The 71,206-nt window shown below is 44.0% G+C and overlaps 6 protein-coding genes across 7 annotated transcripts in view; 3 read left to right on the plus strand and 3 right to left on the minus strand.

The window, feature by feature from the left end:
* Nucleotides 1-4,002, plus strand: part of LOC143287384 (nephrocystin-4-like) — a 54,337-nt gene extending 50,335 nt beyond the window's left edge. Inside the window, exons 25-27 of the mRNA XM_076595361.1 lie at nt 1-115; nt 2,645-2,975; nt 3,606-4,002. The exon at nt 1-115 is cut by the window's left edge and continues 52 nt beyond it. Coding sequence (XP_076451476.1) covers nt 1-115; nt 2,645-2,975; nt 3,606-3,809 — 650 coding nt within the window. The 3' untranslated portion in view covers nt 3,810-4,002. The remainder of the gene's footprint in view (nt 116-2,644; nt 2,976-3,605) is intronic.
* A 5,360-nt stretch (nt 4,003-9,362) lies between these two features.
* On the minus strand, nt 9,363-35,294 carry LOC143287700 (outer dynein arm-docking complex subunit 1-like). The gene is made up of 11 exons (XM_076595913.1): nt 35,176-35,294; nt 32,796-32,966; nt 29,361-29,491; nt 27,905-28,086; nt 24,987-25,168; nt 22,888-23,075; nt 20,772-20,986; nt 19,265-19,433; nt 15,798-15,961; nt 10,893-10,987; nt 9,363-9,605 (listed from the first exon to the last, which is right to left on the minus strand). Exons 2-11 carry the CDS (start codon nt 32,951-32,953, stop codon nt 9,410-9,412), a joined length of 1,680 nt encoding a protein of 559 aa, XP_076452028.1. The 5' UTR covers nt 32,954-32,966; nt 35,176-35,294; the 3' UTR covers nt 9,363-9,409.
* A 29-nt stretch (nt 35,295-35,323) lies between these two features.
* LOC143287701 (uncharacterized) lies at nt 35,324-43,407 on the plus strand. The gene is made up of 2 exons (XM_076595915.1): nt 35,324-35,436; nt 36,942-43,407. Exon 2 carries the CDS (start codon nt 36,976-36,978, stop codon nt 38,305-38,307), a length of 1,332 nt encoding a protein of 443 aa, XP_076452030.1. The 5' UTR covers nt 35,324-35,436; nt 36,942-36,975; the 3' UTR covers nt 38,308-43,407.
* A 3,384-nt stretch (nt 43,408-46,791) lies between these two features.
* LOC143287703 (prohibitin-2-like) lies at nt 46,792-58,057 on the minus strand. 2 transcript variants are annotated; one of them, XM_076595917.1, is made up of 9 exons: nt 57,862-58,057; nt 57,076-57,157; nt 56,203-56,282; nt 55,472-55,596; nt 54,379-54,564; nt 53,779-53,886; nt 52,874-52,951; nt 51,689-51,840; nt 46,792-47,203 (listed from the first exon to the last, which is right to left on the minus strand). In XM_076595917.1, exons 1-8 carry the CDS (start codon nt 57,989-57,991, stop codon nt 51,730-51,732), a joined length of 900 nt encoding a protein of 299 aa, XP_076452032.1. In that variant the 5' UTR covers nt 57,992-58,057; the 3' UTR covers nt 46,792-47,203; nt 51,689-51,729. The 2 variants fall into 2 exon arrangements, with proteins under 2 accessions (XP_076452032.1, XP_076452033.1); XM_076595918.1 differs by lacking the exon at nt 46,792-47,203 and adding an exon at nt 47,249-47,264.
* A 231-nt stretch (nt 58,058-58,288) lies between these two features.
* On the plus strand, nt 58,289-63,047 carry LOC143287385 (large ribosomal subunit protein uL29m-like). The gene is made up of 4 exons (XM_076595362.1): nt 58,289-58,451; nt 58,755-58,855; nt 61,758-61,915; nt 62,557-63,047. The coding sequence occupies exons 1-4, from the start codon at nt 58,336-58,338 to the stop codon at nt 62,908-62,910; spliced, it is 729 nt and encodes a 242-aa protein (XP_076451477.1). The 5' UTR covers nt 58,289-58,335; the 3' UTR covers nt 62,911-63,047.
* A 368-nt stretch (nt 63,048-63,415) lies between these two features.
* Nucleotides 63,416-71,206, minus strand: part of LOC143287702 (fumarate hydratase class I, aerobic-like) — a 13,166-nt gene continuing 5,375 nt past the window's right edge. The window contains exons 7-12 of the mRNA XM_076595916.1: nt 70,451-70,577; nt 68,676-68,866; nt 67,815-68,132; nt 67,251-67,370; nt 66,129-66,246; nt 63,416-65,181 (exon numbers count right to left, since the gene is read on the minus strand). Of these exons, the coding sequence (XP_076452031.1) occupies nt 65,081-65,181; nt 66,129-66,246; nt 67,251-67,370; nt 67,815-68,132; nt 68,676-68,866; nt 70,451-70,577 (975 nt within the window). The 3' untranslated portion in view covers nt 63,416-65,080. The remainder of the gene's footprint in view (nt 65,182-66,128; nt 66,247-67,250; nt 67,371-67,814; nt 68,133-68,675; nt 68,867-70,450; nt 70,578-71,206) is intronic.

Consider the following 71,206-nt stretch of genomic DNA (forward strand, 5'->3'; position numbering starts at 1 on the left):
TGGACCCCTTCCTGTCGCGCCCCATCCAGGTGTGGCAGTGCTACGTGCACGCTCTGCAGAGGGTCGACATCAACTGCATCGAGGCGCAGACCTCCCGCATCAGTCTGCTGCTCAAGTCAGTGGGTTGTGTGTGATGTGTGTGTTGTCTGTTGGACGGTCTGCTGTTTTAATGGTGGGGCTTTGTGTGTGATGTGTGTGTTGTCTGTTGGACGGTCTGCTGTTTAAGTTAGTTGGGCTCTGTGTGTGATTGTGTTGTCTGTTGGATGTTCTGCTGTTTTAATAGTGGGGCTCTGTGTGTGATGTGTGTGTTGTCTGTTGGATGTTCTGCTGTTTAAGTTAGTTGGGCTCTGTGTGTGATTGTGTTGTCTGTTGGATGTTCTGCTGTTTTAATAGTGGGGCTCTGTGTGTGATGTGTGTGTTGTCTGTTGGATGTTCTGCTGTTTTAATAGTGGGACTTTGTGTGTGATGTGTGTGTTGTCTGTTGGATGTTCTGCTGTTTAATTAGTGGGGCTGTGTGTGTTGAGTGTGTTGTCTGTTGTATGGTCTGCTGTTTTAATGGTGGGGCTTTGTGTGTTATGTGTGTGTTGTCTGTTGGATGTTCTGCTGTTTAAGTTAGTTGGGCTCTGTGTGTGATTGTGTTGTCTGTTGGATGTTCTGCTGTTTTAATGGTGGGGCTTTGTGTGTGATGTGTGTGTTGTCTGTTGGACGGTCTGCTGTTTAAGTTAGTTGGGCTCTGTGTGTGATTGTGTTGTCTGTTGGACGGTCTGCTGTTTTAATAGTGGGGCTTTGTGTGTGATGTGTGTGTTGTCTGTTGGACGGTCTGCTGTTTAAGTTAGTTGGGCTCTGTGTGTGATTGTGTTGTCTGTTGGACGGTCTGCTGTTTTAATAGTGGGGCTCTGTGTGTGATGTGTGTGTTGTCTGTTGGATGTTCTGCTGTTTTAATAGTGGTGCTCTGTGATGTCTGTTGTATGGTCTGCTGTTTAATTAGTGGGGCTGTGTGTGTTGTGTGTGTCTCAATGATAATGATGACAATAATAATGATAAAATGCAGGCTTATAAAGTTATTTAGTGCTGTATCCCCATCTCAGATGGGGCTCACCGCGTTTTACAATAAAATATACAAATCTAAGACTAAGTGATGTGAAATATGTGCAAAGTCAACACAGTCTCACATGACATTGACATTGTCTTCTGTTGGCTGGTCCATCTGTCTGTCTCAGTATCTGTCCACTGATTGTCACATTTTTGTCACCAGTCAGCCTCTTAAGCCTTTTGCCTCTGACCATGTCAACAGTTTCTCTTTTAGACACAATAAGACATTCCTGTGTGATTCTAGAGGCACACATGTCCACAGTTTCTCTTTTAGAGATGATAAGACATCCCTGTGTTGTCAGTTTTAGAGGCAACAAGACAATCCTGTACAATTCCAGAGGCAAACATGCCAACCGTTTCTAAGACATTCCTGTACAATTCCAGAGGCAAACATGCCAACCGTTTCTAAGACATTCCTGTACAATTCGAGAGACAAACATGCCAGCAGTTTCTAAGACATTCCTGTACAATTCGAGAGACAAACATGCCAGCAGTTTCTAAGACATTCCTGTACAATTTGAGAGACAAACATGCCAGCAGTTTCTAAGACATTCCTGTACACTTCGAGAGGCAAACATGCCAACCGTTTCTAAGACATTCCTGTACGATTCGAGAGACAAACATGCCAGCAGTTTCTAAGACATTCCTGTACAGTTCGAGAGACAAACATGCCAGCAGTTTCTAAGACATTCCTGTACGATTCCAGAGGCAAACACATCAACAGGTTCTCTTTTTAGAGACGATGAGACATTCCTGTGTTTTCACTTTTAGAGACGATGAGACATTCCTGTGTTTTCACTTTTAGAGACGATGAGACACCCCCATGTTTTCACTTTTAGAGACGATGAGACATTCCTGTGTTTTCACTTTTAGAGACGATAAGACATTCCTGTGTTTTCACTTTTAGAGACGATAAGACATTCCTGTGTTTTCACATTTAGAGACGATGAGACATCCCTGTGTTTTCACTTTTAGAGACGATAAGACATCCCTGTGTTTTCACATTTAGAGACGATAAGACATTCCTGTGTTTTCACTTTTAAAGACGATAAGACATTCCTGTGTTTTCACGTTTAGAGACGATAAGACATTCCTGTGTTTTCACTTTTAGAGACGATAAGACATCCCTGTGTTTTCACTTTTAGAGACGATAAGACATCCTTATGTATTCACTTTTAGAGACGATAAGACATCCCTGTGTTTTCACTTTTAGAGACGATAAGACATCCTTATGTATTCACTTTTAGAGACGATAAGACATCCCTGTGTTTTCACTTTTAGAGACGATAAGACATCCCTGTGTTTTCACTTTTAGAGATGATAAGATATCCCTGTGTTTTCATGTTTAGAGATGATAAGACATTCTTATGTATTCACTTTAAGAGACGATAAGACATCCTTATGTATTCACTTTAAGAGACAATAAGACATTCCTGTACGATCCCAGGAAAGAGACGATAAGACATTCCTGCACGATCCCAGAAAAGAGACGATAAGACATTCCTGCACGATCCCAGAAAAGAGACGATAAGACATTCCTGTATGATTCCAGAGGCACGCAGGCCACGCGAGTGGTGCGCTGCTTCTCCTCCCACCCGGAAGAGATGACGCTGGCACCCTCAGAGCCCTTTGTGCTGGCGGCGGGGGCGGTGCACGAGCTGGGTGTGGCGGTACGGCCTCTGGCCACGGGCACCAAGTTCTTCTTCCTCAATGTGGTGGACGTGGAGTTCCACCAGCTGGTGCGCTCCTGGCTGGTCTGCACCACCTGCCGCGCACCCCTCGTGTCCCGCGCCTTCCACCTGAACCTGCCCCTGGGCGGCGGCAAGGGCTGCAACAAGCGCATCACCTACACCAACCCCTACCCTGTACGCAAGCACTTCAAGGTGAGTGATAACACCAACCCCTACCCTGTACGCAAGCACTTCAAGGTGTGTGACCCTACCCAGTATGCAAAGATTTCAAGGTGAGTGATAACACCAACCCCTACCCTGTACGCAAGCACTTCAAGGTGAGTGATAGCACCAACCCCTACCCTGTACGCAAGCACTTCAAGGTGAGTGATAGCACCAACCCCTACCCTGTACGCAAGCACTTCAAGGTGAGTGATAACACCAACCCCTACCCTGTACGCAAGCACTTCAAGGTGAGTGATAGCACCAACCCCTACCCTGTACGCAAGCACTTCAAGGTGAGTGATAGCACCAACCCCTACCCTGTACACAAGCACTTCAAGGTGAGTGGCCCTACCCAGTGTGCAAAGATTTCAAGGTGAGTGATGATGGCAACCCCTACCTGTGGACAAACACTTCAGAGTGATACCAACCCCTCTGTGTAGACACTTAAAGGTGAGTGAGCCTACCCTGTACACAAACACTTGAAGGTGAGTGATAACACCAACCCCTACCCTGTACACAAACATGTGAATGCTGTATTTCAGCCCCGTAGACAAGCACTTAAGGGGGAGAGGTGTGTATCACACACACTCTTGATGTCACCGTGATGTTCTGCTCCAGGTCCTGACAGATCGCCCCGACCTGCTTCAGTTCAAGGAGAATGACCTGGAGCTGGAGGGCGGGGCCTCGCAGGCCATTGGTCTTCGCTTCACGCCAATCACCCAGCCCGGCCTGGCCGAGGTCCTGGTCTTCATCAACGATGAGGAGGACAAGAACGAGGAGACGTTCCGAGTGACACTGGAGTTCAAAGCGGTGGCGGAGTGACAGGCTTTCCTTCCCTTTGTGTCATTTGTGCTGGCAGTTGGTCACTTCACTTGTTGAACAGTTCACAAGGTCATGGTGGAACTTCCACAGTGCGTGGAGTCATGAGTCTCCTTTCATTGGCTGTTGCTGGTCACATGTTCCTGTCCACATCTTCCTTGCTTTTTTTTTTGGCTTTTTTTTAATAATTTTTTAAAATTTTTATTCCTTGTAGCTTGTGTGTTCGTTGGGAGAGGTGGGGACGAATGTGAAAACTGGGGTATAAGGGGGTTCATGGGATGTTAATGATGGGCCATGTATGCTGAGGATGGAGGAAAGGGGTATGATATGGTTGGGGTGTGTAGAGCAAAGTGTATGGGGTGGGAGGTGTATGATGGAAGGGGTGTGTTTGGCTTTATGTGGGTGGAGGACCATCAGGTGTGAGTGTGGTGGGTTGGGGTAGGGTGGATGTATGAGTTGGGGTATGTGAGGTGGGTGTATGGGGTGTGGTGTGTTCAATACTATGGGGTGTGTATCATGTGTAGGGTGGTGGTGTTTCTATCAAGGGGGATGAGGTATATGTAAGATGGTGTTGTGCTTGTATGATGAAGAGTAAGATGTGGTGGGTAACACATCAAGTGATATGATTATATTGGGAAGATGATGGTAAACATTGTGTTTTTGTCTGTGTATTAATTGTACAAAATATTTGTGCATTTCAGTTCTGTGCCTTTGCTTGTGTCTGTCTGTGTATTAATTGTCCGTAAGTGTGCATGTGTTTTAAGTTTTATGCCTCTCTGCTAGTAATTCCTTGCAGAGGCAGGGAGGATAGACATTACACAGTGACATCAAGCAGTGACAGGTGTGTCAGGTGTGGATACATCATGAAGGATGTAGGTGATTATTTCATAGTGTTGTGGACACAGCATGTAGTCTTGACATTATTTCATTCCCTAGATGGAGAGGCATGGAGGAGGGACATTCCACAGTGATATGAACCAGTGGTAATTGTGATGTTATGTTTGATACGATATGTAGCATTCGCTTTTTCTTTTAGTTAGTTTTTCCCACAGCTGGGTATTACTTGATCATTTTTTGTTGGTTTTGTTTTGCCAAGTCATCCTTTTTTTGAAGAGAGGTTCCTGCTTGCTTACAAGCTAAGTATCACTGTAAAATGAGGTTGTTTTAGACATCCCTTTTTTTTTGTTTCATTTCAAAGTGAAACAAGGGGGAAACATGCATTTACCATGGGTGAGTGTACAAGTGTTGAGATATAACCTGTTCTGATTGATATATTACGTTTATTTCTAGGTTCTGTTGATATAACTGATATACACTTTGGTAGACACTCTGTAGACTGATATTGATTGTGGTGGAGACTGTGCAGATGGAGACAGATAGATTGTGGTGGAGAATAGAGACTATGTAGATTAATACAGTTGAAAAATATATTGTGTAGAATGAAGTAATTTATTCACACTGTTCTGTTGACCTCAAACTACAGTCTTACTCCATGATGTGAGGTCAAACTTAATAATATATTTAGAATAAAAATTAATGAAATTGGTGCATGATGTTAGATAACAGACACTCAATGGTGTGTGCTTATCTGTTTACTTGGTGGTTTGAGCCAGCATGTCTCATGAGTGTGTGTGAGGAAATGATACACGTGGAGATGCGCAGAGAGTTGTTTGGACATGTATTTTGGAAAACTGGATATGGCAACTAACAAAGCTGACTGTGATAAATGTTTTGTGAGTGAAGAAATTGTGATCTGATGTTCCCTCCAAACTCTCACCGCTCTGTGTCAGTGTCAGTTTTTTTTAGAAATTATGTTGTGGTTTTACATTGCTTCATTTTTTAAAATCAGAAAATGACGCCTGTGTCCAGCGTCAGTACTGTGGGGTGGACTCTTAGCCATACAATGCATTGTCATGCACTGCCTTATTATGTGATGTCTTCTTTGTTTGTCTTGTTGGCAACCTTGGCACTGTCCATTTTTCCCTGTAATAGAGAGTGAATGGTTAGTCAGCAGTTTAGCCACCACTGGCTGAACTTCTTCAAGTAGAGTGGCCACAATCAACATGCTGATTTTTTATTTGTTTGTTTTGTTTTAGTTTTTTGCTCCTTTCACTTTGAGGGATGCTGTGTTTTCCCTTGGTGATGGATAAAAATAACAACAGCCTCCAGGCTAACTGCAGTCCTTAGTGTCCACATACTGGACACCACAGGTTATGTGGGCAGTCTTGACATCCCTCCAGTCAGGTATTGAGCGTCTACTCACAGCATAAAGTACAAGATCAGCTCTCTGTGTTGTAAATGTATAAACAAATCTGCCCCTTCCTGTCTCTGTGATTGCATTCATCTCTACACCCCTTTTTAATCTCTTCAAACACCTTCCATCTACGCTGTTTTCATGTTCACAAATTTAAACCCTCCATGGTCTTCAGCCACTCGGTCTCTGGACCTTAAATTTTGAATGAATTCCCTCTTTTGCTTCGTCAGATATCTGCACTGAGCTCTTTCTAGTCTGGCCTTAAAACCTACCTCTTTCTGAAAAAAGCCCTCCACCTCCCCCCACCATCCTTCGGACTCCCCTTCCTGAGGCGTGTTTCTTACACTCTGGTTTGGTGAGGTTCTCACAAGACACGCTTCTTTTCTCCACCTTGCGGCAAGAGTGGAGAGGATCTCACAAGTCAAGGCATGATAGCCTTCAGGGCAACTTTGCAGTGAGGTAAGGATAAAATCTAATTAACACCTCGCACCTGTTTCTTTGCACATGAACTTCTCACCTTGCCACTGGCTCTCACCACCAGCATGCAAGCATGCTCACGAATACAAAACACGTCTCTGGTCTACAGTTTCTCTTGCTTTCTGCTTACATGTTTATAAGTGTTATCTTTTAACTCTCTCCATACAAACGGCGAAAGAGACGACGTTAACAGCTTTTCACCCCAATTACCATCATCAAAATATTGCAAGAGGAAGGCTCTTATACTGAAGTGGTGAATGTTGACAAAGGTACCACAATTCTTACGACGGAAGCTGAAGGTTGGGTCATTCAGACACCCACTGGACATCCGAGGGGTCTGTGTAGAGGAGAAGAGAGGACTGGCCGTACTGAGTGAGTTAACCCTATGAATCAGAGCTGTGCATGCGTATGAATGACTGGTGCGTAAGCGCTTTCATTTGTTTCTGCACAAGATTAAGCGCTTTATTATTACTTAATTATGATTATTAGTTTTACCCAAGAAATGTACAGTGGTCCAGTTTTCTCTCAGGTGGTGAGTGGATGGCTAGCATGGTGTGGACGGGTCAGTTACACACATATTACCTGAATGGTATATTCGTGGCTCATGTTGCCAACCCTATCTGTGTTACGCTGGTTCTTATGTGTAGAGGTATCATACATTCCAATAAAATTGTACACATATGTCACTCTGTGTGTTGGGCTGTGTGAGGTCTGTGGACCACTTGATCTATCACTTGTTTGTTTTAAAGTACACACACAAATAAAAAACAAAAAACAAAACCCCTTAAATTCGAAAGATTTCTTAAAAAAAAAAAAAAAAATTTTATACAAGAAATGTCTGTCAACACAGAGCAGAAATTCATCTAAATATGTTATTGTTAACAAACGTGAGTGTCATTTTCTCTTTGCATGCCCACACATAATTATGCACCACCCACATACACACACCCATGCATGCCCACACAGACATGTGCACAATCATACTTTGTCCACACACACACAAAGTGTAATTCTCTTTGCATGCCCACACATATGCACTGCCCACATACACACACCCACACATGCACACACAGACATGTGCACAAATATACTTTGTTCACACACACACACACACGGGAACAATTATCATTCAATGATAATCAAAGACCCAGGCACAAAGACTTTCACATGACATATATTTATTATTCAAACAGATTCAAAAAGGCAAAACATCGAAAGCAAAAAGGTTAGCATAATCACCTTTTTATTAACAGATAAACAAAGAGGTCCAGCACAAGAATCAACAGCAGTGAGTGGAGTCTGTTCTGACAGATAACGAAGTGGTTGAAGACAATAGCCTGCTCTAGATTTTCAGCAGGCTGATTTTTGTCGTCAGTCTGAAGTTCTGTTCTGACAGATAACTAAGTGGCTGAAGACAACAGCCTTCTCTGGACTTCCAACAGGCTGATTTTTGTCGTTCTGACAGATAACTAAGTGGCTAAAGACAACAGCCTGCTCTAGACTTTCAGCAGGCTGATTTTTGTCGTCAGTCTCAATCCAGCGTTGGTCAGAAAATGTGACTTGCTGGACAGAATTCTAACCTAACTACAGTTTTTGTTTCTCCAAAACTCACAGGTAATAGACATTTAATTTTCTGTGGTCGCTGATCACTGTTGGAACAACAATAGGGTAATATAGCATAATAAAGGCAACTGTACTATGCTCACTGCTTGTCAGTGAATTCACAGCCAATATGTACACAACTGTCTGTATTCTGATCAAACAATTAATAAATACTGTGCTCTTACTGATCTCACTGTCCATGAATTCAAAGCCAAGATAATTTTATCAGTGTTTGCTCACCAACCTCCAACCTGCTCAGAGAATTTACAGATGCTTTCTGCTGTGTTCACTGATCTCTGCATCCATGTTGAACTGTACAGCATCTTCAGCTCTATTTGGAATTATCACAAGAAAATGTCAGAAATGGGATTTTCCTGATATCACAGGGGTCTACGTTAAATCTTGAAAGAAGACATTAACATTTAAACTATACTTTAAAAAAAATACATGTCATATTCACATACACAGTGTATATAATACATTCCACAAGCAGTCTGTAAACTGAGCTTCACAAAGTGTCAGGAGGACAGTATATGTACACATTACCAGACAGTCACAGATTCCCCACAGCAGAATAGGGGACACTGCACAGTGTTTCCCTGTCACACGCAGCTCTCTGCCCCAGTACCCAGCCTCTCTCCCCTATTTTCTTCCCAGTCCAGTCGAATGTTCCAGATCAGTACAGGAAATGTCCCCCCCCCCCTGCCCCCCACTCCTGCCCCACCCATATCCTTCCCACCCCTCTCCTGTCTTGCTACAGCTATCACTCAAAGGAAATTATCCAAATTTCACAGCAGACCAAGGTATCAACACTGTCGACTGCACATAATTTATCCAGAACCAGATTATGTAGAAGAAGCTGCGGGCCCTGTCTCATGTGGACAGAATTTTCTTGCTGCCTAGGGGCAGGTGTGTGAAGGATGAGACAAGAGTGGGAACAAACCACGGAAAGTAAGAGCTCGAGGAGCCATCTTCGCGAACATGCCCTGAACAGACTTTAAGTGCCAAACAGTGTGGCGCACAGCTGCGATGAAAAATCCTGAAGTGTACACAGGATAGATCTCACACTCTCTCCTGCATTTTCTCATCATTTTGGGGTTGTTGGTTTTTTTTGTTTGTATTTTTTTTTGCATGTCATTTATCACTGCTTTCCTATCTCGCTCTACACTCCTCCCTTGTTCTCTTCATTCCCCCTATCCCCATCCCATCCCCCTCAACCCCCCACCCCCCTTTCCCCATTCCCTTTGCAGGCAGTTCCAGGTGATAGCGTTTACTTCTTCCCGTCTTTCTGTTTGTGTTTCTGGGCCTTCTCCCTGGCGTTGGATAGGTCGTACTTGAAGCCTTCCTTCCTCGCTGCTGACTCCCGCTTCTGCACCGTCTTCATCACCTTGGCCTGCAGTTCCGTGCGGGTGAAAGGTCGCATCTCATCTTCGCTGGCTTCACTGCCGTCACTCTCAAATTCATCCCTGTGGTAGTGAACAGCACCAATACACAGTGAGAGAGGGGGGGCCAAACGGACATTGTTTCTTACGGTTCACATCACTAATACACAGTGAAGGGGGTGGAGTGCAAAGGGACATTGCTTCTTACAGTACACCACTAATACACAGTGATAGACATATTTCTTACAGGAAAAAAGCAACAACACATTGTGAGAGGGGGGCAAATGGACATTGCTTTAAACAGCATCAATACACAGGGGGGAGGGGGGGGGGCAAAGGGACATTGTTTCTTACAGTGAACGGCACCAACACGATGTGAGAGGTGGGGGTTACAAAGGGACATTGCTTCTTACTGTGAACGGTACCAACACGCTGTGAGAGGTGGGGGTTACAAAGGGACATTGTTTCTTACAGTGAACGGTACCAACACGCTGTGAGAGGTGGGGGTTACAAAGGGACATTGTTTCTTACTGTGAACGGTACCGATACATGGTTAGAAGAGGTACGGTTGGGCGTGGGGGACCAAATGGATATTGCTACCAAAAGTAAACAGCACCAACACAGTGATGAGGGGTGCTAATGGACACTGCTTTTTACAGTAAACAGCATCAACACACAGTGAGAGATGGCAAATGGACACTGCTTTTTACAGTAAACAGAAACAACAAACACAGTGAGAGATGGCAGATGGACACTGCTTTTTACAGTAAACAGCATCAACACACAGTGAGAGGAGAAAGGGGGTGGAGGGGGGGGGGGTACAAAGGGATATTGCTTCTAAAAGTCAACAACAACAACAACATACTGTGAGAGGGATTCAAATGGACTTTGCTTCTTAACAGTGAACCAGCGCCAATACAGTGGAGGGTGGGGGTGGGGGTGGGGGATTGCCACGATCACCCATTAACTTTGAAAATAAAAGACACTGCCACCAGCCTCCAGTTCTGAGTACCTGTCTGCGAGAAAATCAAAGCAAAGTGTCTGGGGCGAGATGTGTACAAAGACAAGATAAAGAGCTAAGAAAACAACGTGTTTATTGACAGATGTGTAAAAAGACAAGATGAAGGGCAAAGAAATCCATGTTATTGGAAACAGACGTGTAAAAAGACAAGACGAAGAGCAAAGAAAACCATATGTTTGGGGAGAGATGTGTAAAAAAAAAGACAAGAGAAAGAGCAAAGAAAACCTTGCATTTGGGGACAGATGTGTAAAAAGACAAAGAGGAAGCGCTAAGAAAACCATGTGTTTGGGAAGAGAAGTGTAAAAAAAAAAAAAAAAAAAGAAAAGAAAAGACAAGCGGAAGAGCCTCACCCGACGGCGGGAGGGAAAACGGGGATCTGTTGCTGTGGGGGAGACGGGCCCTCACCCAGCAGGCCTGGACCCTTGGGGTCGTACTTGTCTGCGTCCTGCAACCATCGTGCACATCACCCGTGTCAGTGTCGTCACCGTGCAGTGTGTAAATGTCAGCGTGTCAGACCACCATGTCCAGCCGCTACCTGTCAGTTTGTACTGTGTCTGTCATGTCTACCAGCTTGTGTTTGTCGTGTCGACCAGCTTGTGTTTGTCGTGTCCACCAGCTTGTGTTTGTCAGGTCTACCATGTGTCTGTCATGTCAACCATGTGTCTGTCATATCTACCAGCTTGTGTTTGTCGTGTCAACCATGTGTCTGTCGTGTCAACCAGCTGCTTGTGTCTTCATGTCAACCAGCTTGTGTCTGTCATGTCTACCAGCTTGTGTTTGTCGTGTCAACCATGTGTCTGTCGTGTCAACCAGCTGCTTGTGTCTGTCATGTCAACCAGCTTGTGTCTGTCATGTCAACCAGCTTGTGTCTGTCATGTCTACCAGCTTATGTCTGTCGTGTCAACCATGTGTCTGTCATGTCAACCAGCTTGTGTCTATTGTGTCAACCAGCTTGTGTCTGTCGTGTCAACCAGCTTGTGTCTGTCATGTCAACCAGTTTGTGAATGTTGTGTCAACCAGCTTGTGTCTGTCATGTCAACCAGCTTGTGTCTGTTATGTCAACCAGCTTGTGTCTGTCATGTCAACCAGTTTGTGTTTGTTGTGTCAACCAGGTTGTCTGTCATGTCAATGTGTCCGTCATGTCAAACAGCATGTGTCTGTTGTGTCAACCATGTGTCTGCCATGTCAGCCACCCTTGTCTGTTGAGTCAACCATGTGTCTTTCATGTCAAACAGCATGTGTCTGTCGTGTCAACCATGTTTCTGCTGTGTCAACCATGTGTCTGTAATGGCAACCAGTATGTGTCTCAATGTCTGTCATATCAACCACCATGCATGCAACAAATCACAAACACACACACACACACACACACACACACATTAGTCCGGTTGTGGAACGAATTAAATAAGGCAAGTTAGGAACAAATTGCAACAGTTTGTTTTATGTTGTTTTTGGATAGTACCTATTGTAATAAAAACATTGTGAAAAAGGGAGATTGATTGAACTCTTAGTTTGTTTATAATTTTGATGAAATGACGTCACATATGCTCTATTTCTACAGTAGAGCTGCGCTCAGTGTAAACATGGCCAAGTGACCATTCGTTGGATAGGTATCGTTATAAATCAGCAGAATTTAACATAATTTAGCGTGTTGATTGGGAAAATGTGCCATATCTGTATAATTTCGATGAAACTGATGATGTTAAATGCTCTATTTTTAGAACAGGACTGCGGCCAGTAAAACATGGTCGAGTAACCATTCATTGGAAAGGTTCTGATATACATTGTTTTTAATTAGCGCCATATGCTTGCAGAATTTATATATATATATATATATACCCATATTCAATAAACTGTGAAACAGTTTAGCGGTCAGTTCAAAAGCATATGGGGTGGGCCCCACACTGCAGCTTCACTTCCTTGTTGCCGTGTGTTACGCGCGTGATCACAGCCTTTTCTGGCGCACGATTATGGCTCATTTTTTCAAAATACTGTACACTCCCGAATACAAACCTAGCAGCCTTTTGCTGTATAAATGAAGAGAAAGGGCAAAACATAAACTATGCAGTTAGTATGATATTAAATACCTTAATAGCTAATCATAATGCTGCCGTGATAGAAAGAACATGACCAAAACGTAAGTGTTTCGGCTTCCTTCAGCATCACTTTTTTCCTCCTTAAAACACGGAACAGTGAAATATAATCAACCACAACAACAAAAACAAATCGATGAACAAAAAAATGTTATTGAACAGCCACAGTTTTCCTGTCAACATTTGAATTATGGCATTCGGTGCAAATATCACTTCCAGCAACTGCTGAAGACTAGATCCTGCCATGATCATCCTATGGAACGAAGAAAGTTCATTTCTGTATGAAAGCCGCGAAACAGTAAGACAATGGAGTGGAGTGGGCTGCCATCTGGTTCACAGGCTACAATTATCCTTGACTTCCACAGAGAGTTTGATCAAAGGTGGTGACTGGAGTCACATGGAACTGGTTTGCCAATGCTGACAAGTCTGTGGGGTCCATATCAATCATGGGTAGGAAGGTGAAGCAGCTTCGTCCTGGGAAGGGGCCATCACACACTGCTTGCATAGTTCCTGACCAGCCTGGTCGCGGAGAGCGTAATAGCCGTGAAATTTTCCACAAAAGGTCAATGAAATTTTTGACGGCAGTATGACTGACATCAAGAAGACCATATTCTAACTTCAGCTCAGAGTTGGAAAAGTGAACTATTTTTACTGGGATTTTCCAAGTGCTTTTCACTTTCTCAACCGAGGCAGTTTGGTCCTTTTTGATGGCTCTGTTACTGCTGTTGGCAGGAGTGTCAGCAGCTATCATTCCCATGCCATGGAAGGTGCCAGTCCCATCAATTGTTTGGATGTTGTGGTCACAGTGCCACAAACTGCGCATAACTGGTTGGAGTCAAACCTTCAGTGTTAACGCCTTGGGTCAGTGCTGCAGACTGCTCAAATCTCTTAACTTCAGCATATGAAGAAGAGAACCCTAGTTTTCTCAAATGACCAACTAAATATTTCGAACCGATCAGATGATGAACTCCGAGACCTAATGTAAATTTGATATTACGACCTTTGGTCTTGCTACTTGGATGTCTGACCAAGAGGAGCGATCTTCAGTTGACAATCTTTTGTTGTTGTTGTCGTGAAGCAGATAATCAAGAAAGAGTTTGACTGATGGTTGAAGGTATTCTAAGTTTTTATCCAAGCTAGCAATGTCAGAACTCAGTGGGTAGTGCTCTTTCGATGTGACCATGGCCTTGGTGTCTGACAGGAGAAGTGAAGCAGCTGTTTGAATGATACGAAGTTTCTTTTTCTGTTTCGTCGTCAGTCTTTGTTTCTTTGGAAAAGTCTTTGATAATCTTTTCAACAGTTGTTTTGAAAGTAACAGCATTTGCTTTTCCTGTAATTGATGTGATAATGATGGTTTCCCCCAAAACGATCCTGTAACTTTTGTCGTGGGTTTCTTTCAGTGTAGGGTTCTTTTTTCTGTCCAGGTTTCTTAAGAAGCTGTCGCATTTTCTCTTGGAGACCTGTTAGTGTGATTTGTTCATCATCATTTTCCAACAGAAACTGTACCACTCTGAGAAATGCAGCTTTTCACTCTTCATCAGCTGGTCTACCCTTTCGTGTCGGATGGTTTAAATTCCCGTTGTTGATGGTTCAAGACAAGCGCTTTGTGGAGTATTTTTGTTTGTTCTAAAATTGACACTATGGTGTTGGTGATGCATTGCATCTGCTGCATGCAGATCGTTAACAGACTTGATACAGTCTCTTACGGTCTGTGCCCACTGGTCGCCCCTCTCAAAACATTTCTCCAGGAGACTTTTTTCACATTCATAAGACAGAACGGCGAACACTGTGTCTGTGTCCTTACTCTATCATATGTTTCCGACTGCCCAAAGTAAGAAATTTTGTTCTAAATGGTTTGTCAACCTTTCTTCGGAGTTTAACGGGCGAGTGTTCTTCAGTTTTTTCTTCATAATGTTTCGCTCAAAGTCACTATTTATTGAATTGGCGTTTGTATTATCGTGTTGGCATTTTTGTGAAGTCTCTGTCCAAGATGAAATGTGTAATTGTCCCCTCTCTCGGCATGATGCTTTCTGGAGTCCTTCCACAGCTTCTTCTGACTGAACAGTCTACACTGTGTTGTCGCCATCAAGTTACAGTTTTCCACATAAGATACAGCAATGTCCCACATGTAAGAAAAGAAGGAAGTGGGGAAAATCAACACTTTTTTCTATCAGTCATCTCATTTAGTGTACGCTTACCATATACGAATTTTTTTCACACAAACTGCTATTTTCGCTCTTTTCACGTTTTAATTTCTGAAAAGATATAATAATGTATTACTTTTTACGTACTTACCCACAATCATCTTGTGATAACTTCAGACACATTTCCAGTGTTTCACTGAGTAAGAAATACACACACACACACACACACACACACAGTGTGTGTGTGTGTGTGTGTGTGTGTGTGTGTGTGTGTGTGTATAGAGAAAGAGAGAGCAATATAACTTTTTGACGGAAAAATTGTTCCATACAAAAAACAACTGCACACTGCCAGTGCTTTGCTCGCCAGCTTTAATTTATGCTGTTGTCTTTTAGAATTATATTTTCCAGTCACACATGACATGTATCAAAGATAAATTCATTAAAACACTTGTGTTGCTGTATTTGCACACTAGATGTAAAAGATTACCATTTTATTCACCAGGATAAGTTGCAGCAGACGACGACTCAGCGTCCGCCATCACTTGTTTATCTTATCATTTCCTGTGAGCGGCGTGGCATTCTTGCTCTGACCTCGGGGTCAGCGCGCTGCCTTGTGCATGGCGAAGTATGGCTCTCCTTGCGGACTAAAAAGCTTATCTTGGTGAAATGAATTATCTTTTATTTAATTTTAATCCAGTTTCCCGTATCTCCCTTTTTCTCCCTTTTGGATATGTTGTTGCTGCTGATTTTTAGAGTCGACTGAAGCAAAAAAACTGACTGTTGCAATTTTTTCCTTGGAAAATCATTCCAGAACCGGACTACATACACACACACACACACACACACACAGTCTCTTTATCACACACACACACACACACACACACAGAGTCTCTTTAACACACACACATCGCCCCCCCCCTCCCCCTCCGACACACACACACCCCTGCTCCTCCCTCTCCCCAGCCCCCCTTCCCCCCCCCACCCCCCCTACACTCCCCCTCCCTCCCCCCCTACACACCTTAGAGTTGATGTAGGTCTGCACGGCTAGCAGTTCGTTGGTGCGCTGTTCAATGATGCCCAGGTACTGCAGCATGTTGCCCTCCGTCACCCCAGTGGCGGCACCCAGCATGTCGTCGATGGCCGAGCGGTCACAGTTGATCTTGTTGAACAGGGAGTCGATGCCTGCACACACACACACACACACACACACACACACACACACACACACATCACCATAGATTTTTTTTTTTCAAATAAACTCTTTCATTGCCAAGTTTCTGTCGCAGGCCTTGGTTCATGTCAAAACAGCACAATGGACTTGTTCACTTCAAACTTGGTGATGGGGGCAAAGGTTAGTCATTGTTCTATTGGCGGGGAAACTGGCTGCAGCTGTATAAACATGACCCCTCGATGTCGACAAAACTCACCTATGGCAGTGCACCGTCTAGTCAACTGAATTCACCCATGGCAGTGAAAGAGTTCAATCTTGTCTCAGGTCAGATTTAATGCTCTTCCCTTGAATGATAATGTTTACAGATATGATGAAAATGATGTTTTAAAACATTGTCCTTTTATGTCAAGGTCAGCTGTTTACCTGTTCTATATACAGTGATTTATGGGCAAATTTTCTCCAAAATCGGTTTCAGTACGTACTTGAGTGTACTTCTTCAATCAAACACAGGAACTTCAAGTATCAAAGTTGATTTTCTATGCGATCAAAGGGGGGAAACAATCTGCATAGTTCATATACAGTCTGATACTGTGTGATGCTGTACAAGTACATCCTTGAGTGTTCTTCTTCAATCACACATGGGAAATGTTAAGGTCCTGATCCATGTACAGTCTCCTATTGTGTGATGCTGTACAAGTACATCCTTGAGTGTTCTTCTTCAATCACACATGGGAAATGTTAAGGTCCTGATCCATGTACAGTCTCCCATTGTGTGATGCTGTACAAGTACATCCTTGAGTGTTCTTCTTCAATCACACATGGGAAATGTTAAGGTCCTGATCCATGTACAGTCTCCTATTGTGTGATGCTGTACAAGTACATCCTTGAGTGTTCTTCTTCAGTCACACATGGGAAATGTTAAGGTCCTAATCCATGTACAGTCTGATATTGTGTGATGCTGTGCAAGTACATCCTTGAGTGTTCTTCTTCAGTCACACATGGGAAATGTTAAGGTCCCAATCCATGTACAGTCTCCTATTGTGTGATGCTGTACAAGTACATCCTTGAGTGTTCTTCTTCAATCACACATGGGAAATGTTAAGGTCCTGATCCATGTACAGTCTCCTATTGTGTGATGCTGTACAAGTACATCCTTGAGTGTTCTTCTTCAGTCACACATGGGAAATGTTAAGGTCCTAATCCATGTACAGTCTGATATTGTGTGATGCTGTGCAAGTACATCCTTGAGTGTTCTTCTTCAGTCACACATGGGAAATGTTAAGGTCCCAATCCATGTACAGTCTCCTATTGTGTGATGCTGTACAAATAGATCCCTAAGTGTTCTTCTTCAGTCACACATGGGAAATGTTAAGGTCCTGATCCATGTACAGTCTCCTATTGTGTGATGCTGTACAAGTACATCCTTGAGTGTTCTTCTTCAATCACACATGGGAAATGTTAAGGTCCTGATCCATGTACAGTCTCCTATTGTGTGATGCTGTACAAGTACATCCTTGAGTGTTCTTCTTCAATCACACATGGGAAATGTTAAGGTCCTGATCCATGTACAGTCTCCCATTGTGTGATGCTGTACAAGTACATCCTTGAGTGTTCTTCTTCAATCACACATGGGAAATGTTAAGGTCCTGATCCATGTACAGTCTCCTATTGTGTGATGCTGTACAAGTACATCCTTGAGTGTTCTTCTTCAGTCACACATGGGAAATGTTAAGGTCCTAATCCATGTACAGTCTGATATTGTGTGATGCTGTGCAAGTACATCCTTGAGTGTTCTTCTTCAGTCACACATGGGAAATGTTAAGGTCCCAATCCATGTACAGTCTCCTATTGTGTGATGCTGTACAAATAGATCCCTGAGTGTTCTTCTTCAGTCACACATGGGAAATGTTAAGGTCCTAATCCATGTACAGTCTCCTATTGTGTGATGCTGTACAAGTATCATAATGTCCCCTCCCACTCTCACCTCCCAGTCCCTGCTGATTTTTTTTAACTGTGAAAAGTTCAATAAAACAATTTTGTGCATACAACAATCAACCGCAAACAAAACAGCCATCAAACAACAGACAACACAGCCATCAAACAGCAGTCAATGAAGCTCTCAAACAACAGACAACAACACAGCCATCAAACAACAGACAACAACACAGCCATCAAACAACAGAGAACAACACAGCCATCAAACAACAGACAACAACACAGCCATCAAACAACAGAGAACAACACAGCCATCAAACAACAGACAACACAGCCATCAGCCATCAAACAACAGTCAACACAGCTCTCAAACAACAGACAACACAGCCATCAAACAACAGTCAACACAGCTCTCAAACAACAGACAACACAGTCATCAAACAACAGACAACACAGCCATCAAACAACAGTCAACACAGCCATCAAACAACAGACAAACAGCCATCAAAGAACAGACAACACAGCCATCAAACAACAGACAACACAGCCATCAGCCATCAAACAACAGACAACACAGCCATCAAACAACAGACAACACAGCCATCAAACAACAGACAACACAGCACTCAAACAACAGATAACTCAGCTCTCAAACAACAGACAACACAGCTCTCAAACAACAGACAACACAGCCATCAAACAACAGTCAACACAGCTATAAATGGCAGACAACACAGCTCTCAAACAACAGACAACACAGCTCTCAAACAACAGACAACACAGCCATCAAACAACAGACAACACAGCTATAAATGGCAGACAACTCAGCTCTCAAACAACAGACAACACAGCTCTCAAACAACAGACAACACAGCCATCAAACAACAGTCAACACAGCTATAAACGGCAGACAACTCAGCTCTCAAACAACAGACAACTCAGCTCTCAAACAACAGACAACACAGCCATCAAACAACAGTCAACACAGCTATAAACGGCAGACAACGCAGCTCTCAAACAACAGACAACACAGCCATCAAACAACAGACAACACAGCCATCAACCAACAGTCAACACAGCTATAAACAGCAGACAACATGGCTATCAACAGCCATGAACTGGTAACAGACATCATGGCCTTCAACTGATAACAACAGAACCATCAACAGAGAACAGACAACACAGAACATTGACAGACGTGTACCTGCTTTAAGGCATCAACTGATAACAACAGAACCATCAACAGAGAGCAGACGAAACGGACCATCGGCATACATATGTATATATATATATATATATATATATATATATATATATATATATATATATATATATATATATATATATATATATATATATATATATATATATATATGTACCTGCTTTGAGCTGATCCAGGATCTTGGCCACCTCTTTGTATTTCTGTTCGTAGTCGTCGGCCTCCACCTGTGCCGAGTTCTGCTTCTCCTCCAGCTGTCGGAGGATGACCTGTCGCTGCTGCTCCAGCTTGATGCCCTGCCCCTTGAACTGCTCGATCTCCTCCTTGATCTGCACACATCATCATCATCATCATCATCATCACTGTCATCACCTTCATCGTCTTCATCATCATCACTGATGCCCTGCCCCTTGAACTGCTCAATCTCCTCCTTGATCTGCACACATCATCATCATCATCATCATCATCATCACTGTCATCATCATCTTCATTGTCTTCATCATTGTCATCATCTTCATCTTCATCATCATCATTGATGCCCTGCCCCTTGAACTGCTCGATCTCCTGCATGATCTGCACATACATCATCATCATCATTCGTCATTTTCATCATCATTGTCGTCATTATTGATGTCCTGCGCCTTGAACTGCTCTATCTTCAGCTTGATACGTACGTACGTTCTCATCTGTGTCATCATCATCATCATCATCATCGTCGTCATTAACACTGATGTCCTGCACCTTGAACTGCTCTATCCCCTGCTTGATCTGCACACATCATCATCATCGTCATTGTCATCCTCTTCATCGTCATCCTCATCATCATCATTGCCCTGCGCCTCAATCTGCTCTATCTCTTGCATGATCTGCACATACATCATCAACATTGTCATTATCATCATCATCATCATCACTGTCTTCATCATCATCATCATCATCACTGAATTCATCATCATCATCATCATCATCATCATAATCATCATCATCACTGTCTTCATCATCATCATCATCATCATCACCATCATCATCATCATCATCATCATCATCATCGTCGTCATCATCATCATCATCATCATCATCATCACCATCCTCATCATCATCATCACCATCATCATCGTCATCATCATCATCGTCGTCATCGTCATCATCATCATCATCACCATCATCATCATCATCATCATCACCACCATCATCTTCATCGTCATCACCATCATCGTCATTATCATCACTGACGCCCTGCACCTTGAACTGCTCCTGCTTGATCTGCACACATCATCATCATTATCATCATTATCATCATCAGTATCATCATTATCATCATCATCACTGATACCCTGCGCCATTAACTGCTCAATCTCCCGTTTGATATGCACATACATCATCATTGTCATCATTATCACTGTCTTCATCATTGTCATCATCATCGTCATTGTCATCATTGATGCCCTTCGCCTTGAACTGCTCTATCTTCAGCTTGATATCCTCATCAATATCATCATCAGCAGCAGCAGCAGCAGCATCATCATCACACTGATACCCTGCATGTTGAACCTGCATCCGCACATTTTGGTACAGCATTTCTTCCTGTGAATTTTAGAATAATTACTCTGCTCTTTTCACGCCATATTGAAAAAACAACAAAACAACAACAACAAAAACGGACTCACTGCATAAATTTCATCATTGAGTCTTTCAATCTCGTTGTTCTGCTCGTTGACGTAGTTGAACAGAGCGAAGTTGCCATCCTCCACACTGATGAAACGGTTCACCAAAAGGTCAAGGTCATCTTCTCCTGTCATCTCCTTGATCTTGTGGAAAGCAGCCTCGTATGTCTCCACAGAGTCCTCCTGACTCTCCTTCTTCTTCTCTGCTTCCTGGGCCTCTGTAACACCCAGTCATATGTCACATGTCCTATCAATTCACTGCCTCTGTAACACCCAGTCGTATGTCACATGTCCTATTATTCACTGCCTCTGTAACACCCAGTCATATGTCACATGTCCTATCAATTTCACTGCCTCTGTAACACCCAGTCGTATGTCACATGTCCTATTATTCACTGCCTTTGTAACACCCAGTCATGTGTCACATGTCCTATCTTCTTCTTCTTCTGCGTTCGGGGGCTGCAACTCCCACGTTCACTTGTATGCACACGGATGGGCTTTTACGTGTATGACCGTTTTTACCCCGCCATGTAGGCAGCCATACTCCGTTTTCAGGGGTGTGCATGCTGGGTATGTTCTTGTTTCCATAACCCACCGAATGCTGACATGGATTACAGGATCTTTAACGTGCGTATTTGATCTTCTGCTTGCATATACACACGAAGAGGGTTCAGGCACTAGCAGGTCTGCACATGTTGATCTGGGAGATCGTAAAAATCTCCACCCTTCACCCACCAGGCGCCGTCACCGTGATTCGAACACGGGACCCTCAGATTGACACTCCAACGCTTAACCACTCGGCTATTGCGCCCGTCACATGTCCTATCAATTCACTGCCTTTGTAACACCCAGCCATATGTCACATGTCCTATCAATTCACTGCCTCTGTAACACCCAGTCATATGTCACAGTCCTATCAATTCACTGCCTCTGTAACACCAAATCAGCTGTCAACAATCTGTCAACAATCCCATCATTCACTGCCTCTGCAACATCCAATCATCTTGTCAACAATCTGTCAACAATTCCATCATTCATTGCCTCTGTAACACCCCATCACCTTGTCAACAACCTGTCAACAATTCCATCGTTCATTGCTCCTGCAACATCCGATCATATGTAAACAGACTGTTATTCACTGCCCACGACACACTGTTCAGTTTCAAGGTGTTCAGACTGATCCATATATGGATGTGGAGTGATGGCCTAGAGGTAACGCTTCCGCCTAGGAAGTGAGAGAATCTGAACGCACTGGTTCAAATCATGGCTCAGCCGCCGATATCTTCTCCCCCTCCACTATACCTTGAGTGGTGGTCTGGACGCTAATCATTCGGATGAGACGATAAACCGAGGTCCCATGTGCAGCATGCACTTAGCACACATGAAAGAACCCATGGCAACAAAAGGGTTGTTCCTGGCAAAATTCTGTAGAAAAAAATCCACTTTGAAAAAAACAGGGTGGCGCTGTAGTATAGCGATAAGCTCTCCCTGGGGAGAGCAACCCGAATTTCACACAGAGAAATCTGTTGTGATAAAAAGAAATACAAATACAAATATGGTGCACCACATCTGCTGTGAAAAAAACACAAAAAAACATAAGAAAAATAGGGGAAAACAAACAGACCATGAAGCAGATATCTTACCTTCACATAAACCCAATGTGCTTGTCAGGCCTTTAGAATTAAATAATTAAATGAAAGAAACAAACACAATCAAATGAAAAATATGCAGAAAGAAAAAACAAACAAAAACAAAACAAAACAAAAACAAGATGCAGAAGCCAGACCTTCACATTATTCCAACACTGATCAAGCCATTTAAAAAATGAATAATAAAAAAAAAAAACCCAGCAACAAAAACCCCAACTAAATGTGATACAGTGAAAGATACACAGAAAGCAAATGATTGAAAAACAAAACAAAAATTTTCAAAAAAACTGGCCACACTCAGTGAACCTGCATGCACCAACACACACACACACACACATACCCACTCACCCCCACAACCATCCCCCGACCACCTCCCCCTCCCCACCCTGACCCCCCCACACCCCCACAGATATATACACACAACCAGTGACCCACATGACCTCCCAGTGACCTCAGGCCCTGACCCTGACCTTTCTTCTGCCTCCAGGCCACCAGCTGGGGGTCCTCCTGCCTCTCCTGGCCCTTGATGCCCATGAACTCCTTCAGCTTGCGGTCATGGTCGATGATGCGCACCAGCTCCTTCATCTCTGTGTTGTGCTGCTGCATGTCCTTGTCCGCCTTCTCCTTCAGGATGATCATCTTGGCCTGGGCGTCATCTCTGTTTGGGACAACACACGCCCACAGCGTCATGTCACATGTTTGACACACTGAGTGTCAAGTTGCAATTTTGTACATAAACAGGCGTTGTGTCACACTTTATACATGTAATGTCTGTACATATACAGCGTCACATACAATTTGTACAGGCATCTGTCCTTGTCCGGCCTTCTCCTTCAGGATGATCATCATGGCCTTGGCATCGTCTCTGTTTGGACAACACAGTTTGACGGTCAGTCTGTGTCCGACTATCGCCATCAGAGCAGCAGAGGGGTCAACTGCTGTCCCTGATTATGTGGGCTAGAGTCTGATTGTAGTGGAGAGTGTCTTGCACAAGATACATCCTCACACACAGTATGATAAACAGTCGTCTCTGACTATGGCCATCAGAGCAACAGAAGGGGCAAAGGCAACTGCTGTCTCTGACCATCTGGGCTAAAATTTGATTATATAGTGGAGAGCGTCTTGCCTAAGATACATCCCCACTCACTCGGGCTTTAGGTCAGTCGGTACTGGGATGGTTCCCTAAAGGCCAGCTAGCCCCCACTCCCACCCCCCAACCCCCAAAGACTGCAGCGCTAAGAGCCAGTGGACTCCTACCTCCTAGCTTGAGAGTAACAGTCCTTCACAAAAGACTGAGCTGTAAATGAATTCCCATTGCAGTGGGGAAACCCTTGATCATAATATTGCTCTCACTTTGCTGTTGACCCATTTGTAAGCTTACATCGATCTCTGATATAAGCTGAGCATTGAGCCACAGAATCATGTCATAACTGAAGTGATATGGGCACGTCTCACGATCATTAGCACTTGGCAAGACAATCCTGCAAGGCACAGTCATGATAGAGCAAGGAAGAAGAAAAAGAGGCAGACAGGAAAAAGAGACGGGAGGGCAATATCCCAGAATGGACAGGCATGGGATGGGGTGACGCCCTGAGAGAGACAAGGAACAGGGAGAAATGGAGAGAACTGGTTGCCAGGTCATCAGTGGTGCCCCTAAAATGTGAGACAACAGGACAGAAGAAGAAGAAGAAGAAGAGAAGAATGATGAAAACGTTGGTGATGATGATGATGTGGAGTGATGGCCTAGAGGTAACGCGTCAGCCTAGGAAGCGAGAGAATCTGAGCGCGCTGGTTCGAACCACGGCACAGCCCCCGAAATTTTCTCCCCCTCCACTAGACCTTGAGTGGTGGTCTGGACGCTAGTCATTCGGATGAGACGATAAACCGAGGTCCTGTGTGCAGCATGCACTTAGCGCACGTAAAAGAACCCACGGCAACAAAAGGGTTGTTCCTGGCAAAATTCTGTAGAAAAATCCACTTCGATAGGAAAAACAAATAAAACTGCACACAGGAAAAAATACAAAAAAGTGGGTGGCGCTGTAGTATGGCGACGCGCTCTCCCTGGGGAGAGCAGCCCGAATTTCACACAGAGAAATCTGTTGTGATGAAAAGAAATACAAATACAAATCGTCACCGTCACCGTCACCGATCCCTCAGATTCCGAATCCTTTGGGGCGCCTTCGAAGCTTTGTCAACCACCTTTCTCCAGTCCTCGCGTCTCTCGGCCGCTCTCAGGGTGTCTCTCAGCTCCATGCCTGTACACTCTCGAATGTTGTCCTCCCATCTCGTCCTTTGTCTGCCTCTTCTTCTTCCTCCCCTCACTGTGCCTTGTAAGATTGTTTTAGCAAGACCAGAGGAGCGTGTGACATGACCAAACCACTTCAGTTTTCGTTGTCTGGCGAGTGTTTGAAGGTCAGTATAGGGCCCGATTTCATTGCGGATGCGTCTCTTGACTTCTTCATTCGTGATGTGGTCTTTGTATGAGCACTCATACAAATACAAATACAGATATACAAATAATGATGACGGATGATAAGGAAAGAGAAAGGACAAGCCACGCATCGCAAACCTGGCATCGTAAGCAGCGGTGGACTTCTCAATCACGTCCCCCATCTCTCGCCGCAGGCTGCGCAGTTCCTTCTCCAGCTTCTTGTACAGGTTTTCAAAGCGCTTGTGCTCATTCCTCAGGCTCTCGATCTCGTCACGCAGTTTGGAGTTCTTCGACAGGCAGTCGTTGAATCGCTTCTTGGCCTGCACACAGACAGAATGTCTTCTGTCAACACATGCTTTGATAGTTTTTTTGTTTTGTTTTTTTGCTGGTTCAATCTTCCTTTATCACAGAGAGAGAAATGAAATTAAAATGGCTAAAAGATGGTTTAAAATCCAAGGTACCTTAAGATGAGAGAAATGAAACTAATGAAATGAGATGTTTTAATGTTTTTCAGACATGGAAATTTCAACAGTCAAGGGGGAGGGATGAACGAACTTAATAGCTAAATGAATAATTAAACAAGTAGCAAGTTCCATGAAAGGAAAAATACACTGTCACACAAAAACACCATCAAATGACAGTATCAACTGTCACATAAGAGAGTGAGAGGAAGAGAGAGGTTAGAGAGAAAGAGATAGTGGTTGAAAGGGGAGGGACAGAGAGAGATAGACAGAAAGACAGGGAGGGAGAGAGAGGGGGGGAGGGGGGGAGGCAGATATTTTGAGATAGGGGAACAGGGGAGATGGACAGAGAAGAGACAGAAACAGAGGAAGAGAACGAGATGGACATTTTAACGATAAAAGAAAAGGCCACAAGCAAGGTATGATTCACTGTCAATAACTTTACAACATAACCTCATCTGGTTTTAGTGCTCTTATTTTCAGAATGGATCTTCTCTACGGTTCCTTACATGCAACCAGTCTTCTGCATGCTAGGCCCAATCAGCTGTGCCATGCATGGTGGTGGTTGTGAGCATACATGCGTTAGTGTGCTTGTGGGAGGGGTGATGGTTAGTGTGCTTGTGGGAGGGGTGATGGTTAGTGTGCTTGTGGGAGGGGTGATGGTTAGTGTGCTTGTGGGAGGGGTGATGGTTAGTGTGCTTGTGGGAGGGGGTGATGGTTAGTGTGCTTGTGGGAGGGGTGATGGTTAGTGTGCTTGTGGGAGGGGTGATGGTTAGTGTGCTTGTGGGAGGGGTGATGGTGGTTAGTGTGTTTGTAGGAGGGGTGATGGTTAGTGTGCTTGTGGGAGGGGGGGAATGCATGTGGGTGGGTGGGTGTGGGTGTATGTCAGGAGTGAGAGAGACACAGAGAGAGTGTGTGCTGGTGGGTGTGTGCATGGGTGGTTGTGTAGGCAAGTGAAGGTGTGCCTGGGTGTGGGTAGGTGTGTGTGTGCTGGTGAGTGTGTGCTGGTGGGTGTGTGCATGGGTGTGTGTGTGCATGGGTGTGTGTGTGCTGGTGGGTGTGTGCATGGGTGTGTGTGTGCATGGGTGTGTGTGTGCTGGTGGGTGTGTGCATGGGTGAGTGTGTGCTGGTGGGTGTGTGCATGGGTGTGTGTGTGCATGGGTGTGTGTGTGCTGGTGGGTGTGTGCATGGGTGAGTGTGTGCTGGTGGGTGTGTGCATGGGTGTGTGTGTGCTGGTGGGTGTGTGGGTGTGTGTGTTGGTGGGTGTGTGCGTGGGTGTGTGTGCATGGGTGTGTGTGTGCTGGTGGTTGTGTGCATGGGTGTGTGTGTGTGCTGGTGGGTGTGTGCTGGTGGGTGTGTGCTGGTGGGTGTGTGCGTGGGTGTGTGTGCGTGGGTGTGTGTGTGCTGGTGCATGTGTGCATGGGTGGATGTGTGCATGGGTGTGTGTGTGCTGGTGGGTGTGTGCTGGTGGGTGTGTGCGTGGGTGTGTGTGCGTGGGTGTGTGCTGGTGGGTGTGTGTGTGCTGGTGGGTGTGTGTGCGTGGGTGTGTGTGTGCTAGTGGGTGTGTGCATGGGTGTGTGTGTGCTAGTGGGTGTGTGCATGGGTGGATGTGTGCATGGGTGTGTGTGTGCTGGTGGGTGTATGCTGGTGAGTGTGTGTGCTGGTGGGTGTGTGCTGGTGGGTGTGTGCATGGGTGTGTGTGTGTGCTGGTGGGTGGGTGCTGGTGGGTGTATGTGTGCTCATGGGTGTGTGCATGGGTGTGTGTGTGTTGGTGGTTGTGTGCATGGGTGTGTGTGTGCTGGTGTGTGTGTGCATGGGTGAGTGTGTGCTGGTGGGTGTGTGCATGGGTGTGTGTGTGCTGGTGGGTGTGTGGGTGTGTGTGTTGGTGGGTGTGTGCGTGGGTGTGTGTGCATGGGTGTGTGTGTGCTGGTGGTTGTGTGCATGGGTGTGTGTGTGTGCTGGTGGGTGTGTGCTGGTGGGTGTGTGCTGGTGGGTGTGTGCGTGGGTGTGTGTGCGTGGGTGTGTGTGTGCTGGTGCATGTGTGCATGGGTGGATGTGTGCATGGGTGTGTGTGTGCTGGTGGGTGTGTGCTGGTGGGTGTGTGCGTGGGTGTGTGTGCGTGGGTGTGTGCTGGTGGGTGTGTGTGTGCTGGTGGGTGTGTGTGCGTGGGTGTGTGTGTGCTGGTGGGTGTGTGCATGGGTGTGTGTGTGCTAGTGGGTGTGTGCATGGGTGGATGTGTGCATGGGTGTGTGTGTGCTGGTGGGTGTATGCTGGTGAGTGTGTGCTGGTGGGTGTGTGCATGGGTGTGTGTGTGTGCTGGTGGGTGGGTGCTGGTGGGTGTATGTGTGCTCGTGGGTGTGTGCATGGGTGTGTGTGTGTTGGTGGTTGTGTGCATGGGTGTGTGTGTGCTGGTGTGTGTGTGCATGGGTGTGTGTGTGCTGGTGGGTGTGTGCATGGGTGTGTGTGTGCTGGTGGTTGTGTGCATGGGTGTGTGTGCGCTGGTGGGTGTGTGTGTGCTGGTGGGTGTGTGGGTGTGCTGGTGGGTGTGTGCATGGGTGTGTGTGTGCTGAAAAAGGTGGCCTATGACAGGGTCACCTGGTCAAGCCTGTTCTCCAGCACGCGGATGGTCTTCAGGGTCTGGGTGGTGTGCTGGGCGGACATGTGCACGCCCCCCATGTTCTTGTGCTGCTCCTTGATCTTCATCTCCCACTCCCGGATCTTCTCATCAAGGTCCTGCTGCTCCTGCTTCGCCTCGTCGATGTCTTTCTCGTGCTCGTCTGTAACACATTGGGGGGTTGGAGGTGAGGGGTGGGGGGCAGGGCGGGGGGGGAAGGGGGTATCACACAATTGATTATCAGGAATTTGAGTCCTCTGTCTCTTTCTTGTACTCGTCTGTGACACATATGGGGAGGGATGGGGGTCATCTCTATGTCTTTCTAATGCTCGCCTGTAACATGGGGTGGGGGTGGGGGGGCATTTCACACAATTAAGTATCAGGGATTTGAGTCTATATGTCTTTCTCATGCATGTCTATGACAAAGGGCAATCACACAATTATCACGCATCACACAATTATCACACATCACAATTATCAGGGTTTAGAGCCTTCTTTGTCTTTCTCATGCACGTCTGTTACAAAGGGCAATTACACAACTGATTATCAGGCTTTGGAGTTCTCTATGCCTTTCCATGCCTGTCCATGACAAATGGCGATCACACAATCATCAGGTTTTAGAGTCCTCTTTGTCTTTCTCATGCTTGTCTGTAACACAGGGAGAAGGGGGGGGGGGGGGGGGGGGGGCATCAGATCAGGGTTTGGAGTGCTCTGTGCCTTTCTCATGCTCATCTGTAACACGGGGCAATCACACAATTATCAGGGTTTCTTGCCCTTTTTGTCTTTCCCATGCTTGTCTGTAACACAGGGAGGTGGGGGTGGGGGGTGGGGGGTGGGGATCACACAATTAATTATCAGGGTTTATAGTCCTCTTTGTCTTTCTCATGCATGTCTGTAACACAGAGTGATAACACAATTATTAGGGTTTTGAGCCCTCTGTGCCATTCTCATGCATGTCTGTAACACAAGTAAAGCACCCAGAGCAGATTTCTGGATAGTGTGCTATATAAGTATCCATTATTATTATTATGTTAGTGTTCAATGTGCCTGAAAACCCCTGTGTCTTTCTGTGCTGTGTAACATATGGTTCTTTGTCCGATTGCTCTTTGGTAGTGCTGTTTTTCATCATGTCAGTCGTTCGTTGTTTGTTTGTTGGTGCTTTTCATTATGTCAGTTGTTTGCTTGTTTGTTCGTTGTTGTTTTCCATGATGCCAGTCGTCTGTTGTTTGTTTGTTTGTTGTTTTTCATCATGTCACTTGTTTGTATGTCGTTTCTTGCTGTTTTTCATCATGTCCACCATTGCTCCAGTGCTGACAACAGGTAAGGGAAGGCACGGTGGGCAGGAGCAAGGAATGGGTGGTGTTTCACCACCCATCAGCTGCTGCTCTTAAGGTCAAGTTGTTCAGGGCTGCGCTGCTGGTCTTGAACGGGACTGACCTTTGGCCTCCAGCAAAGTGACCAGTGTGTCGGTGTGATCTTCGTCCATCATCTGATTGGTTCGTGACTCGGCCAATCGCAGCTCCTTCAGAAACTCCTGCTTCTCCCTCTCCAGCTGCGATATCTCCGCTCTGGGAACATCACAGATATCACTGACGTCTTCACCCCGAGAATACCACAGACATTATTGTCATCTTCACCCTGCGAACATCACAGACATGATTGACATCTTCACCATGTGAATCACCATTATGATAGAAAAAATAATAATACAAAAAAAACCCTCATTTATTTTCAGTCTAATATCATCATCTTAGATGAACAGACTATAAATGAATAAACGATACAATTCACTGTGTGAACATCACAGACATCATTGACATGTCCGCCTTGAGAACATGACAAACTTCATTGACATCTTGACCCTGCAAACATCACAGACATCACTGACATCACTGACATCTTCATCCTGAGAACACTGCAGACATCCCTGACATCTCCATCCTGTGAACATCACAGACATAATTGACATCTCCACACTGTGGACATCGCAGACATCATTGACATCTCAACACTGTGAACATCACAGGCACTGAAATAACTGCTTTATGAATACAGACATCATTGACATCTTCAATCAGTGAACATCATAGGCATTACTGAAATCTTGTCCCTGTTAACATCACAGATGTACTGACATCTCCACCCTGTGAACATCACAGACGTAACTGACATCTCTGCCCTGTGAATAACAGAATATCACAGACGTACCTGACATCTCCCCACTGTGGACAACACAGACATTAAAATAACTGCTTTGTGATTACAGACATCATTGACATCTTCACTCAGTGAACATCACAGGCATTATTGAGATCTCTGCCCTCTTAACATCACAGACACAACTGACATCTCTATCATGTGAACATCACAGACATAATTGGTATTTCCTCTCTGTGAACATCACAGACACAATTGACATCTCCGCTCTGTTAACATAACAGACGTAACTGACATGTCCAACATGTGAACATCACAGACATTACTGACATTTCCGTCGTGTTAACATCACAGACACTGACATCTCCATTATTGACAACTTCATAATGTGAACATGACAAACATCAGTGTGAACATATCACTACAGTCATGGTAAGTATTGATATTCCTCCATGCAAACCCTGTCTGTGTACTGGAAAGACACAAAGAAAAAGTGAAGAGAGACAGAGAGACAGAGAGGCAGAGAGAGACAGAGACAGAGAGAGAGAGAGAAACAGAGACAGAGAGATAGACAGAGACAGGGAGATACACACACAGAGAGAGAGAGAGAGAGAGAGACACTTGACACTTTGACTCTTTACTGTCATTAGCTTAACAGCCCATGTGACAGGGGGGTGCAGGGGAAGTTACAGTGTCGTTTTATCCAATCATTTGAAAAAGTAAAACAAAACAGAACAAAAACCAAAAACTAACGCACCTAATGTTACAAAGGTTATATCAATAAACAACAGCCAACAAATTGCACACACACACAAAAAATAACAACAACATCATCATCATCAGATTGACCATCCAAATACTAATTCTATCTGCTTCTAATTTTAACCCTCAAAGAAATCATTTTGGAAACCATTAATGTTTGTATATATTATGAATTAACGGGCATTTTGATCATTTATTTTCTTTTTCCGTGTATCTACTGCCTCTGAGACGTATTTTGCAAGTGAGAGGATAATATTTTCGTCATTTGATGTTAAGACACTGACCAGGTCTTTCCTCTTTGCTGCAGCTGTTTTAAAGAGTGTACAGTTTTCCCGAACCTCCTCGTATCCTTTGCAACTGAACATGAAATGTATCTCATCCTCTTTATTCTCGCCACACATTGGACAAGGAGATGTTAATCCACCTGTCTCAAACCATCTTTTATTAGCATTCAGCCCGACTGTTCTCAATCTAAATCTAGCAAGATTGACTCTGTGCCACCTGTTTGTTATGACTGAAATATATCTTTCTGTCTGAAATGCTGTCTTGAAGGAAAAGAACCAGCTATATTTATCATTACTTTCCATTTCTCCATGCCAATTTTGTTTATAGCATGCTATCAATCTATCTTTAAATTCTGAGATAAACACATTTTCATAACCCACTCCTTGACACATCCAAACAAGTCCAAATCCATGTTCAGTTAGAGTTTTTTTGATTTGATAAACCCAGTTTTGTTTGCCTCTCTCTTCTTGAAGTAACATCATCTCATACGCTTGCTTACATAATCTGGAAGCCGGTAGCCTTGTCAACTTAATCCAATACTTTACACATTTTACGAAAGTCTTAACATACAGTGGATATCTGCCGGTTTCCCCATATAGTGCTGTGTTTGATGAGTGTAGTGGAACGCCGAGAAAACGTTTAATAGCAAATGTGTGCACCCTTTCGAGTTGACTATTAATCAAAAGTCCCCAAATTTCTGCTGCATATGTCAAAACCGGTTCAACCTGTGTGTCAAACAATTTCCAGAAAAGGCTCATGTCAATGGAATGTAGCTTCCGAAAAGATTTAATAATTTCTATTACCCCTTTTTTCCCTTTTTTGCTTGTTTCAGCCCAAGCAGACGACAGACTCAATTTCGTGGTAAATAACATCCCCAGATACTTATAGGAATTTGTCACTATTAACTCTTTATCACCATAAAACCATTTTTCATGTGCTGAAAGGTGGCCCCCATTTCGAAAAACTATAACATTAGTTTTTTCAAGATTTACAGTTAGCCGCAATCTGTCTGCTTCTTGCTTTAAAACAGTTAGTTGATTCTGCAATCCAATGGCCGTATCAGACAAAAGCACAATATCATCTGCAAATAACATCAAAAACAATTCTACTGCTCCTGGAATCATCTGAATTCCATGTCTACCCTTTTTTGATATTTCAACAGCAAGTTCATTAATGAAAAACGAAAACAACAAGGGACTTAGCAGACAACCCTGTTTAACACCATATGGACATTCGAAAAAATCAGAATAATTACATTTATCACGTACACACACAAGGACAGAATCATATATGCTCTTAACGGCCGTATAAAGCTTGCCATGTACACCAGTTTGAGAGAGAGAGAGAGAGAGAGAGAAACACAGAGAGAGATAAAGAGAGAGATAGACAGGCAGCAACAGTCTGACAGAGAGAGAAAGAGTGCAATATTTTAGGATGAATGTAGTGAGTGATTCACACACACACACACACACACACACACACACACATATAATACACATGTACATATATGTATATATAATGTATACAATACATCAGTATGCATCATACACAAATGGAACAAACAGCACAAAGAGAGCGAGAGAGACAGAAAAGAAGAAAAGAGGAAGAAGCATGATCACAAACTAAACCACACAGTGGCGGTACATTGTCCAGTTATCTCAGACTTACTTCTGTTTTCGGATGGTGTTCTGAGACTCCTCAGTGTAGGCAGCACGGTCATTCTCCATGATGCGGAATTGTCGCTGCAGTTTGCTGAGCTCAGCCTCAGCAATCCCCTCCATCTCCCCGTCGCTCATGTCAGAGCGTGCTGAGCGTGGCTGCGGCATCGTGGCTGATGGGCTGCAGACAAGACAGACCGCAGAACTTTCTCTTCAGCATTTGTTAGTGTCTCTGGATGGGCGCCATAGCCGAATGGTTAAAGCGTTGGACTTTCGATCTGAGGGTCCCGGGTTCGAATCACGGTGACGGCGCCTGGTGGGTAAAGGGTGGAGATATTTATGATCTCCCAGGTCAACATATGTGCAGACCTGCCAGTGCCTGAACCCCCTTCGTGTGTATACGCAAGCAGAAGATCAAATACACACGTTAAAGATCCTGTAATCCATGTCAGCGTTCGGTGGGTTATGGAAACATGAACATACCGAGCATGCACACCCCCGAAAGCGGAGTATGGCTGCCTACATGGCGGGGTAAAAACGGTCATACACGTAAAAAGCCCACTCGCATATATACAAGTGAACGTGGGAGTTGAAGCTCATGAACGCAGAAGAAGAAGAAGAGAAGTTAGTGTCTCTGTCCTTTCAGATGGTTCAGGTAAGTGTGCTTGGTGTTGTACTGGTTATAAGACAAAAGTACATAGACACTCTGTCTCTGTCTTTTTTTTCATTGTTTTGTCTTTTTTTGTTCTGTTGTTGTCTGTTGGGTTTTTTTTTCATACTTCCTTGAGTCTCTGTGTCTCATACACATTAGCACATGTTCATGCACACACACACACACACACGTACACACACACACACACACCCATGCCATGCACACACTCACAAACCACACACACACACACCACACAAAAACATATATTTTAAGACATGCACACACATTTACATGCACACGTGCATACCTACACTCAAATTCATATTTACCTGTAGATGCTTACTTTTGCTGACAATGAAAAGACACCCAAAAGCACTTACATGTGTTGCTGAAGATCTATTTCATGACTGCAGAGTCATGGCTACAAATAATGTATGTGTATTTGTGCACCTATCTGAGTGAATTTCTTCTACAGAATTTTGCCAGAGTACAACACTTATGTTGAAACGGGTTCTTCCCACTCTGCCAAGTGTGTGCTGCACACAGGACCTTGGTTTACAACTAAATGACTAGAAAAGTTTGATTTTGCAGTCAAACTTAGGATAACAGGCAAGAAAGGGAATCAAACTCACACCCTCATGGATGCTGTATTGCCAGATAAATGTCTTAACCCATTCTGCCATCTTCCTCCCTGACAATGACAGTGTCTGCCCAACAGGTCTGTTGTCAAACAACTGGATAAGTGAACTGTCTATGTGACTGTTGTATTCCAACTCGAAATTAAAATATTTTTTTTCTGGAAAAAAATATTTTAAAGAAAAAGCTTTTTATGTCAGTCTTGACCAGGATCTGGTTGTGTCATTGCAAGACATGGGTTTGCTTTTGGCGAAAAGAGAAACTGGCTTCATTTGCTAGGAATATCAATTATTTGGGATGATAATAGGGATCGAAGGCACAGACCGTATAACAGTTGTTTTGTTTCTTCTTCTTCAGTGTTGAGGGCCCACATTCAAACTTGATTATTCTGGCACCTATAACTGGGGGGTTCATAGCAGATAAATCTGGGTACTGGACACAGTTCAGTTTTAAGTCGAGGTGATCATGATGGTGGGGTGGGTGGGGGTAGGCACAGTGAAATAGTGGGTCCAGGGGAGATGCAGTGGGTGGGATGTGAGTGGGGTAATTGATTTATGATTCCTTGTTGCTCTTTCTGACCCATATGTGTCTACAGATGGGCTGACCTGAGAATGAAGGGAGTGCATGGGAAGGTGGCATGGGAAAAAAAAGAAGAAAAAAGAGAGTGGTAAAAGAAGCAGTTCGAGGGGGGAAGGCACCAGAAAAAGAAAAGACAAACAGCAGTTACATGTTATGAGGGCTGCAACATCACATTGTTTTCCTGTATCCTGATCTTTCCGGGCTTCTGTCTTTATATAGTTTCTTGGTGCTGCACTTTCGCCTTACATTAATTACCATGCATTTAATGCCAAAAAACACTTCTTCGTGTTACCCGTTGCTCCTGTAGTTTCACAAATTCGATATTTACTTGTTAGCTGTTCCACAAGCCTCTAATTTTATCTTTCGCGACTTTTGTAGGAGCAGGATGAAAATACAGACGGTCATGAAAAAAAGGTCAAGATTTACTCAAAATAACATACCTACAAACAGAGATAATCCGGTTCTTCCATTTCAGTATATCCTTCTATATTCTGAATGATAACATAACTTTTAAAACGCTCACCTTTACCGCTTGTGTATGTTAAGTATCCAGGGAGGATGTCTGTAGAACCCTGACACTTTGTACTCGCTGTGTTGACAGCACCTGTTAGCACCTCGCCAAAGCCTCGTCACCTGGCAACATACACAGGGGACTGCACTCCGCCGCTTCCTTCCTGTCCGCGGTCGAGCAGACAGGATGTTTGCTTGATGGTGAATGCACGACAGGTTTGAAAAGTTTGGTGACGTACTGTGCGTCTTTTGCTCTTCAAGCGTGCTGGAATTGGTAAAGTTTTACTAATTATTGTATCCCAGCTTCCATGAGCGAACTCTGAGGAAGCTGGGAACATATTATTTTACGAAGCGGAGCAGAATGTTTGTTTTCTTTTCTTTTCATTATACAGATATGCTGCAGTATAATTGTTCAGTCCGCATTCAGTATACAAAAGCCCTTTGTATACTTTTGCAACAAATTCAATTTATTCATTTAGTGAAACTTAAGCACATTACTTCATGCTGTGAAAGTACTGTCTTGTTAAGTTGTTTAGAGGATTTTTTGTGATAATTATTTTGTTGTTGTTTGGAGGTGCAAAAAGTGTGAAATGTATTTTTTCCTGCAAAATCAAATGTTCTCTAAATATTAAAAAAAACTCTGACACTGTCTATTCTTAACAAGGTGTGATTTTTTCATGTTGGTGCAATAACAGCTACTTAGATTTAGATGTAAAAAAAAAAAAGAAAAAGAAAAAGAAAAGAAAAGAAATGGGATTTGATTTCAGGAGAAGTCCTACCCCTGTCCCTCATCTCTTTATCAGTGGCACACAAGTCAAAAGAGTTAGTGATGACAAATACCTGAGAACCATGATTGATGATAAACTCAGTTTTACAGCAGACAGTGAAACACCTATTGCATCCAAAAGAAATGCTCAGAAACATTCAGGTCAATCCTTAAATTCTATAGGGTTTTTACTGCTGCTTCACTGAGTCAGGTTGTTTTTTTTTTCTTTTTCTGTTATCTGCTGGTACAGTTTAAATGTGGAGAACAAGGACATATTGAGCAAAATTGTTAATGTGTCTAGCAAGATAGTAAGTACCAAACAAGAACCTTTGAATGAGCTGTACAAACGCTGGGTGATAAAAAATCAATACATATCATAGACGATGACAGCTGTATCTTCACAAAATAGGGAATGCTACTGATTCTTAAACTGGAAACTCTTAAAACCCACAACAGTTTTTCTTACCCCACACAGATCAGTTCTTATCTTAATGCAAAACTATTTCTATAAGTATAGTTCCTGTGTATATGTGTGTGTGTGTGTGTGTGTGTGTGCTCGCATTCTGATACTTCTGTACTATTTAGTTGTTTTTTTAAAAAAATACTGTTGAATAATTTGGTTTTAATCATGTATTTGTTTTAATTATGATATTTATGCATGTACTTTTGTATTGTGAGGCTTACATTATCTAGGTAATTAAGCACTATATGTCTTTTATGTATTCACATTGAATAACTGTGAGACTGACACTTGCATGTGTATGGTTGTAATTATTGTATGTGAGGTTTACATCAATTTAGCATTTGCGCATGTCTTTATAGTTTATGTATTAATATTAATGATAGTGATTGTGATTCTCATGCATTATTTGTGTAGCACACATCACACATGAATTTCTCTTGTAGAGATAATAAAGTATTCTGTATTCTGATAGGGAGCTATAGATGCAAAATATGCATTGAACATTTGTGCATTTGTTCATACTACATGTAAATTTGCTCTTTCCTCACAGAGGTTGGTGGTGAGTAAGGTCAAGGTCAGCAGCGATGTCGGTGGAAAGGGCAGAGGACAAAGAGGGAAGGAAGGGCTTCAGCCTGAGGGACCAAGGGGACCCAAACAGTGAGCACTGCTCAGGAGATGGCGGAATGCAGATGACAGAAAATAGTGGCGTACAGACGATGGAAAATAGTGGTGTGCAGATGACAGAAAATAGTGGTGAGCAGAAGACAGAGAATAGTGTGCAGATGATGATAAGTAGTGGTGAGCAGATGATAGAAAATAGTGGTGAGGTGACAGAAAATAGTGATGTGCAGATGACAGAGAATCATGGTGAGCAGAAGATAGGAGAGGGTGGTGAGCAGAGGACAGGATGCGATGTTGAGCAGAAGACAGGATCTGGTGAGCACAGGATGGGAGATGGCGGCAACAAACACAGGACAGGAGATAGTGGTGAGCAGAGGACAGGTTGTGGTGGTGAGCATGGTAAAGGGTGTGTGTGGCCACCAGGACACAACCAAGCCACCACTGCCGGGTGCTGTGTGAGCCCAGCGCACAGTGAGGTCAGTGGGGCCGAGTGCCCCTCTCCATGTCTGATGACCAGGAATAGCAATGGTGTGAACGGCAGGGAAGGCAGGATCACCAGAAATGAGGGACCTGACAGCACCATGTTTCAGGCTGTGGTATCACAGTGCACAGAAGTAGAGTATGACAACTCAGCTTATGACCCGTGTGCGTCAGTCAGCGGAGACAGGTGTGTTGAAAGGTGTGTAGACGTGCAGAAGACAGGTGCGGTGTCTGAGTCATCCACTGGCACCAGTGACAGTGGTGCTGATGACAGAGGATGTGAAAATGATAATGCAGGGGATAAACATGCCACTGACAGTGATGATACCACACACAGAAGTGATGACAGTGACACGACAGACACTGAACATGAACATGGCAGTGGCATGGCACACGCTGAATCTGTCATTGGAGACGACCAGCACTCTCTCTCAGGACCACATCGCAGACATCAGAGGGCTCGACGACAGCGCCAACAAGCTGCCAGCCCCGCGGCCCCACCCCCACATCGCCTGTGTCTGCCCCCACCCGTCTTGGCCCAGTGGCGTGCAGTGGGTCGGCAGTGGGGTGTGGACAACGATGACGACATTGCGCGGATCTTGATGCGGAATTATGAGGACGTGATTGCAGGGCGTCCCCCGCGCCCTCCCCCCCGCCCTCACTGTAGGGAGTGTGGGGAGGTGTTAGTGCCGCTGCCCTGTGGGGTGTGTGGCCCCCACCAGCACTCCGCTCGCCTTCACCACCCCCACGATGACCCAGGTCGTGGCGGCTTCACGGGGGGCAAGGGCAGCTCTTGTGGCCGGTGTCGAGACTAGGGACTAGTTCTTGCTTCACTTCACCCCATTCTGATGTGAGTCACCTTGCAGGCTGTCACATTTTGGCAGACAGCGTGTTGTGGCATGTGGCAGACACTCAGCAGTCAGTTCACTGACACTTATGACTTAGCGCACCGTGATATTTGGCAGTCACTCAGCACACTGTTGAAGTCAGCATGCCGTGACAGTCGGATGACTGACACTCAGCACTGTGACTTTCAGCAGACTGATACTGTGACTGACAGCCAGCATGCTATGACACTCAACTTTCATCTCACTGTGAGTCAGCAGACACTCAACACTCTGTGACACTCAACTTTCATCACTGTGAGTCAGCAGACACTCGACACACTGTGACACTCAACTTTCATCACACGGTGAGTCGGCAGACACTCAACACACTGTGACACACAACTTTCATCACACTGCGAGTCAACAGACACTCAACACTCTGTGACACTCAACTTTCATCACACTGTGAGTCAGCAGACACTCAACACTGGTGACACTCAACTTTCATCACACTGTAAGTCAGCAGACACTAAACACACTGTGACACTCAACTTTCATCACACTGAGTCAGCAGACACTAACACTCTGTGACACTCAACTTTCATCACACTGCGAGTCAGCAGACACTCAACACTGGTGACACTCAACTTTCTTCACATGGTGAGTCAGCAGACACTCAACACACTGTGACACTCAACTTTCATCACACTGCGAGTCAGCAGACACTCAACACACTCTGACACTCAACTTTCATCACACTGCGAGTCAGCAGACACTCAACACACTGTGACACTCAACTTTCATCACACTGCGCGAGTCAGCAGACACTCAACACACTGTGACACTCAACTTTCATCACACTGCGAGTCAACAGACACTCAACACTCTGAGATGCTCAACTTTCATCTCACTGCGAGTCAGCAGACACTCAACACACTGTGACACTCAACTTTCATCACTGTGAGTCAGCAGACATTCAACACTCTGAGACACTCAACTTTCATCTCACTGTAAGTCAGCAGACACTAAACACACTTTGACACTCAACTTTCATCACACTGCGAGTCAGCAGACACTCAACACTCTGTGACACTCAACTTTCATCACACTGTGAGTCGGCAGACACTAACACTCTGTGACACTCAACTTTCATGTCAACCACTAGTTGGCAGACATTCAGCACTGTCACTCAACTTCCATCACACTGTGTGTCAGCAGACACTCAACACTCTGACACTCAGGCACACTGTGACTGACGGTCAGCATACACTGACATCAGGTCCACAGTGACATGCAGACTGAGTCTGACTTGACAATAATAAAAGGTGCTAGGTTTTGTCATGAAACTTTTTCATTCTTACGTATAGAAGTCTATCCTTGAATTATCGCATCAAAAATGTTGTCTGAGTTTGTGAATGTGTGAGATGTACATGCATGATACTGACTTTTGCTTTGTTGCATGAATAGTTGACATTTTCATCCATTTCTGATGAACGGATTTAACAGGTTTATTATTGTTCAGACAAAACATTGCTATAGTACTAATACTGGTATTGCATATGATATTTACTGTTGATCAATCTGTTTGATTTCCTGTCTTTAGATGCTTATTAGATAAATCCCTTCTTCAGATAAGTGGGCAACTACAGAATTGCTTCCCATGTCCCATTTTTGTGTGGCCTGAATTTTTATTTTATTCTTTTTCTCTCTTTTTTTTTTTTTAAATTAAAAATTTTCACTGAACTGCTTTGAAAGCAGTCAGAAGATCTATCATTTGCCAAATACATGCACGAATCTATCGGTTTTTAAAAGGTCAGAAGAATGATGAAAATGAGGTGGATGCTGAAAAGTGCCGATAACCTGCTAGTTTGCCAAGTGAGAAAATAGAGGCACAAGCACTTGCTAAAAAAAAAAAAAAATAGAAAGAAAAAAAGTTGAAAGTACCCAGCGCTTCTTTTATCAGCTGAGTGCACACACCTGTCATTAAAGCTACAATAAGTCCAGCCAGCTGCTGCCAGCCTGACACAGCAACACACTTCAGTCAGATATAGCTAGTTGCTGTCCGCTACGGCGCTCTCCATATGAAAAAACAACAACAAACAAATAAATATTGGGATTCACGCTGCTTGTAACATTGAAGGGTTCTGTCCTTTGGACCAGCCAAGTGTCTCATCTGTCGACATGGGACACATCAAAAGGATGGCTGGAGACAGCTGGGGCCAGTGTGAACACTATCCCTGGCAGAAAGCGCAAAATGACATGCACACAACTTCTGGCCAGGTACTGTCAGCAACTGGCTGGGCTAAGTGTGAATGTAGCCTATTTGACTTCTTGTTTGAATTTCAAGAACCCGTATGGAACTTTAGACTAAAGGGAATGCATGTTTCTCGTTGGATAATGTGCTCAAAGGATCAATTTATAAATTGAAATAAAAAAAAACCAACCCAACATACAAAACCCCCTGCCTATATGCAGTCGAACTGAAGTTATTGAATTGTCCAAAACATACTTTGCAGTCATACAGCAATAATTAGATTGTCCAATGGAAGTCATACAGTTAATGTTGATAGTGAAATCAATATCACATTATCAGGGTGAATGCGAATTGCATTATCTGCTTTAACATTTACAACTCTCCCTTTCTCTGTATGTGTATATATTCATCTATCTTTCTGTGATTATGGAATCAGGAGTTGTAATGAAAAAAGTAATATGATGAAAAGTTACCTTTCTGTGTTTATGGAATTACCAGTTGTAGAAAAAAAAAGTAATTTTATGTTATGTCTTTCTGTTTTTAGGAATCACAAGTTGTAATAAATAAAACAAGAACTACAAGATAACTATATGGTCATTTTCTCCATCTTGATTCACTCACCTGGTTTTATATGTTCTGAAGTGTGTGCATGTGTGTGTGAGTTGACTGTCCAGTGTCTGTGTGCAGGTTTGTGCGTCATGTGTGGGTGTGTACGAGGAAAAGTGGTGGTGGATGGTGTGTGTTCATGCACTGGCACCGGGACTGTGGGAGAAAGATCACCTTTGTCTACTTTCCCGCTTGGGGTAGTGTTTAGTTTTGTTATGAATACTATTTAAGTTGTTATTAATAAGTATGTAAAAACTATGGTCATCATCATTGTACAGTGCTGTTTTTGTTCTTTGTTGTGCAGTGTTGTGTTCACTCTTAAGTCTTGTTTACTAAAATAAATTTGTGCATCAGTGTTTAGAACTCCAAGCAGAATAAGCACAAGTTTCTTTAATCACTCTCTCTCTCTCTCTCACAGTCCCAGTCCCGAGACTCCATCTGCATTGTGATCCCACACAGACGATACTGTTGGGTTGAATTCCATGATGGGAAACATACAGCTTCATGCTTATAGTAGTACATCAAGAGTTGTGCTCAACAGGGAATCCATACATTCCATGTTGTATATGACTATCATAATGACTATGTCAGTCATATCCCTGTTTAATTATCAACAGTCGCACAATGTTTTGTGTCTATTATGCAGTATGGTGACCACGTCACCTGTGATGTGTTGAATGGTGACCATGTCACCTGTCTATTGTGTTGAATGGTGACCATGTCACCTGTCTGTTGTGATGTATTGTGACCATGTCACCTGTCTGTGTACTGAATGGTGACAATATCACCTGTTGTGTTGAATGGTGACCATGTCACCTGTCTGTGTACTGAATGGTGACCATATCACCTGTTGTTGAATGGTGACCATGTCACCTATTATGTTGAATGGTGACCATGTCACCTGCCTGTTGTGTTGAATGGTTGCCATGTCACCTGTCTGTGTACTGAATGGTGACCACATCACCTGTCTGTTGTGTTGAATGGTGACTATGTCACCTGTCTGTGTTGAATGGTGACCATGTCATCTGTGTACTGAATGGTGACCATGTCACCTGTCTGTTGTGTTGAATGGTGACTATGTCACCTGTCTGTGTTGAATGGTGACCATGTCACCTGCCCGTTGTGTTGAATGGTGACTGTGTCACCTGTCCGTTGTGATGAATGGTGACCATGCCACCTGCCTGTTGTGTTGAATGGTGACCATGTCACCTGTCTTGTTTTGAATGGTGACCGTGTCACCTGTCCGTTGTGATGAATGGTGACCATGCCACCTGCCTGTTGTGTTGAATGGTGACCATGTCACCTGTCTATTGTGCTATATGGTGACCATGTCACCTGTCTGTGTACTGAATGGTGACCGTGTTACCTGTCTGTTGTGTGGAATGGTGACCATGTCACCTGTATGTTGTGTTGAATGGTGACCATGTCACCTGTGTTGTGTTGAATGGTGACCATGTCACCTGTCCGTTGTGATGAATGGTGACCATGCCACCTGCCTGTTGTGTTGAATGGTGACCATGTCACCTGTCTATTGTGCTATATGGTGACCATGTCACCTGTCTGTGTACTGAATGGTGACCGTGTTACCTGTCTGTTGTGTGGAATGGTGACCATGTCACCTGTATGTTGTGTTGAATGGTGACCATGTCACCTGTGTTGTGCTGTATGGTGACCATGTCACCTGTCCGTTGTGATGAATGGTGACCATGCCACCTGCCTGTTGTGTTGAATGGTGACCATGTCACCTGTCTATTGTGCTATATGGTGACCATGTCACCTGTCTGTGTACTGAATGGTGACCGTGTTACCTGTCTGTTGTGTGGAATGGTGACCATGTCACCTGTATGTTGTGTTGAATGGTGACCATGTCACCTGTGTTGTGCTGTATGGTGACCGTGTTACCTGTCTGTTGTTTTGAATGGTGACTGTGTCACCTGTCCGTTGTGATGAATGGTGACCATGCCACCTGCCTTTTGTGTTGAATGGTGACCATGTCACCTGTCCGTTGTGATGAATGGTGACCATGCCACCTGCCTGTTGTGTTGAATGGTGACCATGTCACCTGTCTATTGTGCTGTATGGTGACCATGTCACCTGTCTGTTGTGATGAATGGTGACTATGTCACCTGCCTGTTGTGTTGAATGGTGACCATGTCACCTGTCTATTGTGCTGTATGGTGACCATGTCACCTGTCTGTTGTGTTGAATGGTGACCATGTCACCTGTCTGTTGTGTTGAATGGTGACCATGTCACCTGTCCGTTGTGATGAATGGTGACCATGTCACCTGTCTGTTGGTTGAATGGTGACCATGTCACCTGTTTGTTGTGATGAATGGTGACCATGTCACCTGTCTGTTGGTTGAATGGTGACCATGTCACCTGTTTGTTGTGCTGTATGGTGACCGTGTCACCTGTCTGTTGTGTTGAATGGTGACTTGTGTTACCCATCTGTTGTGATGGATGGTGACACATCTGGTGTGTTAAATGGTGACTATGTCACCTGCCTGTTGTGCTGAATGGTGACCAAGTTACCTGTCTGTTGTGGTAGATGGTGAGTGTTACCCATCTGTTGTGATGGACGGTGACACATCTGTTGTGTTAAATGGTGACCATGTCACCTGCCTGTTGTGTGGAATGGTGACAGTGTTACCCATCTGTTGTGTTGAATGGTGACCATGTCACCTGTCGTGTTGAATGGTGACCGTGTCACCTGTCTGTTGTGGTGAATGGTGACAGTGTTACCCATCTGTTGTGATGGATGGTGACACATCTGTTGTGTTAAATGGTGACTAGGTCACCTGCCTGTTGTGTTGAATGGTGACAATGCCACCTGTCTGTTGTGTTGAATGGTGACCATGTCACCTGTCTATTGTGCTATATGGTGACCATGTCACCTGTCTGTGTACTGAATGGTGACCGTGTTACCTGTCTGTTGTGTGGAATGGTGACCATGTCACCTGTATGTTGTGTTGAATGGTGACCATATCACCTGTGTTGTGCTGTATGGTGACCGTGTTACCTGTCTGTTGTTTTGAATGGTGACCGTGTCACCTGTCCGTTGTGATGAATGGTGACCATGCCACCTGCCTTTTGTGTTGAATGGTGACCATGTCACCTGTCCGTTGTGATGAATGGTGACCATGCCACCTGCCTGTTGTGTTGAATGGTGACCATGTCACCTGTCTATTGTGCTGTATGGTGACCATGTCACCTGTCTGTTGTGATGAATGGTGACTATGTCACCTGCCTGTTGTGTTGAATGGTGACCATGTCACCTGTCTGTTGTGCTGTATGGTGACCATGTCACCTGTCTATTGTGCTGTATGGTGACCATGTCACCTGTCTGTTGTGTTGAATGGTGACCATGTCACCTGTCTGTTGTGTTGAATGGTGACCATGTCACCTGTCTGTTGTGTTGAATGGTGACCATGTCACCTGTCTGTTGTGATGAATGGTGACCATGTCACCTGTCTGTTGGTTGAATGGTGACCATGTCACCTGTTTGTTGTGCTGTATGGTGACCGTGTCACCTGTCTGTTGTGTTGAATGGTGACTTGTGTTACCCATCTGTTGTGATGGATGGTGACACATCTGGTGTGTTAAATGGTGACCATGTCACCTGTTTGTTGTGCTGTATGGTGACCAAGTCACCTGTCTGTTGTGGTAGATGGTGAGTGTTACCCATCTGTTGTGATGGACGGTGACACATCTGTTGTGTTAAATGGTGACCATGTCACCTGCCTGTTGTGTGGAATGGTGACAGTGTTACCCATCTGTTGTGTTGAATGGTGACCATGTCACCTGTCGTGTTGAATGGTGACCGTGTCACCTGTCTGTTGTGGTGAATGGTGACAGTGTTACCCATCTGTTGTGATGGATGGTGACACATCTGTTGTGTTAAATGGTGACTAGGTCACCTGCCTGTTGTGTTGAATGGTGACAATGCCACCTGTCTGTTGTGTTGAATGGTGACCATGTCACCTGTCTATTGTGCTATATGGTGACCATGTCACCTGTCTGTGTACTGAATGGTGACCGTGTTACCTGTCTGTTGTGTGGAATGGTGACCATGTCACCTGTATGTTGTGTTGAATGGTGACCATGTCACCTGTGTTGTGCTGTATGGTGACCGTGTTACCTGTCTGTTGTTCTGAATGGTGACCGTGTCACCTGTCCGTTGTGATGAATGGTGACCATGCCACCTGCCTTTTGTGTTGAATGGTGACCATGTCACCTGTCCGTTGTGATGAATGGTGACCATGCCACCTGCCTGTTGTGTTGAATGGTGACCATGTCACCTGTCTATTGTGCTGTATGGTGACCATGTCACCTGTCTGTTGTGCTGTATGGTGACCATGTCACCTGTCCGTTGTGATGAATGGTGACCATGCCACCTGCCTGTTGTGTTGAATGGTGACCATGTCACCTGTCTATTGTGTTGAATGGTGACCATGTCACCTGTCTGTTGTGTTGAATGGTGACCATGTCACCTGTCCGTTGTGATGAATGGTGACCATGTCACCTGTCTGTTGGTTGAATGGTGACCATGTCACCTGTTTGTTGTGCTGTATGGTGACCGTGTCACCTGTCTGTTGTGTTGAATGGTGACTTGTGTTACCCATCTGTTGTGATGGATGGTGACACATCTGGTGTGTTAAATGGTGACTATGTCACCTGCCTGTTGTGCTGAATGGTGACCAAGTTACCTGTCTGTTGTGGTAGATGGTGAGTGTTACCCATCTGTTGTGATGGACGGTGACACATCTGTTGTGTTAAATGGTGACCATGTCACCTGCCTGTTGTGTGGAATGGTGACAGTGTTACCCATCTGTTGTGTTGAATGGTGACCATGTCACCTGTCGTGTTGAATGGTGACCGTGTCACCTGTCTGTCGTGTTGAATGGTGACCGTGTCACCTGTCTGTTGTGGTGAATGGTGACAGTGTTACCCATCTGTTGTGATGGATGGTGACACATCTGTTGTGTTAAATGGTGACTAGGTCACCTGCCTGTTGTGTTGAATGGTGACAATGCCACCTGTCTGTTGTGTTGAATGGTGACAATGTTACCTGTCTGTCGTGATGGATGGTGACACATCTGTTGTGTTGAATGGTGACCATGTCACCTGTCTGTTGTGTTGAATGGTGACCATGCCACCTGTCTTTTGTGATAAATGGTGACACATCTGTTGTGTTTAATGGTGACCATGTCATCTGTATATTGTGAATGGTGATTGTGTTCCTTGTCTGTCGTGTTGAATGGTGAAATCTGTTGTACTGTCTCACCTGTCCTATTGAATGGTGGCTATGTCACCTGTCTGTTGTGCCGAATAGTGACCGTGTTTCCCGAGTCTGTCTGCCTACATGGTGACCGTATCACTTGTGTGTCACTGCTTTGTTGCACTATGGTCCAGCACACTGTTTATACACGCTGCCTTGATCCAAACTGGATTGCTGAAGGCAACATGGTTTTCTTGGCTCACATCTGAGCTTCACATTAATTACATGTAAATTTTTTTTTTTTTTTTTTTCAGATTCCTAGAATATGTTAAATACTTTTACCGGTTTGCGTCTCGAAAGATGACTTCACCTTTCTCACTGACATGTTTAACCAACATTTGCATAATTTTATTTTATGATTCGAATGCTCAACGAACACAAATCCCCAAACCAGTCTGATGTCTGACAAATGTATTACGACACTGGAATCCTCAAGTACAGATGATTACACAGTTGTCCATCATTCGTGTCTGGTCACGTACCAAAAAAAAAAAGAGCTCTGGTTTGAAATCAAGAATACATATATCATATACTATGTGAAAAAACAAGCTCCACAAACAAACATAGCATTCATATCATATCGTCAAATGCCAAAGAAAAAGTTGCTTCCACTGTTTGTTTCCTGCAGAAGACCGGTGCCCAGTCAGACCCCCTGCAGAGATGGCTCTACGGAGGAGGGGCACCACACTTTACAGCCATCCTTCCTCACACGCCACGCTACTTTTCTCCACTATTTCCCTGGGCACTGGAAAAACAACAAAAAATATCACATTCATCACCATGAAAATAAACTATCTCCCTGGGCACTGAAAATACAATTAACGCATTCATCACCATGAAATCACAAACTCAACAATAATCTCCACAGACATCCTGATATTAGTGACTGGAGAAGTTAATGAGAGCCAGGCTGACAATAAGTCCCCAACAGAAAAGTTCTGACATGCCAGTCTAATCAATGGGCCACTGTCGTTATCAAGTTATTTCTGATCCTAATAAACCTGGGCTAGAAAACTGGAATTAATTCAGTACTCTTCCTGTTTGTTCTCACCAGCCTCCCCCCTAACCCTGTTCTGACAGTGTGCCACCATTTTTCCGTCAGCCTTCATTGCTCATTTCCCAACACAAATTTAAAAATTGATGTCAAAACAACTGATATACAGCAATAACATAAAATATACTATAACAACTCTTTGTGGATGTGATATATAGATATAACATCTAAAATAACAGGTGACTTTGTAGTCTAGCAAAATGCATACACTATGTAGCGATGACATCTAAAAATAAATGATTTTGTAGTCTAGCTAAATGTATACTGGTGTATGCTTGCGTGTTCTTTCTTTCAGATGGTCATGTCTTGATCAGTCCTGATGCTGTCCTGTTTAATAGTTTGGGGTATAAGCATCAATAATAATAACACATCCTGATGAGTTGTACTCGTGTTCACTGTCACAGTCAGACTGCATCTGGTGACGAAATGCTGTGTTGTGACAACAAATTTTGTGTGGGAATGTGTGGGAGTATGGGGGTGGAGGGTGGGGGGTTAAGTGGGTAGTGCAGGGTATATGTCTATGTGTGCACTCATTGACTGAATAAAATTTAACCCTTACGCTGGCTATTTTACAGTTTACTAACAGTATGTTGTCTGCCAAAATAACAGAAAGAAAGTTTGAAAAAAACAATAACGTTTGTATAGCATGCATAGCTTTTTAATTAGTAGTATTTGAACATGACATGCAGAATAAAATTTGTTAGTAATTGAATAAACAATAACACAAAACAGATCTTGTGTGTTTGTGAGTGTTTGAGTGGGTGCTTACCTGTCAGGAATGTGGAAATTCCAGATAAAAACAGGTGGTTCGTGAGTGGTGGACAGGAAAACGCACATCTCATTTGTACTTACAAATTTGTGCTTACAGTTAATAATGTCACTGATATTCCACAGTATCCCCCAGAAAAAATTGGAGCTGTTTCACAGTAAAGTCATTGTGTTTTATACCTGTCTTCCAAGCTGGTAACCCAGGTAAGAAGTGACGAAGTATATACAGTTATGTTTCCAAACTGAAATCACTTACTGAAAGCATAAAAATACAAAAAATAGTCACTGTTCACAATAACTGCTACTTATCCATATAAAAGTCATATTTTATTTTGCCTACACAATTGCAGGTATGCACAGGTATGTACAGGTGAGTTGTGTTCAAATTATTGATCACCGGCTTCATCGGGCAGATTGTGCAGATCTCGTTTGTAGTCCATGCGAGAGTGGTATATGTCAAAACAGAGTGGGTGGCACAAGACAACCTTACAGGTGTTACACATGAATGAGGACTGCTTTCGTTTGTAGCCATCACGCTCACCCTTCTTCCTGTTGCATGCAACACAGTCACGAACTGGCCTCTTCCTCTTGGCACCTTCCTTTGCAGGAATGTAGACAGCTATATGTGTCCCTATCAGTCTTTGAGGAGGATTTGGGCACTTTCTTCCTTTGTTAGAAGGCACAGGGGCATCAGGGGACTGCAAAACAAGTGCATGCACTACCTCCCGTCTGAACTGGTAGTGAGATATAGGTGCTCTGGCAAACTTGTGCAGACAGAAGGCACTGCACAATGCGACAGTGAACAGATAAAAAAAAAAGTCTGCGCCACCACTTCACTGTCTTTCTCAGCAAGGAGTAGTTCTTGATGATCTGATCAGCAGTATCCACCCCTCCCATGTTGTGAATATAGTCCACAATGCACAAAGGCTTGAAGACATGACTGCCCTGATCATCAACCTTTTGAAGCATGGTCTGCTGTGGTCCATGAATGGTTGATAAGATGTGAACATCACGCTTGTCATGATGTTTAATGGCAAACAAATTATCTCTCAATCGAAAAATGCTCTCCCCCTGCTGCAATGTGACAGTGTCACGTCTTGTTTTTTTGCTTCCTAAAAGCAGCTGGCATGCCTTGCCTGGTGACTCTCACTGTCCCGCAAGCATACGTGTTCAGCAAGTACAGTTGGTGAAACAGTTCAGGGCTGGTATAATAGTTATCCATGTACACCTTGTGGCCCTTGTCTAAGAGTCCACAAAATGTCAGCAAACTCAGGACTGTGGGTGGTAGTGGACAGCTCCTCTGTGATGCCTAGTGCCTCTGTATAGTCTGTCTTTGGGGTGGAACCTTGGTACACATCCATACCTAGCACATATCCTGATTTTGACTCACAGACCTCATAGAGTTTTATTCCAAACTTGTCAGGCTTGGCTGGATTGTATACTCTGTCCCTTCCAAGGACATGTTGCTTCATCAAAGCTGAGGTTTTCTTGTGGTGAATATACAGATGAGAATTTCAGTTTGATGTGACTAAGAAGGGGTTTCACTTAGAACAGTGGATCACTCTTGTCATCCTCTGAGTTGTCAGCAATGTGAAAGTTGCTCAAAATTGACTGAAAACGCTTCAGTGACATGTGCTGAGAAAAAAAAAGGTGTGCTAACAACTTCATCTTGACTCCAGTACTCTTCAATGCTGGGTTTCAAAACAAGACCTGTTGTGATAACCAGAGCCAGAAAAACATGCATCTCTGAAAACGTAACTGGTGACCAACGATGAAAAAGGAAATTTTCTATCTAAAATTACGGGGGGGGGGTGCACGCGTATGGGCAAGCGTGTCCCCTAGTGGTCCACCTTCCTCCCTACACCAGGGGAGGGCATCCCTACACGCCTCGGTCGCTATTGGATCCGAGACGGTCGAGGCAAGCCGCGTGGGGGGTCGCGTGATCCGATGTCACGGCCGCCACCACGGACGCATCGCACATAGGGCCCAGTCTAACGTGCGGATCCAAGGCAAGCTGCCTTTTTTTTTTTTTTTTTTTTTTTTTTTTTTTCCAAGGGATTGTGGCCATTCCATTGGTGCAACTGTGGGTATGGTAAAGAGATAGAGGAGATCGACTTGTACACTGCCGACTGGCAGGGCCGAGAAAACGCGGATCGCGTCGAGTGAGTTCGCGGATCGATAAAAATGACATGAAAGGTAACACTGACCTGAGTGTGTGACCACAAACCTCTAGAAGTCATCAGAGGAGGTGGCGGAGGTCTGGAGTCGACCGGAGGGAGCGGAGGAAGTGGAGAAGGCGGCGGGTTGGCGTTGTTTAGAGGGCCAGGAGTAGAGGGCCCAGAGTGTCAGCGAATCGATTGCGATCGCGCTTTAATTTTAGCACGATTCCCCAATCGAGCTACATAATTATGTGACCTGGTTGGAGACATAATTTGACCACAAACAAGAACGCCAGAGAATCGACAGACAGACAGAAAATACGAAAAAACTTAGCCGTATGAAGAGCACAGGTACAGGAGTCATGATGGCTGCCGGAAAAAGAGGGCGATAACCAGCGGGACAAAGGGGAGGTTACCTACTTCCGGGAGGTTATCGGCCGTAGTTTCGTCTGCTCCGCATGGGCGGATAGTTTGCACAGGACAGGAATGTCAGACCCCTGCCGGAGTCTGCACTAGTTGGGTCACGGTTAAGTATGTGTAATTAAACGTGATTTCAAATTTCCCTGTTGAATTTTTCTCTCAGCATACAAGTTTGTTAGTTCCACTAACAGTTGAATCAAACCATCATCAATAAACAATGACAAAAAATCCAAAGGTTTAGGATCGTCTGGAAGCACAACACTGAGCTTATCTTCCCCACTGAACGGCATGTTGACAACCCCCTCCTTCTCACTCACCCAGCCACTGGCAGTGTCGATCTCAAAATCACGGTTACATGGTGCTTGATCTAGATCAAATATATCACCTGCCTCACCCAGTCCATTCAAAACATCCCTAACTTCTTCACCTGCTTCTTCCATGACAGCATTGGCAAAAAATCCTCAAACAGATTCCTAATTCTATCACGCTCTCCATTAGGCGCCGCCATTGTTGTTGTGTGCCGACGCTTCCAGTCACACTATGTACTAACTACTATCAACAATAAACCAGTCCAAAATGCTCAAAATCCATGTTACAGGGCGAGCTCAGTCATTTATGCAAATTAGTTTATGAATGAACCTTAGTTTTGTATCAGTGTGTGTGTGTGTAACTAGGTCAATCACGCTGACCCCTCAACGTGACTTAAGTCGCGACTGCCAGTGGTGTCCATGACGTAATGGCGCAACATATGTCGCGACAACCAGCGTAAGGGTTAAGGGAAAAATATGCCGAGGAAAAACGACTAAAATAGAAAGAAAGAATTTCAAACCTGTGAAACATTGAAATAATCGGAACTGGAAAGGAAGACATCTACTTCTTGCGTTTGGAGAGCAAGTCGGCAGCGTCATCGAATTCCTTCTCCCCAATGTTCAGGAAGAGAGCAGAGGCGTTGAGGTACACCCTGTTCTGGGACTGCGCAATCTGCAGTCACAACACAGATCACACACTGGTACAGCATGGTCATAATTACACAAGCAATTAATCTGTGGGCAGAACAATTCACAATGTGACATGATATTCACTGCTATCAACATGCATCACAGCAACAGCCAGCTTTACATTTACAACAGTAATTTTTAATATATTACCATTATCATTTTTTTTCTGTGCACACAGAGGATCGTGCACAGGAAAGATTTCAAACACTGTTATCATTGTCTTCAGTCCCTCTTCCCCTGCATGTTAATATCTGGATCAATCTGACATCCACATACCTGTCATTTCACTATGTCATGTTCATGTTGCTTCTGTTGTGTGAACAGCTTCTGCTCACAGCCACACATTAGTCACAGTATTCACCACAATTCATGTTCTTCTTCTTTGTTCCCACGTTCATTCGTATGTACACGAGTGGGCTTTCACGTGTATGGCCATTTTTATCCCGCCATGTAGGCAGCCATACTCCATTTTTCAGGGTGCTACATGTTCTGATAACACAACTCTGTGATCTATCAAATCTGGTATTGAATCAGTGTAATTGCCTTTTCTTCAGGAAATAATTTACTTCATCCTTGCAATTCTGATGAGGTGGTTGCAAAATATGTTTCGAATTTGTATTTTTGTTTTATTTTTTGTTGCGTGTGGTTAAGTTTAATAGAAAGCCTCTGTTTATATGAGATACATCGAGTTTCCAGCAAGATGTCCAGCTTGGAAATGTATAATACATAAAATGATAATAAATATACGAGAAAAGCCCACTTTACAGTGCAATTTCAATAAAACATAAGCACTGAACTGACAGAGAAGTTCATTCGGTGTCATGGACATTCTACTAACAGTAAAGTACATGACATCAAATACTCAAATATATGAAAATTTATTTGCTCGTCTGAATCTCGGTTTCCGTGTTGAACAAATGTACTGGGAAGCATGGTTTCTGCCTTTTCAAGTTTTTTCAGAAAGACTGAAAAAGTGGAAGAAAGGTAGGAAAGTGGCTGGCAGCCACATGACTTACAGTGCGGGCGATGTTCTGGGATGCTCTGATCTTCCTCAGCTTCAAGAAGCCTGGGTTAGCACTGACAGCTTGTCCAATCTGACAGTGAGGTCAAGGTCATATGTCAGTGTGAACAGAAAACAGTGAAGAGGACAAGATGAACAAAAACAACAGGTGTGAACAGGTATTCAAACATGGAAAAGAACTTGATGGAAAGATACAGAGTAGGGGACACAAAATTCCCCGGGAACAAGGGAAACGAAGTGTGCAATACAGACCAACAATATTTGGGGGTGGGGGGAATGAACGACACAATACAGTAACAAGGAACGTGCAGGACAAAGCTACCATGAGAAGTAAGTGGCAAAGGAGGACATGAACAATGTAGACAAACAATATGCTTGGAGACATACAGAGAATGACGCCTTGAAGGAAGACGGGACAGACCAACAGTTGGTCTAAAGATGGGGGACAGAACAGCAATGACATTGTGAAGGGAGACAGGAGGACAGAGACCAGGCCAAAAGAAGGTGAAGACAGTCACTGTATTGGATTTCTTTTTGCCACAAAAGAATTCTCAGTGTGAAATTCTGGCCTGTCTCCATGGAGAGAGTGTTGTCAAAACTGTGTGGTGCCCTTTTTTTTCTGGGTGCTGGAGTATCTATTTCATTATCAGAGTTGATTTTTCTTCAGTTTTGCCAGGAACAACCTTTTTGTTGACATGGATTATTTCATATGCACGTAAGTGCTTGTTGCACATGGGACCTCAATTTCATTGTCTCATCCATATGACAAGAATCCAGACCACCACTCTAGGTCTAGTGGAAGTGTGGGACTTAAATCACGTACCCTCAGATCCTCTCACTTCCTAGGCAGACATGTTACCACTGGGCCACCAATCCACATGATTTCTGAAAAAAGGATACCAACTTGGCGGCTTCTGCCTCTCCCTCGGCCTGCACCACCTTCTGCTGCTTCTCCTGCTTGGCTTTCTCCACCAGGAACTGCGCCCGCTGCGCCTCTTGCTGTGCCACCTGACACCCACAAACACAACATTTGACACTGTTGCTTATAGTCCAGCCAACCACACAGGGTCACATCAGGACTGCCCAACTAAACAAAATTTCAATCACGTCATACACAAAACTTAATAAAAAAAAAACCCCCCAGCTAAACAACACAGTTCATGACATGTCTTAATCATTTAGTCCTTATGGCAAGTAAGAGTATGCTGTGTTGAGGACGTCAGAAGCAAAACAACACAGTTCAAGACATATCTTAACCATTTAGTCCCTTAGGCAAATAAGACTAGTCTGTGCTGAGGACATCAGCCCTTCCGCTTAATTCATCATCCCTGGACTACAGATTCCAAGCACTTTTCACATTTGCTAACGACACCAATTCCTGCTTTTCTTCTTAAGCATTATTCTATTTTAACTCATGCTGCTCAACGACAGGGGCCAGAAAATCTCCTCTTGTTCACCTATCCCCTTCCAGAACCTCCCTTCTAAGCTAAACCTCCCCACCTGTTTGGACTCCACAGCCGCAGTGTATTCACGGCCAAAGCTGAGCTCAGTGATGGAGACGTCATCCAAGATGATGTTGAAGTCCTTGGCGCGCTCTGTCAGCTCTCTGCGAATCAACAGCGACACCTGCTGACGCTGTGTGATCAACTGGGAGGCATTGAACTTGGCAACCACGCTTTTCAGCACCTGCGCACAGGGGTTATATACATTCAATGCATGGCAATATTCAAGCACGTTTCAAAGACAAAATGTGGATTTTTATAGCATGCATACAAACATTTCTTAAAATGATACTTCCAAAAATTGAAATATTATTTTCTTCATAAAACTGTGAAACATTTTGTTAGTTTTCTTATACAGGCATTTCCCCCCATCCAAAATTGTTCATCATGCTGAAGACACCTGTGATTACCATTCCCCTATCCCCAACCTTCACAGAAGTGTTCAAAAGCACTGTATAATTTTGTATCATCGTCATGCAAGTCAATAAAACACACACAAAAAGTGAAAAACAGAGACTGAGGCTTGTGAGAGAGGAAGTGAGAGTGAGGATGAAACAGAGATCAAAATCATATTGGGGTAGACTTAGACTGGCAAGCAGACAGGCAAAAGTACAAAAACATACATACTGAGATACAAAAAGACTGACATACACTGACAAAGAGAGAGACAGACATATAAAGAGGCAGAGGTGGAACAGGTGCAGTGTGACGGAGGAAAGACACTCAACTCACCATAGTACCAGTTCAAACTAAAGGCAGCAAAGAACACTGTTCAAACTAAACTGATTTACAAGTACAAATCTTGGTGTTTGATTTCAACACGATCAGATTCAGTGCTAGACATTCAAACTGAGAACTAAAAAATATTTTACAAGGTGCCCTTTGGCCCTGAAAAGTGAAATTCAAGTGTGAGCCCATGAAGTGAATAATATATATAAAAGAAAACATATGTAATTCCAGTGCTGGAAGCATTTGGAGTACAAATGGAACAAGAATGTGATTACAAAATACAGAATTCTAGACCAGACAGGACAAGGGACAGCAACCTGCTGTCAGTCCCATCACCACCACACTCATGCCCATAACCTCACCTCATTGCAGATAGAGGGCAGCACTCGCTCATCATAGTCTGTTCCCAGGTTGCGGTAAACAGTAGGAAGTTCACTGGCAATTGGGCGTGACAGAACACGCAGGGAGATGTTCACCATCTGCAGGTCTGCACATGTAAGTTAGGCATACACAACATTACAACAACTGTCATCTTGAACGCACAGATACATACACATCATAACAACAGCAGCCATTATGTCATCTGCTGCGCAACCTGTATTTGTGCATTATGTATACATACTCCTCTATTATGGTAGCTCATGTGGAAATCTGTTCTGTTTGTGCATGTGCTCACATGACTATCTCCTATTGTAACACCAGAAAGATCAGGTGAAAACAAAGTAAGTTTGTGACCTGATACAAGTCTTCGTCAGATACAAAACATGAGTGTAAAAGAATCGATAGATAGAAATATGAAAAAAACTTAGCCGCATGAAGAGCACAGGATCAGGAGTCAAGATGGCTGCTGGAAAAAGAGGAAGCTAGTCAGGGATACAGAGGGGAGGTAATCTACTTCCGGGAGGTTATTGGCTTAGCTACTTTCTTTTTCTCTGCATAGGTGGATAGTAGTTTGCACAGGACAGGAATCGGACTCCCTGCCAGAGTCTGCACTAGTGGGTCACGGTAAAGTATGTGTAGTTCAAACAGTTTCTTCAGCAAAAACATATGCGAGGACCATTTGCACACTTACACACACACCCCCTAAACACACCTTTGCTACCAGTTGGGGAGGAGATCTTTCTTGGCCGTGATCTGATGTCATAGATGATAGGATACTGAAACCAGGGCACTCTGAAACACAAAGGATCTTGAATTAAAGAATAAATAAATCATACACATCTGTGTTGAAACTTGCATACAGGACTGGCCACACAGGATATACAATGTCTCAGGAAGATTTAAAACTGTGGCAGACTCCTCCAAAAAACATACAACTTGCAAGCCCAGAAACAATATATATCAGCTTTTTTGACAAAAGCAGATTAACAATGTATCCGAAAAAATAATAAACCACAAAGAGCAATATGCCAATAATGTTTGTCTTTCAGTTTCAAGGAAAATTAATATAATTTGAATTAGTAAACTGTGTGTGTGTGTGTGTGTGTGTGCGCGCGCGCGCATGTGCAGTGTAAAATACAGTGTGAGATGATGGAAACAGAGAGACCAATGCTGGGGCATAGTTCCAGAGACTGACGGTGGCACAGACAGTTGTTGCATGGATCTACATGGTGGTTGCATGGAAACTGTGCTTTCAAGACTGCTCTTTGATCAAGTACCTGACCCTTCAACAAAACCGAACTTTGACCCTCTCAACCCCAATCCATCACTGTAACTCCATGTCCATCCCTTCTGCCATTTCTTTTCCGTCCACCTAAGGGGAGGGATAAGGGACAACTATGAAATGGAGAGATTGTTTAGTAAATAGGATGGAGGGGAGAGTGAGAGCTAAAGAGGCTGAGGGGAAGAGGCGGGTCACAAAATTCCACATCACCTTAACTCATGAGAAAAGAGAAGAGGAATGAAGGATAGAAAGGGGGCGGAGCAGAGGGGAAAAAAACTGTACTGGAAGTGGAATACAGCTCACCGCAAGTGCAGACCCTCCACAAACACATCTTCCTGCACTCCCCCTAGTCGACTGAAGATGATTGCCCGGTGACCACCTTCCACTGAAACACATTCATCCAAATAAGAGATGTATATATATATATAATGGACATATATACGCATTCAATAATCAATGTATTAATGAAAGAATGACATACATATATGACAAGCACACACATAATATGTAAATGTATTACAATAATATATACCGGGTATATGTAGTTAGCTCTCTCCCACAGAGAGACTTCAAATGGTCTCCAACTGCAGTCTCTGAAGGGTATTTTACAAATTTCCCTTTCTAATCTTTCCAGAATTATTTTAAAGTAACAGATGAGTTGTTCTGTTAGTGTTATTACCTGCACTTGTTTTCCTCCACTGCTCAGTTGTACTAAACACACACACACATACATCCTCTGACATTACTATCTTGGTATATATCATACATATTCATAATAAATGCATAGTAGGCAAAAAAAATAATCCAAGTTGTCTTTCAGTTCAAGTGGACTCCTACTGTGTAACTTTGAATGCAGTGTGATGAAATGAAACCTTTTTATCAATCCGATTTTATCAAATCTCTGACGCATTATGCTATGGCAAACAAACAAACAATCAAATATAGACTAGTAAAGATCTTCGAAGTAATTAGACTGGAATTAACAGAAGCACTCCACATCATCCCGCGGCCGTGAGCCTGTGACTTGTTTGGGATGAGTGTAGAATAAACTGCACGTGTTGCATGGCTCGCCCTCGATCCGTAAAGTACCTGTGTAAACGGACTGCGATACCCCGTATGCCAGAGCTCCAGCAGCAGCTAAAAAGCCAATGCCAGTCCCAAGGCCCTTTCCTCCAGACTTCAGGCGTCCTGCCACATCTCCGAGTTTCTTTGGGTCCATGTTGTCTACTAATTTCGTCTGATGTAAAACCTGTGTCCTCTTGCAACCCGGTACTCGAGGTCACCGGAAACCAACAAAGCGAACATCTCATTGGTTTATAACTTCTCCAAATAAAATTACGCACAATTTGGTGACGTAAGGCTGCTCGGAGCTCACTCGGGATTTTGTGAATTTAACACAGAAGTATTAAACACATTGAATCAAACATTCAGAATTTCATCAAAGTTTACTCAACGAATAACTATGTTATTTTCAGCATATTTTTGTCTGGAAAAGAAACGAGCAAAACGTCATTAATTTTTGTGTTTTTTGTGCTGGCCGACAACTCCGTCAAGGACGGCAACATGGCAGGTTCTCTGCGGTGTGCGTTGTCCAGTGTTTCACGGTTTTGCTACAGGCACGTTAGTTCTGCATTATATCAACAGAATGCCAGACACCAAGCTCCCATTGGGAACTCAGGGTAACTATGTATATTATCAGGATTACTCTTCGCTTTAGACATTTTTTGACTGTACAACTTCTCTCTCTCTCTCTCTCTCTCTCTCTCTCTCTCTCATGTCAGCTACTATTATTCCACACCACCATGCGTCTACCTTCTCTCCTCCTTTCTTGTGACCCCCCCCCCCCCCACCGCCCCCATCCTCCCTTCCCCCACTTCACCCAGACAATGAGATAATCAGTGTGATGGTGATGAATACATGTTCATTGATGAGAACTGAGAATGTCAATTTAATGTGCACATATTTGTTGTGTGTTATGGCAGGATGCTCAGCCCTTCATGGTTGCACACCACCAGTCAACAATCTGGGCTTATGGAGTTCTTTGATGACAAGAAAAACTGGGGAGAAGAGACGGTTAAAACAGGTAAGTCAGACTGTGTTCAGAATAATTGAGACTGAACTGTGTACATCACTACATGTATCATTGTATGCTATTTCAGGATAGTTCTTTTATGACACAAATAACAAAGGAGAAGGGACAGTTATAGCAGGTAAATTAAAATTTATATGTGTTTAGAATCATTGAAACTGTATGTGGAGGACAGCTGTGGTTAGTGGAAGAAATGTATTAAAAATAATAGACAGCTGAGGAGTTCTGCATCCATCTTGGATCTTGTACATTGACATCTTAACTTTGATACGTGAAATCGCGAGCAATGATACGAATGACCGACCTGGACAAAAGCAGCAAACATGTGCTGTTCTCCATTTCTTCATTTGATAGCTTCCATTGCTAAAACCAAACTCTGTACTGTGTAAGAACAGCCAAGTAGAAGAATTATTTGTTGTGTGCTGTGTCAGAATATGCTGTTGTCAGAACAGCCAAATAGAAGAACTGTTTTTTGTGTGCTGTGTCAGAACAGACAACTGGAAGACCCGTTTCTTAGTGTAAGTGTATCAGAGTATGTTTTGTGCAACATCCATGTTTAATGTTGTTCACTTTGTCAGAATGGCCTTAACATATGGAGAATTGTGTAATGTGGTCAGGACAGCTGTGGTGTGTAGAGGAAAAATGAGGAATATCTAATTATATTGTCATTTAACAGGATTGATGGCTGTGGTGTGTGGAAGAACTTTACTGTCAGAATGGCCAGAGCATATGCAAAACTTGTGTGTAGTGATAGCACCATGTTATACCATATTAGTACTACTGGCAGCATTTGGAAGATTTATACATGTGCAGTTTGTTGTGTGGTATGTCAGGACTCAGGATGGCCATGGCTTGTGGAAGAAGTGTGTATTTACGACATGTGTGTTGTCTCAGGGTGGCCATTGTGTGTGGAAGGACACTGATGACTGTTGTGTCACGATAGTCATGATATTTAGAGGATCTGTGTGTTGTGTCAGGGCACAGGGCACAGCCATGACATGCAGATGAACTATATTGTTTGGTGTGACATAATAGCCATGGCATATATAGTAACTGTTTTGTGTGTTGTGTTAGGACAGCCATGGCATACAGAGGGACTGTGTGTTATTTGGTTTGACACGACTGCCATGGTGTGTCGATAAGCTTTGTGTTGTGTGGTGTGACGGGACAGCCTTTGGGTGTATATGAACCATGTGTTGTGTGACACTCACTGACAGGACTGCTATATCATGCAGATGGAGTGTGTGTGGTGTGACAGGACTGCCATAGTGTGAAGATGAACTGTGTGTTATGTGGTGTGTGTGTGACAGGATGGCCATGGTGTGTAGATAAGCTTTGTGTTGTGTGGTGTGACAGGACAGTCTTGGGGTGTATATGAACTGTGTGTTGTGTGACAGGACTGCCATAGCGTGTAGATGAAGTGTGTGTTGTACTTGTAGTGTGTGTGACAGGGCAGCCATAATGTGCAGATAGAACTGTGTGGTGTGTATGACAGGACAGCCAGTGAGTGCAGATAAACTGTGTATTGTGTGATGTGACAGGACAGTCGTAGTGTGTAGATGAAGTGTGTGGTGTGTGACAGGACGGCCATGGAGTGCAGATGAACTGTATATTGTGTGATGTGACACGACAGTCGTAGTGTGTAGATGAAGTGTTTGGTTGGTGTGTGACAGGACGGCCATGGAGTGCAGATGAACTTTATATTGTGTGATGTGACATGACAGTCGTAGTGTGTAGATGAAATGTTTGGTGTGGTGCGTGACAGGACGGCCATGGAGTGCAGATGAACTGTATATTGTGTGATGTGACACGACAGTCGTAGTGTGTAGATGAAATGTTTGGTGTGGTGTGTGACAGGACAGCCATGGAGTGCAGATGAACTGTATATTGTGTGATGTGACACGACAGTCGTAGTGTGTAGATGAAATGTTTAGTGTGGTGTGTGACAGGACGGCCATGGAGTGCAGATGAACTGTATATTGTGTGATGTGACACGACAGTCGTAGTCTGTAGATGAAATGTTTGGTGTGGTGTGTGACAGGACAGCCATGGAGTGCAGATGAACTGTGTGGTATGTGTGACAGGACAGCCATGGAGTGTAGATGAACTGTGTGTTGTGTCGTGTATGACTGGACAGCCGTGGTGTGGGGTATATGAACTGTGTTTTGGTTTGTGTGACAGAACAGCCTTGGTGTGGAGTATATGAACTTTGTGTTGTACTTGCAGTGCATGTGACAGGACAGCCATGGTGTGCAGATAGAACTGTGTTGTGTGGTGTGTGTGACAGGACAGCCATGGAGTGCAGATGAACTGTGTTGTATGGTGTGTGTGACAGGACAGCCATGGAGTGCAGATGAACTGTGTTGTGTGGTGCGTGTGACAGGACAGCCATGGAGTGCAGATGAACTGTGTTGTGTGGTGTGTGTGACAGGACAGCCATGGAGTGCAGATGAACTGTGTTGTGTGGTGTGTGTGACAGGACAGCCATGGTGTGCAGATGAACTGTGTTGTGTGGTGTGTGTGACAGGACAGCCATGGAATGCAGTTGAACTGTATATTGTGTGGTGTGTGTGACAGGACAGCCATGGAGTGCAGATGAACTGTGTTGTGTGGTGTGTGACAGGACAGCCCATGGAGTGCACATGAACTTTGTGGTATGTGTGACAGGACGGCCGTAGTGTGTAGATGAAATGTGTATTGTGTGACAGTACAGCCATGGAGTGTAGATGAATTGTGTGGTGTGTGTGACAAGATGGCCATGGCGTGTCTACAGATGAACTGTGTGTTGTTTGGTGTGTTTGACAGGACATCGTTGGCATGTAGATGAACTGTGTGGTGTGTGTGACGGGACAGCAATAGTGTGTAGATGAACTGTGTTGCGTGGTGTGTGTGTCAGGACGGCCATGGCGTGTAGATGAACTGCGGATCAAAAGCAACAGTGACCTGCACAAGCTGTGGTACGTGTTGCTGAAGGAGCGCAACATGCTGCTGACCATGGAACATGAATATCGCCAACAGTCTGAGCTCTTTCCCAACCCTGAACGCATCGAAAAGGTCAGCGCACTGCTTGGTGGCTTGGGGTACAGGGGCAGGACAGTTACTGAGTTAGAATATAGAAAATACTACAGTTATCAGGTCATGATGAAGCCAGTAATTGAGTAAAGGTGACAGTCATTGATGAAAACAGTTTGTCCTGCTGAGTTATTGATTGAGACAATACAGGTAACAGAATTGGATGGAAATAATGCATATTACAGTTACTGCAGAGCAAAAAGAGAGTACAGTTGAAAGGTATTGTTGAACAATTGCAAATAACAGGTATTATTGAAGATGGCATATAATTCTTCTTTTTTCTCCCCAGCCATTGGTCTTTGAGTAGTGTGTGTGCTTGTGCGTTGGTGTTTACTATTTGTTTGCATGCATGTATATGTTCTGTGTGAGTGCGTGCAAGCATGTGCATGTGTAGGGCATATTTTCTGCTTTTTTGGTGTGAATATTCTATTTTTAAATTTGAGTTTTGTCTTAGCCGACTTTTTTTTTTTATCTCTCCTGTGTTTAATATGCTATTATTCACTAGTAGTATTGTTTCACGTGAGGTGCTAAGAGTGCATTATATGGGGAGGCTGTGCCATACAGCAACTATAATTATCAGTATTATTATTGAAGCCAGTACAGAGGTGATGGCGTGTGTGCAGGTAGAGGAGAGCATGGAGAACATCATGCAGGTGGTCAAGGAGCGTGACGAAGCCTTCCACCTGCTGGAAACGGGCACGTCAGGTAATCCTGGGGGTCAGTACGTGCACAACTTCCTGGGCCTGCGCGTGTGGAAGAAGAAGGCGGAGCACCTCGTTCCCAGCTTCATGAACAAGTTCTACAAACTGGTCTACCCCAGCCACCCTGTCCCCCGCACCCGCAAGTACATTGCACTGTATCGGGAACAGCAGCGGGAGGAACGACGCAAGGAACGGAGAAGGGAAACGGCCAGAATCAAACGTCTGGAGCAGGCCTTTCCTCATCTGAAAGGCAAGCTGGACAGCAGTGACAGATAGGAAACTTGTGTGAGGCAGCTAGTTATGTTGTCAGGCTGAAGTGTGGTGGCGTGTTGGTTGAAACATGTGTGTTTGACGTTGTTTGGATGAAGTGTGATAGTATGTTGGATGAAGAATTAAAGAATGTGTACACTGGTTTTAGTGGAGTGACATTTGTGGAGTGGATGAAAAAATGAAGTGTATGTGACGGTTCATGAAGAATCTCACAAAGTTCAGGTTCTAACACTGGTCATGAAGAATTCTGTAATATATGTGGACTGTTCAACCATTAACCTATTCACACACACACACACACACATATACACACCATCACACACACACTGTCTCACCCCCCACACACACATACATACACACCAACACACACACACACATATATACACACCATCACACACACAGTCTCATCCCCACACACACACACACACATACATACCAACACACACACACCATCACATACAACACTGGTCCAGTTCTCAGCACTTCATGTGGTAACACAAAACCAAAAGTCTACTGGTGGAATTTTTTATATATTATCATTACATATATTTCTGACAAACACTGCTGAAATGTCAGTTTGACACAGAAAATGTAATATATCGCAACATCGCTATATCACTCATGCCAGGATGCAAACATGACAAATTTAACACATTATACCTGTCTCCATTGCTCCATCTGTAACAATTATATATGTACATGAATACACAGGACTTATGCATCAAGCACTTGGTTCTTGTGACCAATTATCAGCAACACCACATTTATCACATTCAAACACAATTTCTAAGTTTTCAACTTGAGCTTGAATTAAAGAAAAACAAAGTGGTTGTCAGTGTTTCACTTTAACTCGGTCCAGACAGCAGCTAGCCTTGTCATCATCATCATACCCAACACATCCAGACCTCAACTCCAGTCCTTCCGTACACCACTGTATGACATAATGCCACAATGTATGCCCCTTGTTGAATTGTTTGTTTACTTTATGATAATGATAAAATCATTTTTACATTATGCTTTTATCCTGTTCAGTATGGGACTCACCATGTTTTATATCAATATCTGTTGCTTCACATAGACTGATAGAGTCCCCATTAAAGAATAAGTCCCTCCACACACACACACACACACACACACAAACAAACACACAGTATTTTCACCAATTAACTTTTTTATATATATAAAGATTCTCCTACACTGTTACTTGACCCTGGTCTAGGAAGTGGTGGTAGTTGCTTCTTATGATTTCTACCTGTCCACAGTTCCGGTATTTTCACGGTCTCAAGTTGAATGAATTCTCAAATCCCTTGGAACTGGGAACATTTCTACCAATGGCATGATTGCTCTAAAGTCTATCAGTGATATCATTTATAACCCTGATCCCTTCTTGACCCCTTAATATCACATTGCATTGTCAGTTCTAAACCTGTCTGAAGTTCCTTCTTGATATTGCTGCCATTGTCTTCTCTGTGAACTGAAGCTTTCGCTTAAGTCCGTTTGTCCCTTGTAAATGACAGTTTTTGGTGTGCTTTATATCAGTTTGCTGTCATGTATCCTCCCACCTGTTTTTTTTTTCCACTGATTAGAAGGTTCTCACCTGTCAACCTCACTACCCTACCCCAACATCTCGCTTCTCAACTCAGCATACCTCTCACATTTTTCACTATACCGCCTTCGCTGCCGGAGACCTTGTCTCTAAACTATTGTTTTCTATCTCCCAGCACAGAGTTCACATCACAGATCACTCTCTCTTCTTTACTCTTTAAACCTACTACAGTACTCTCTGAACTGGAGTCAAACCATCAGGCTGCTGTCATACAAACAACCCTGTTCCTGTGACCAAGAAAGATGGACCAGTTTGGTGGCACAGTCATGGGAACACAGACATCATGGCTACAGTCTCAAGGTACAGATCATGGTAAATTGACACAGATGATGCAACCACCGGAACAGAGACAAGACAACCACAGCTTGATAACAGTTCATGAAAGTGCTGACAAAAGTAGCGACGACACAGGTGACAGTACAGTACTGACAAGAGGGGGGGAGAAAAGCTGGCGGAATTGTGTGAAGTTACGTGTCAGGGCAAAACCCTAGGGCCCACACTGACAGCAGGTAGAGCTGTGAGTCCTGTCTGTCTTCACACACATGGCTCTGTCCGTCATTCCATCTCCATTTACTCCACCTGCCATTCCTTGAAGAAATCGTTGCCTTTGTCGTCCACCACAATGAATGCTGGGAAGTCCTCCACCTCCACTCTCCAGATGGCCTCCATGCCTGTACACACAGAGAGACACACACACACACAACAACCCAGAGTCGATACAAGGCAAGTAACATGATAAACAGAGAGCAAGAGAAAGGGTGAGTGTAAGTGCAATTATTACATATTATATTTAATCAGTACATATTACTTTGTAAGATTCAGCATTATATTTGAATGATAATTTTTGATTCATGCAGATTTTCAAGGAGCATCAGTGTGGAGTCAAACTGTGTATGCAGTATTATGAGTGAACTATTTATATCAACAGAAATCAAAAGTAATATTTTATGAATGTATTCTTTCATGCAATGGCTCTGTTGATATATGCTTAGCCAGTCCAAAGACAAATTTCTACATTCTGCAAAAATGTAAGTGTCCATATTTCTATCTGTATCTTCTAGGACTGACCCAATTTGGTTTCCCCCTTCCCAATGGCTGACCTAAACTTTACTACTCCTGTGACAGGAAGACAGAACTGATTACTAATCCCCAAACTGACCTAATTTTTGTGTTCCGGAGATTGACCTGCTTCCCCCCACACTGACCTAATTCATGTGCCCCAAAGCCTGACATACTTCCCCCACATTTTCCTATTTCCTGTGCCCCTAATGACTGACCCGCTTCCCCAAAAAACATACCTATATCTGTGCCCTAAAGACTGAGCCACTTACCCTACACTGACCCAATGCTTGTGCCCCAAAGATTGATAAGCTTTTACAACACTGACCTAGTTTTGGTACCCCAAAGACTGACCCACTTCCCCCACATTGACCTAATTCCTGCACCCCAAACGCTGACCCACTTCCCCATACTGACCTAATTTCTGTGCCCCAAACACTGACCTACGTCCCCCATATCACTGACCTAGTTCCTGTGCCTCAAAGACTGTCCCACTTCCCCCACATCACTGACCTAATTCCTGTGGCACAAAGACCTGACCCACTTTCCCCACACTGACCAAATTCAGGGTACTCCAACACCTCCACCTTCTTGATGCAGTTCTGGGCCAGGATGGCAGCTGGTCCCCCGATGGAACCCAGGTAAAACCCCCCGTACTTTTTGCAGGCAGACGTCACCTGGAGCACATGGACAGGGTTTTGTGAGGCAGGACTCTTAACATCCTACTCCATCATCAAGCCCGACAACCAATACAAAACATATCTACTTTACGGTGAAGGTGTATGCGGAACATCATAAATGGTCAAAAAGTAAAATCGCATCTCGGTCAAGTTCAGAAACCAATAAAAATAGTGTAAGCCTGTTAAAAACCACCCAGGACAGTGGTCCAGAAAGCAGAGAGTAAAAGACTGACAGAACAAAAGATACAAAGGGGAGAAAAAAAATAGAGTAATGGGAAAAAAAAACCAAAGAAATCTGCAGTGCAAGGTTTCCAGAATATGGAGATGTTTGTTGCGTAAAATATGCCCAAAATCCTAAAGAGGGACGGTGAAAAATAGCTTACAAGTTTGGTCAGAAAAATGCTTCAGGTTTGTAACGTGCCATGTGTTTTCTTTTCAGAAGAAGAGTTTGCTTGTTTGAATATGAAAAATGCTGACCATTACTAGTAATCTCGGCTGCACCCACTCCCTGAAAGGATTTCTCATTTTCATTCGAACAGGTTAGTAGCTTTGCAGATATTCAGTCTTAGACTGGACACTCTCAGAACTATGATAAAATATCCTGAACCTGTGGCTGTGATATACCCCATGTACAGATAATTTAGATTTTTGAGGAACTGAATTCATTTTACCCAGCTCAGTTACCATGGCTACAGATTCTGCCAGTTCGTTTTAGATGGCTGAGAACAGGATTATATTTCAGGTGGTTCAGGGTATAATTTGGGTATAATTAGGAGCCTGGTAGGTTCTTTGTTATGACTGCTTTGTGTTGAGCTAAGATGGTACTAAAAAAAAACAAAAAAACACCACCACCAAATAAATACACACACATACACATGGATGTGCATGCTCATGCACACACACTTTCTTCAACCTTTTATATTTTAATATGAAATATTTCTCATTAAAGAAACAGTCAACTGAGAAGGAATAGACATGCAGACGCAGTGAGAAAGGCTGACCTGTTTACTCCTGTTCCCCTTGGCCAGCATGACCATGCTGCCCCCTGCTGCCTGGAACTGGTCCACATAGGAATCCATCCGGCCTGCTGTAGTCGGCCCAAATGACCCGCTGGCATATCCCTGTAGGCCACATTCATTTAGTACTGTATACTATAAACACAGAGCCCTGCAGGCCACATATATATACAGAGCCCTGTTTACAATACACACACAGACGTGTGCCAAATACATTGTAACTCTGTACACAACACACATAATACATAGCCCTGTAGGCCACATAATACACTACAAACATACAAACATCAGGCAATGCCTCTAATGGAGGTAGGGGGGCAAAACCCTCTTAAACTCAAGACCTCTTAAAAGGATAGCATAGAAGAATATGCCTGAATAAAGGCCCCCCCTGAAGCTGAATAAAAACCTGGTATTTGGTGGGTCTGGCATAGTACACAGAGTGAGATGAAAGCAATACAGTACACCGAGAGGGCAGTGTAACCACACACAAGGCAAACCCCCCCCCCCAAAAAAAAACATAACCAAACTAACAAAAGGGTAAACGATTACCTCAGGGGTTTTGGCAGGTCCGGCGTAGTACACAGGGTGGTCCTTCATGTACTGTGGCAGGCCTTCCCCGGCATCCAGCCTCTCCTTCAGCTTGGCGTGCGCGATGTCGCGGGCCACCACCAGGGTTCCGGTGAGGCTGAGGCGCGTCTTGATGGGGTGCTGTGACAGCTGGCGCAGCATGTCCCCCATGGGCTGGTTCATGTCCACCTTGACCACCTCCCCACCGAGGTCCTTGGTATCCACCTCGGGCAGGTACTTGGCCGGGTTGGTCTCCAGCTTTTCCAGGAACACGCCGTCCTCGCGGATCTGGCCCAGGATCTGTTGACACACATTATATCCATACACACTTTATCTTCATGGATCTGGCCCAGGATCTATTGACACACATTATATCCATACACACTTTATCTTCATGGATCTGGCCCAGGATCTGTTGACACACATTATATCCATACACACTTTATCTTCATGGATCTGGCCCAGGATCTGTTGACACACATTATATCCATACACACTTTATCTTCATGGATCTGGCCCAGGATCTGAAACAAGGGGGGAAAGGAGGGGGGTGTTTACATTATCATCATCATGCTGTCAACTGTAAATCTTGATGTGGCTCAGTCTCACCCAACTTTTGGTCAACATCACTCCATAACATGGAAACTCACATGTGTATCCCCACAAGCACAGCAGATGGAGATACACACAGACACACATGTACAAACCTATACACAAATGCCCACATGCATATAAACACACAATCACACACACACACACACACAAAAACCTGCCTACACACTCACACACAATCGCTCCCCCGCACATCCACCCCAGCACCCCAACACACACACATGCACACACCTGCCTATCAGCAGAGCAGGACACGCCAATGCCGACAGGGCAGGAGGCACCGTGACGCGGCAGGCGAATGACCCGCACGTCATGGCAGAAGTAGCGGCCCCCGAACTGGGCCCCAATGCCCATGCTCTGGGTCAGCTTGTGGATCTCCTCCTCCAGTGCACGGTCCCTGAACCCTCGCCCATGCTCGTTGCCTGCACAGGTACACAGACACACATGCACACAAACACAGCGAAACACACACAGAGGCACACACACACACACATGCACATATACTGTCCATCCGTGAAGTGAAGGAGTCAGTGCATGTATTATGTCACTGCAAAATAACACACGAAAATGCTGATGTTATACACGTCACACACGCACAAGCTGACATTACAAATGCAATAGATAAGCAACAGCTGACATCATACACAAAAAAACAAATACTACACACACAACAGCTGACAAGCCACAGGTGATGTTACATACAGAACGACTGACAACACATGCACAAAAACTGATATTACTAACTTAACAGCTGACACCAAACAGGTGATGTTACAAACGCAACATTGGAGTGTTGGCCTAGTGGTAGCGCGTCCGCCTTAGAAGCGAGAGAATCTGAGTGCACTGGTTCGAATCCCACGGTCGCCAGTATTTTTTCTCCCCCTTCCAAGACCTTGAGTAGTGGTCTGGAAGCTAGTCATTCGGATGAGATGATAAACCGAGGACCCATGTGCAGCAATCACTTACGCATGTAAAAGAACCTACAGCAGCAACAGGGTTGTCCCTGGCAAATTTCAGTAGAAAAATCCACTTTGACAGGAAAACAAATAAACTTGCTGGCAGAATTTTTTAATTTTTTTTATTTTTAAAGGTGGTGTCCTCAGTGTAGTGACGTGATCTCCCTGGGGGGGAGAGCAGCCCGAATTTCACACAGAGAAATCTGTTGTGACAAAAAGATTGATACAATACAACTGAAATTACATACACAAAAATTGATATTACACACACAACAGCTGATGCTAATTCAGTGCTTCTGTGTGTCCTGTGTCTACTGTAGTCACCTTGGGCTGAACGGCACAGCAGTTTGTGTCTTCAGTGCTTTGGGTGTACGTCTGCTGTTCCCTGTGAATGCATCACTTCACCTTTGTCAGATTTATCATCATTTCACCTTCGTCAGGTGTGTGTGTTTGTGTGTGTGTGTCTGTGTGTGTGTGTGTGTGTGAGAGTGAGTGTGTGTGTGTGTGTGTGTGTGTGTGTGTGTGTGTGTGTGTGTGTTCCCCATCAGTACATCTTATCACCTTTGTCAAGTGTGTGTGTGCCTCATCAGTACATGTCACCTTTGTCATGTGTGTGTGTGTGTGTGTGTGCGAATGTGTGTGCATGTGTGTGTGTGTGTGTGTGTGTGTGTCTGTGTGTGTGTGCGTGTGTGTGTGTGCCTCATCAGTACGTGTCATCTTTGTTGTGTGTGTGTGTGTGTGTGTGTGTGTGTGTGTGTGCCTCATCAGTACCTGTCATCTTTGTCAGGTGTATGTGTGTTCCCATCACAACTTCATGTCACCCCTGTCATGTGTGTGTGTGTGTGTGTGTGTGTGTGTGTGTGTGTGTGTGTGCGTGTGTGTGTGCGTGTGTCCCACCTGTACATCAAGTCACCTTTTTAAGGTAAGTGTGTGTGTGTGGTGTGTGTGTGTGTCATATGTGTGGATGTGTGTGTGTGTGTGTGTGTGTGTGTGTGTGTGTGTGTGTGTGTGTGTGTGTTGATGAGTGCCCCATCAGTGACATAACCTGACCTTTGTCTGGCAAGCCATCCAGGTAGCGACAAGAAGCCAGCTTGACTGTTTTGAGGTTGAACTCTGCGGATGTTCCCCCAATGACCACGGCTAGGTGATAGGGGGGACAGGCGGCCGTACCCAGCGTCTGACAACACAGACACACACACAAGAGTGGTCAACAGAGCACTTTGGTCTCCACAGACTGGTGATTTCTCACTAGCGGAGATTCACGGTAAGTTCACCATTTCCTGACAAAGCATATCTGACAAAGCGCAGAGAAAATATTCTCCATTTTCTCTACAGGTAAATGATTTTTTTTATATGCCATATCAGCTCACAATGATGTCACCATTTTCTCACAGACAAAGCACACAAAGTTCCATTATCATCCTTTCAGTGGCAAAACAAAAAAACCACTACAGCTTGAGTCATTGTCAAGCCAACAAACACCAAGGATATATCATTATACGACCCATTTGGTTCTTTATTTCACACGCCCACCATACCACCTTCATTTTCTAATTAATAACTGTTAAAGAACTTTTTACCTTTTTTTCCATCATCATTTTCTTACTGATGCAAGAAAGATGTTTTTCAGGATGTGATACTACACACACATCCAGCCTTAATTTTCTTGTGGATGAAGGAGGTTGGTTTTTCAGGCTGTGTGACACTATGTACATCCTCCTCCCTCCCACCCCCTTCCCACTCACACAACTGTAATTTTCTCATTGATGAAGGAGGAGAATTATTCAGGACACCACACACAACACT

The sequence above is a fragment of the Babylonia areolata genome, chromosome 11, assembly GCF_041734735.1.
Source record: "Babylonia areolata isolate BAREFJ2019XMU chromosome 11, ASM4173473v1, whole genome shotgun sequence".
NCBI classification, from domain to species: Eukaryota; Metazoa; Mollusca; class Gastropoda; order Neogastropoda; family Buccinidae; genus Babylonia; species Babylonia areolata.

What these genes read in the sequence shown, in the direction of transcription:
- LOC143287700 (XM_076595913.1), bottom strand. Translation starts at nt 32,953, where the DNA reads ATGCCGCAGCCACGCTCAGCACGCTCTGACATGAGCGACGGGGAGATG. An exon ending in CACTTTGCTGGAGGCCAAAG is followed by an intron (nt 28,087 to 29,360) that starts GTCAGTCCCGTT and finishes AATGTGTTACAG; the next exon opens with ACGAGCACGAGAAAGACATC. An exon ending in TGGAGAACAGGCTTGACCAG is followed by an intron (nt 25,169 to 27,904) that starts GTGACCCTGTCA and finishes GTCTGTGTGCAG; the next exon opens with GCCAAGAAGCGATTCAACGA.
- LOC143287701 (XM_076595915.1), top strand. Translation starts at nt 36,976, where the DNA reads ATGTCGGTGGAAAGGGCAGAGGACAAAGAGGGAAGGAAGGGCTTCAGC.
- LOC143287703 (XM_076595917.1), bottom strand. Translation starts at nt 57,991, where the DNA reads ATGGACCCAAAGAAACTCGGAGATGTGGCAGGACGCCTGAAGTCTGGA. An exon ending in ATCGCAGTCCGTTTACACAG is followed by an intron (nt 57,158 to 57,861) that starts GTACTTTACGGA and finishes AATGTGTTTCAG; the next exon opens with TGGAAGGTGGTCACCGGGCA. An exon ending in CTCCCCAACTGGTAGCAAAG is followed by an intron (nt 55,597 to 56,202) that starts GTGTGTTTAGGG and finishes TTACATGTGCAG; the next exon opens with ACCTGCAGATGGTGAACATC.
- LOC143287385 (XM_076595362.1), top strand. Translation starts at nt 58,336, where the DNA reads ATGGCAGGTTCTCTGCGGTGTGCGTTGTCCAGTGTTTCACGGTTTTGC. An exon ending in AGAAGAGACGGTTAAAACAG is followed by an intron (nt 58,856 to 61,757) that starts GTAAGTCAGACT and finishes TGTGTGTGTCAG; the next exon opens with GACGGCCATGGCGTGTAGAT. An exon ending in ACCCTGAACGCATCGAAAAG is followed by an intron (nt 61,916 to 62,556) that starts GTCAGCGCACTG and finishes GCGTGTGTGCAG; the next exon opens with GTAGAGGAGAGCATGGAGAA.